General features: G+C 42.6%; 3 protein-coding genes and 1 pseudogene across 8 annotated transcripts; 2 read left to right on the forward strand and 2 right to left on the reverse strand.

Moving 5' to 3' along the window:
* Window positions 1–1,626: 1,626 nt before the first annotated feature.
* Window positions 1,627–5,920, reverse strand: LOC135565497 (uncharacterized; annotated as a pseudogene).
* A 1,168-nt stretch (window positions 5,921–7,088) lies between these two features.
* On the forward strand, window positions 7,089–26,640 carry si:dkey-76k16.6 (uncharacterized protein LOC566817 homolog). Of its 6 annotated transcripts, none has more exons than XM_065012667.1 (6): window positions 7,089–7,381; window positions 14,291–14,380; window positions 14,478–14,581; window positions 15,267–15,398; window positions 16,605–16,801; window positions 17,497–26,640. In XM_065012667.1, exons 1-6 carry the CDS (start codon window positions 7,280–7,282, stop codon window positions 17,703–17,705), a joined length of 834 nt encoding a protein of 277 aa, XP_064868739.1. In that variant the 5' UTR covers window positions 7,089–7,279; the 3' UTR covers window positions 17,706–26,640. The 6 variants fall into 6 exon arrangements, with proteins under 6 accessions (XP_064868739.1, XP_064868740.1, XP_064868741.1 ...); XM_065012669.1 differs by having other exon boundaries at window positions 7,092–7,381; window positions 14,270–14,380; window positions 17,517–17,768; XM_065012666.1 differs by having other exon boundaries at window positions 7,101–7,381; window positions 14,270–14,380.
* mgme1 (mitochondrial genome maintenance exonuclease 1) lies at window positions 20,977–21,466 on the reverse strand. The gene is given in 2 exon segments (XM_065012543.1): window positions 20,977–21,136; window positions 21,138–21,466. Coding segments are annotated over 2 exon segments (489 nt in total).
* A 4,931-nt stretch (window positions 26,641–31,571) lies between the features above and the next one.
* On the forward strand, window positions 31,572–46,485 carry snx5 (sorting nexin 5). The gene is made up of 13 exons (XM_029640047.2): window positions 31,572–31,761; window positions 34,447–34,551; window positions 34,866–34,976; window positions 38,136–38,257; window positions 38,439–38,562; window positions 39,112–39,207; window positions 39,684–39,789; window positions 40,700–40,775; window positions 41,288–41,327; window positions 41,765–41,851; window positions 42,014–42,173; window positions 42,270–42,355; window positions 42,729–46,485. The coding sequence occupies exons 1-13, from the start codon at window positions 31,726–31,728 to the stop codon at window positions 42,777–42,779; spliced, it is 1,200 nt and encodes a 399-aa protein (XP_029495907.1). The 5' UTR covers window positions 31,572–31,725; the 3' UTR covers window positions 42,780–46,485.
* The last annotated feature ends 12,458 nt before the right edge of the window (window positions 46,486–58,943 follow it).

A 58,943-nucleotide genomic window follows, 5' to 3' on the forward strand; every position in this document is an offset into this window, starting at 1 on the left:
ATGACAGCCCGCTTGGAGTTTGCCAAAAGGCACCTAAAGGACTTCGACCATGAGAAACAAGATTCTCTGGTCTGATGAAACCAAGATTGAATTATTTGGCCTGCAAAGAGTCACATCTGGAGGAAACCTGGCACCAGCCTTACGGTGAAGCATGGTGGTGGCAGCATAATGCTGTGGGGATTTCTTTTTTTTTTAGACCAGTCAGGATTGAGGTGAAAGATGGACGAGGGAAAGATGAACTGCGCAAAGTACAGAGTTCCTTGATGAAAACCTGTTCCAGAGTGCTCAGGACCTCAGACGGGCAAAAGTTCACCTTCCAACAGGACAACGACCCTAAGTACAGAACCAAGACAACGCAGTATCTGAACCCGATCGAACATCTCTGGAGAGACCTGAAAATAGCTGTGCAGCAACACTCACCATCCAACCGGGCAGAGCTTGTGTGTATCTGCATAGAAAAGGGTAGAAACTCCCTAAATACAGGTGTGCCAAGCTTGTATCGTCAAAGGTGCTTCAAATGGGATATTTCCGTTTTTACTTTGATTAGTTTGCAAAAATATCTAAACCTGTTTTTGCTTTGTCCAATATGGGATATTGTGTATTGATTGACAATTTTATCAATTTTATAATAAGGCTGTAACGTAACAAAATGTGGAAAAGGTCTGGGTCTGAATACTTTCCAAATGCACGAAAGCACAGCTAAGGGCTGTACCCAGGCAATCCTCATTGCGTCGTGCGTAAGAACAGCCCTTAGCTGTGGTATACACCCACATTTGCGGGAAAATATTGAAGCATTTGAGAAACTTTTTCTCATTCCAGTCTCGACAGCAGTGTTGAATAACTGCGGCGTTACTGATGTGTTAACTGGTGGGAAAAGTACCCATTTGCCATACTTGAGTATGAGTAAAAATACCTAAATAGAAAATGACTCCAATAAAACACCACATCAGTGACAGTATTTGGTTTCAAATATACCTAAGTATCAAAAGTAAATGTAATTGATCAAATATATTTTAAGTATCAAAGGTGTAAATAATTTCAAATTCCTTAAATTACGCAAATCAGTCCACATTTCTAGTTTTGTGTTATTTACAGATAGCCAGGGGCACAATCCAACACATTTACCAACAATGCATGTGTTTTGTGAGGCCGCCAGATCAGAGGCAGAAGGGATGACCAGGGATGTTCTCTTGATAAGTGTGTGAATTAGACCATTTTCCTGTCCTGCTAAGCATTCAAAATGTAATGAGTACTTTCTAGGTGTCAGGGAAAATGTATGGAGTAAAAACTACATAATTTTGTTTAGGAATGTAGTGAAGTAAAGTTGTCAAAAATATAAATAGTAAAGTATTGATACCCCAAAAAACTACTTAAGCAGAACTTAAAAGTATTTTTACTTAAGCACATTACACCACTGGTTAATTGTCAGTGATAACTTCTGCTTGGCACGTCACTAAGATAGATCTTGTCTTGGCTTCATAATACAAGACTACAGACATGTCCATGACTCAATACAATTAAAATCGTTATTTTTGTTGGTTAAATCATGGTTGCATGGCTTGCCATTCAAGAAAAGTAGGACAGGACAACAAAAAAGCACATTTTATGAAATGAATAGGCTTCTGATTAAAAAATATATAAACACGTTTTATTTGATTTATTTGATATGATGATTCTGCGTAGATTACATTTCACAATTCACATTTATAATCGAGAAGCGCAATGACTGAACAGCCACTGGCTAACACTAATAATTGAACTGGTACCCTGCAGCCCTGTATTGAGGGTCCTCAATAAAGCCCAGGTTGGTGTAGAGGTTGTAGGACAGTGTATTCTCCTCCTCAACGAAGCAGTACACTGGGAAGCCCTGAGAATAGAGTCTCCTGGACATGCTGCTGACCAGGGCTTTGGCCAGGCCCTGTCCTCTGTTCCTGTTGACAACATACCTGGAGAAGGATAGGAACCACAGCTTTGGTAATTGTTTCCCAGGGGGATCATATAAAGCACCCCTTGGTACGGTTCAGGTGAGACCTGTGTAGATGTTACATGCTCCGGGGTGTAGATCTAGGATCAGCTTCCCCTCCCACAATACTAACCTTAACCATTAGTTGGGGAAATGCAAGTAAGTGACTGATGTGTTTAATGTTCCTGTAGCCCTGCTAGTCCCCATCGAACTAAGTCAATGTGTGATTCGTTCAGGGAGGAGACCCTCAATTCAATGCAACTGTAGAGGAAAGAGAATGGATATGATGATACAGACACATAGTTGAAGGAAAATGATGTTGAATATAATAATAAACTACATGAATCAATCTGACTCCTATATAATGTGAATAGAAACAGGCCCTGTGTGTTTCTGGAGGAATCTAATTACATATAACTATAATGAACATGTTTGTATCTTGCACCGTTCTGCAAATATTAAGAGAATAGTTACAAATACCTAATCCTGGCGACCAATGTTTAAAGGTGGTAGCCAAGCATGTACTATGTGTAGTGTAAATAACAACTATCAATCGACCTACTAAACTATAAATGTCAATCAAATAATTACTCTCTAACACAAGGATTGCATTTACTCAATTCAACAAATAGGATGTATTAGCCATGAATGAATTAACACTACATTACAAAATAAAACCGAGTAAATGACTAAATAAGACTTGTGGTTACATGTGTCTTCAATTCAAAATAATCTTTAAGATAAAGAACTGTGTGTGGAGCGTGACCCTGAATAGCCAACAGTACACCTGCTCTCCCACTATGCCCACTCCACATAGTTCCCCTAGGAACGTCCCTCCCGGGAGAACGACACATAAGGTGTTTGACCCAATGATTTATATGTACATTAGATGACTAACATTGGCCGCTGTTTGGAAGTCACCGAGCCTCCATCTTGCAAAACATATTTTGGAAGCTATAGAAATGCATTCATTCATTAATGTCTTACATTTGTTTTTGCCACATATATTCTATTACATACACCTTAATGCATACATTTAAATTATATTAAACAAACATTCAAATAAAACATTTAAAATATTTACGCCTTCTGGGGATTGCCAATATGGCCGACCGGTGGCTTCAAAGCTTTTAATTAGAAAATACACTGAGTGTAAAAAACATAAAGAACATGTTCGTAATATTGAGTTGCACCTCCTTTTTCCCCGGCGAATTGAGGCTGTTCTGAGGGCATAGACTACAATGTATCGAAAGCGTTCCAAAGGGATGCTGGCCCAAGTTGACTCCAATGCTTCCAATAGTTGTATCAAGTTGGCTGGATGTTCTTTGGATGGTGGGCCATTCTTTATGCACACACAGGAAACTGTTGAGTGTGAAAAACCCAGCAGTGTAGCAGTTCTTGACACAAACCATTGCACCTTCTTTAACCTGTATCTTCCCCTTCATCTACACTGATTGAAGTGGATTTAACAAGTGACATCAATAAGGGATCATAGCTTTCACCTGATTCACATGGTCAGTCTATGTCATGGAAAGAGCAGGTGTTCATAATGTTTTGTACACTCAGTGTACATCATACATCACAAGATATCACTAGGTTACTAAACCAATCTGTGAGTACGTGTTGAGTTGGGGCAGGAGACTAGGGTCTGGTAACATCATAAGCTGCACCAGGGTAAAACCCTTCATATTGACTGCGTCTGAAATGGCATTTTCTTCAGTCACCATTCTTTTCAAGATCTCTTCATCCATGCAGAAGAAATGTACTTTTTTCATGAACTCTGTCACGTTTGTTCTATTCATGAAAACAAAATCTATTCATAATGGGCTTTTCTTTTTTGAGTGATACACAAAAGTATGTGGACACCCCTTCAAATTTGTGGATTCTGCTATTTCAGCCACACCCATTTCTGACAGGTGTATAAAATCGAGAACACAGCAATTCAATCTCCATAGATAAACATTGGCAGTAGAATGGCCTGTACTGAAGAGCTCAGTGACTTTCAAGGTAGCACCGTCATAGGATGCCACCTTTCCAACAAGACAGTTCGTCAAATTTCTGCCCTTCTAGAACTGCCCTGGTCAACTGTAAGTGCTGTTATTGTGAAGTGGAAACGTCTAGGAGCAACAAAGGCTCAGCCACAAAGTGATAGGCCACACAAACTCACAGAACGGAAACGCAGAGTGCTGAAGCGCATAAAAACGATCCGTCTTCGGTTGAAACACTCACTACAGAGTTCAAAACTGCCTGCCTCTGGAAGCAATTTCAGCACAAAACTGTTCATCAGGAGCTTCATGAAATGGGTTTCCATGCTCGAGCAGCCGCACACAAGCCTAAGATCACCATGCACAATGCCAAAAGTCGGCAGTCATTTCACCTCTTGGCAGTCCGACGGACAAATCTGGTTTCAGCGGATGCCAGGAGAACGCTACCTGCCCAAATACATAGAGCCAACTGGATAGCTTGGTGGAGGAAAATAATGACCTGGGGATGTTTTTTATGGTTTGGGCTAGGCCCCTTAGTTCCAGTGAATGGAAATCTTTACGCTACAGCATAAAATGACATTCTAGACGATTCTGTGCCTCCAACTTTGTGGCATTAGATTGGGGAAGGCCCTTTCCTGTTTCAGCATGACAATGCCCCTGCGCACAAAGCGAGATCCATACAGAAATGGTTTGTCGAGATCAGTCTGGAAGTACTTGACTGGCCTGCACAGAGCCCTGACTTCAACCCCATCGAACACCTTTGGGATGACTTGGAACGCTGACTCCGAGCCAGGCTTAATCGCCCAACATCAGTGCCCGACCTCACTAGTGCTCTTGTGGCTGAATAAGCAAGTCCCCGCAGCAATGTTCCAACATCTAGTGGAAAGCCTTCCCTGAAGAGTGGAGGCTGTTATAACAGCGAAGGTGGGACCAACTCCATATTAATGCCCATGATTTTGGAATGAGATGATCAATGAGCAGGTGTCCACATACAAGCTTCATGTGACTAAATTAAAATAATTGACATATGACTGACTTTTGTGTGGACTGTGGTGGTTAATGGACCTATGTGACACCATAAAGCTCACCTTTGTGTCTGGTCCGCAATAACAACCTTAAAATCAGGCCTGCTGTCATAACTATTTCCAATGCGTTTGGCTTACTTCTGTTGATACCATACAGGAATCCATACTCCTACAACACAGTGTAAACATGATTTACAAGGTTGCATAGTTAGGCACTGGAAAGTAAGCCACATTCTTTAAAAAAAAAGTTATATAAAACCTAAGGGTTCTTTGGCTGTCCCTATAGGAGAACCATTTGAAGAACCCTTTTTGGTTCCAGGTAGAACCCTTTTGGGATACATGTAGAATCCTTTTCACAGACGGTTCTACATGGAACCCAAATCAATTCAGCAAAAAAAGAAGCAGCCCTTTTTCAGGACCCTGTCTTTCAAAAATCATTTGTAAAAATCCAAATAACTTCACAGATCTTCATTGTAAAGGGTTTAAACACTGTTTCCCATGCTTGTTCAATGAACCATAAACAATTAATGAACATGCACCTGTGGAATGGTTGTTAAGACACTAACAGCTTACAGATGGTATGAACTAAAGGTCACAGTTATAAAAACATAGGACACTAAAGAAGCCTTTCTACTGACTCTGAAAAACACCAAAAGAAAGATGCCCAGGGTCCCTGCTCATCTGCGTGAACGTGCCTGCTCATCTGAGTGAACGTGCCTAAGGCATGCTGCAAGGAGGAATGAGGACTGCAGATGTGGCCAGGGCAATAAATTGCAATGTCCCTACTGTGAGACGCCTAAGACAGAGCTACAGGGAGACAGGACAGATAGCTGATCATCCTCGCAGTGGCAGACCATGTGTAACAACACCTGCACAGGATCGGTACATCCGAACATCACACCTGCGGGACAGGTTCAGGTTCAGGGTGCCCGAGTTACATCAGGCATGCACAATCCCTCAATCCCTCCATCAGTGCTCAGACTGTCCACAATAGGCTGAGAGAGGCTAGACTCAGGGCTTGTAGGCCTGTTGTAAAGGCAGGTCCTCACCAGTCGTCACCAACAACAACGTCGCTTATGGGCACAAACCCACCGTCGCTGGACCAGACAGGACTGGCAAAAAGTGCTCTTCACTGACGAGTTGCAGTTTTGTCTCACCAGGGGTGATGGTCGGAATCGAGTTTATCGTCGAAGGAATGAGTGTTACACCGAGGCCTGTACTCTGGAGCGGGATCGATTTGGAGGTGGAGGGTAGTTGGGGCAGTTGTTAAATCTTGTTATGTTCATACAAATATTTACACATGTTAAGTGCATGTTAAGGGCGTTTGGATAAACCCCGAAAATAAGGTATGTGGTAAACACATGTTTAGCAGATTTGATAAATAGATAAACTGATTAAGATTGTCACTTTTTGAGCATTTTGAAGCATTTATGTAATCATTTAAAAAAGCACATAAAAAGCTTCAGAAAGCATAAAGGTCATGTTAACTGACTGATATTATCTCATAGAACACAATTTATGAGATATCCTAAGCCTGTGTTAACCTCAGACCTTATTTTCGGCGTTTATCCCAAAACCCAATTCTATCCCGACTAATTTTCCCCATAGGAATGGCTGAAATAACCAGAGGTAACTAATTGTTACCTGTTTTTTGGACTACAACAGTATGAAGACAGGCTAAAACTGTTTCTCGAATATAAATTCCCAATCAGGCTGGTAGGCGATGTCATGGCGACGTTAGCTAGATAAATGTAAGCGTACAAATACGTCATCGGGTCTAACAGTCGTCTTGCGCCGAACTGCGCATGTGCATAGACACGTTCGATTTAAAGTTGTTTTTGACTAAAATAAAAAATGTGTCAGTTTGTCACTTTCACGAAGTAATACCATATACAACTTCTTAAGTAATTGGCTCGAATCTACGTTGTGCCTTTAGCTTTCGATAAAATGAACAACTAATATTCTTGCCCGCTTTATAACGGTATATTTATCTTCGTGGTTGGTTCAAAATATACCATTTTCAACCTAGCCTGTATGCAGTGTTTGCAGCATGTGCCTTATTTTCACAGCTGATTCTGGTTTATTCAAACCGCTGTTAGTATGGCAGTTCGCCACATTAATCTATGCATAGTTTCTATATGTTTGCATAGTGGCCGATGTGAAGTCATTGTCCCCTCCGTCGTAACTCCGAAAGTAAAGTGCTGAAGGTTGTAAAACTTGTTGAAGTAAAAGTGAAGTGTTCACTATTGCGTAATAAATCCAGGAAGCAATGGAATGATTTGCCCGCATTTGTTTAGTGTCAAATCATGCAAGTGTCAGAACGAGGAACAACCATGGAGCAACTAAATGAAATGCAGCTAAAGACTGTTGAGACCCAACTGAAAGAGCTATTTCCTCAGTCGCAGCAGGTGGGTAATTAAGGTAGTATAGTGTGCATTATATTAATTTTTATTATTAAATTATACTTTTTGTGTGAAGTTTATTAAGGTTTAAATGCACTTAAAAAAAAATTGTAATGTGATTTGATAATTCAAAGATAATGATTTTTGGAATAGATTACATTATTATATATTATAACAGAATTTTTCCTAGAGGAAACTACTTTAGTTGTGGCAAGTCGGAATAGATGTAGCCTAAAGATTTACAAGATGGCGTAGCAGTCAGACTTCGCATTCTCTTGAATATTTTTCCTACTCATCAACTTCAAAATACTCTCCTGCAACCCGCCTCACCCAATATGGCGTGGATCTGGGATTTTTTTCTAAAGTATTTCTATTTTCCTCCGAACTGGAATACCTCAACCGATGCTATCCAGCTTACTAGCTAAGGGGGGTTCTTTTTTTTATTAACAGTAACATGCAAAACATAAACATAACAGCCAGAGGGATTCCACAAAGACACGAGAAAAAAAACCGAATCCACATTATATCAATTCAAATACAGACATGTAGCGAATACATTTTTTAAACATTTTGTTTTGTATACATTTTAATGACTCTAAATAGCATTCCACATCAGATAAAACATTTGAGAAAAGGGTTTTTTTCTTTATAAATTCTGATTTGTGTAAGAAACATTTTCCTAATAAAATAAAGAGATTTATGACATACTCACGTTCAATTATGGAATCAGTGTAGTAAAATATGTCAAACTTAGAAATGTCAATGGTTGTATGCAATTTGAGGCCAATATAGTTTTACATCAGTCCAGAACACTTGACTATATAAACAATGACAATAAGTGTTCAATAGATTCAGTTTCTAGTTCACAAAACTGCATTCACTGGTAACATCAGGTATATATTTAGAAATCAAGCTATTACACGGATATAATCTATGGATAATCTTAAAGGAGATCTCCTTTACTTTATTGGCCACCATAAATGTGTGTGGAGTGAGCCACGCACGGTGCCAGATTACATCAAACGACGAAGCCCAACAAAATATCGCAGAGGGTAGACTTCCTGTAGAAAATATCCCTTAATAAACTATTGTTGAATTTCGTATCTAGTAGACCTATGCCATTCACCTGGATATCGCTTGCAATCGGAGATATTCCAAAATATGCATTATTCTGAAGTAAAGTTTTTATCCCACTAGGTATAGCTTTAATTACAGTGTCATATTCCTTGCTTGATACCTCAAAGTTGTATCTTTCCATAAATTCTCTCTGCGTAAATAGGTTCCCACTAATATTAACTAATTGGCTGACAAGGATAATGTTTTTCGAGAACCAATTATGGTAAAATAACATCTTGTTTCTATGTAATATTGACCCGTTGTTCCATATAAGACATTTACAGTATGAGGTGAAAAGTTGTGTTTATACAACAAAGCCCAGCACATTAAAGCGTGCTTGTGAAAAGCCACCAGTTTCACAGGAAGTTTACCCACAATATATGGACATTGTAGTAAAAAATGAAGCCCTTCGAACTTCTGAAAAACATATTGAGGTATAATATTCCAGAAACTATGAGGATTTTTTATGTACCTTTTAACCCAGTTGATTTTGATATCTGATTGAAGAGAGTGAAGTCTAAGACATTTAGACCGCCATCACAAACCCTGTTGGTGATAACATCTCTTTTTATCTTATGTGGCTTGTTTTTCCATATGAAGTTGTACAATAGCCTATCTAAGATACAGCAAGTGGATTTGGGAATGTCAATAGACAAAAAAGATAGGATAAACGAGATAGCCCCTCAGCTTTGGATAAAAGCACCCTTCCTTGAAGACTTAAATCCCTCCCTAACCATGAGGATATTTTGTTTTAGACAGTGTCACACCCTGACCGTAGAGAGCCTTTTAATGTCTCTATTTGGTTTGGTCAGGGTGTGATTTGGGGTGGGCATTCTATGTTTCGTTTTCTATGATTTTGTGTTTCTATGTTTTGGCCGGGTATGGTTCTCAATCAGGGACAGCTGTCTATCGTTGTCTCTGATTGGGAACCATACTTAGGTAGCCCTATTACCTTCTTTCTGTGTGGAAAGTTGACACTATAGCTTCACGGTTGTTTAGTGTTGGCGTCATATAAAGGAATATGTACGCACACCACGCTGCACCTTGGATCTCTTCATTCAACGGCCGTGACAGACAGATTCAGTTAAAGGATTCAAATTAAGATCATTCACAGCCTTAAGATTGTTGGTGATCTTTACACTGAGGTAGGTTACAGTATCTTTTTCAGAGATGTTACAATCTGCTGGATTGACAGCTCCTTTTAGAACAAACATCTCACATTTGGAAAGATTTAATACCAAATCTGAGATTTTGGAGAACTACTTCACGATATCCAATGCTAATCTAGCTTGTGACACTTTAAAAACATTTTTTTAAACGTGTCATCTGCCAGTTGGGATATCTTGATCTCTCTGACCTAGAATGTAATGCCTTCAAATGGACTTTTATGAACTAATGAACATAAAATTTGAGATACAAAAAAAAAAAGTGAAATGGACAACCTTGTATTGCTTTCTAAATGTTAAATCTTGAAGATGTTCCATGAGAGTTTGATACAGCTATCCACCATTATGCAGAGTTCTAATAGCATCAACAACAAAAAAGACAACTTCAAATGCTTAAGACAATCAAAGATAAAATTGTGACTTACTGTATCAAATGCATTCTGAAAATCCCAAAATAGTATAACTAACGGTCATCGTATGAAGGAGAGGACCAAAGCGCAGCGTGGTAAGTGTTCATCTTGATTTTTAATACGAATAGTGAACACTGAAATAAAACGGCAAACTAACAGTCCTGAACGGTGAAATAAAACAAAGAACAGAAAAAACACCCACGAAATACAAGTAGGAAAAGGCTACCTAAGTATGATTCTCAATCAGAGACCACTAACGACACCTGCCTCTGAGAACCATACCATACCAGGCCAAACACAACATAGAAAATGGAACATCGACAACCCACCCAACTCATTCACTGACCATACTAAAACAAAGACATAAATAAAAGAACTAAGGTCAGAACGTGACAATAACAGGGAAGTCATCCAATAAATCACAATACTCAACCAAGTCTAACACCCGTCTCAGATTATTAGATATATGGCACCCTTAAACTCTGACATTCAATCAGAACATTCAAGCAAGACTAACCTTTTTGCAAAGATTAAGGCTATAATTTTGTAGTTGTTATTTAGGAGTGTGATTGGACGCCAATTATCAATATTTAAGAGATCCTTATGTGGTTTAGGTATAGGTGTAATAACCCCTTCTTTAAAGCCTCCTTAAAGGTTAAGTAAAAATGGTGCTATTTCTTCAGAGAAGGTTTTGTAAAATTCAGAGGTTAATCCATCAATCACAACCTGGAGTTTTATTTTCTGAGCAATCCCATACTGGATGTCCATAATGGATAAACCTTTACAGCAAGACCGATTGAATTCTTCACTAACTGAATTAACATTCTCTATAGAATAAAGGAGATCCTTAGTCATCCAAAATCTAAGGAGTAAAGATTCTCATAAAACTTAGTGGTATAATCTGATAACATCTCTATCCTCAGTGGTAACCCAGTTTCCGAAATGTGTTCAGTTCCCCTCTCCTCTTTTCCAAATTAAAGTATCCACTGTTCTTTTCACCTTTTTCAAGCCATTGTTTTCTGGATCTTATGAAAGCTTGTTACGGCGTTCAGAGGTGGAAAAAGGAGATGACCAAAGTGCAGCGTGGTTAGTTTTCATCTTATTTAATAATAATCCAAGCTGAACACTTCAAATTACCAAACAACAAAGTGAAAACCGAAACAGTTCTGTCTGGTGCAGACACACAGACTGAAAATAACCACCCACAAAACACAAAGGAAAACAGGCTACCTAAATATGGTTCTCAATCAGGGACAACGATTGACAGCTGCCTGATTGAGAACCATATCAGGCCAGCGAGGCAACAGGTTTCGTGTCCCCCTGGCATTGATTGACAAACTTCAAGTCCATACAGTGAGGGAAAAAAGTATTTGATCCCCTGCTGATTTTGTATGTTTGCCCACTGACAAAGAAATGATCAGTCTATAATTTTAATGGTAGGTTTATTTGAATAGTGAGAGACAGAATAACAACAAAAAATACAGAAACTCATTTCAAAAATGTTATAAATTGATTTGCATTTTAAGGAGGGAAATAAGTATTTGACCCCCTCTCAATCAGAAAGATTTCTGGCTCCACTACCCCGGTCAACAGCCCTGCGCTCCCCACAGAAACTCACTCAAACCTCCCCCACTTCTCCTTCACCCAAATCCAGATAGCTGAAGAGCTGCAAAATCTGGACCCCAACAAATCAGCCGGGCTAGATAATCTGGACCCTCTCTTTCTAAAAATTATCCTCTGAAATTGTTGCACCCCCTATGACTAGCCTGTTCAACCTCTTTCATATCGTCTGAGATTCCCATAGATTGGAAAGCTGCCGCGGCCATCCCCATTTTCAAAGGGGGAGACACTCTAGACCCAGACTGTTACAGACCTGTATCTATTCTACCCTGCCTTTCTAAAGTCTTCGAAAGCCAAGTTAACAAACAGATTACCGACCATTTCGAATCTCACCGTACCTTCTCCGCTATGCAATCTGGTTTCAGAGCTGGTCATGGGTGAACCTCAGCCACGCTCAGCCAGACTTTCGACTTATTGGCAGACTCAACAGCCTTGGTTTCTCAAATGATTGCCTCGCTTGGTTCACCAACTACTTCTCCGATAGAGTTCAGTGTGTCAAATCGGAGGGCCTGTTGTCCGGACCTCCGGCAGTCTCTATGGGGGTGCCACAGGGCTCAATTCTCGGGCCGACTCTGTATACATCAATGATATCGCTCTCGCTGCTGGTGATTATTTTATCCACCTCTATGCAGACGACACCATTCTGTATACCTCTGGCCCTTCATTGGACACTGTGTTATCTAACCTCTAGATGAGTTTCAATGTCATACATCTTTCCTTCCGTGGCCTCCAACTGCTCTTAAATGCAAGTAAAACTAAATGCATGCTTTTCAACCGATCGCTGCCCGCACCTGTCCGCCCGTCCAGCATCACTCCTATGGACGTTTCTGACTTACAATATGTGGACAACTACAAATACCTAGGTGTCTGGTTAGACTGCAAACTCTCCTTCCAGACTCCCATTAAATATCTCCAATCCAAAATTAAATCTAGAATCGGCTTCCTATTTCGCAACAAAGCATCCTTCACTCATGCTGCCAAACATACCCTCGTAAAACTGACCATCTTACCAATCCTCTACTTCGGCGATGTCGTTTACAAAATAGCCTCCAACACTCTACTCAGACTGCATCCAGTTTGCTATCACAGTGCCATCCGTTTTGTCACCAAAGCCCATATACTACCCACCACTGTGACCTGTATGCTCTCGTTGGCTGGCCCTTGCTTCATACATTCGTCGCCAAACAACACTGGCTCCAGGTCATCTACAAGTCTCTGCTAGGTAAAGCCCCGCCTTATCTCAGCTCACTGGTCACCATAGCAGCACCCACCCGTAGCACGGGCTCCAGAAGGTATATCTCACTGGTCACCCCCAAGGCCAATTCTTCCTTTGGCTGCCTTTCCTTCCAGTTCTCTGCTGCCAATGACTGGAACGAACTGCAAAAATCTCTGAAGCTGGAGACTCATATCTCCCTCACTAGCTTTAAGCACAGCTGTCAGAGCAGCTCACAGATCACCGCACCTGTACATAGCTCATCTGTAAATAGCCCATACAATCTACCTCATCCACATACTGTATTTATCTTGCTCCTTTGCACCCCAGTATCTCAACTTGCACATTCATCTTCTGCACATCCTACCATTCCAGTGTTTAATTGCTATATTGTAATTCATTTGCCACCATAGCCTATTTATTTCCTTACCTTATCCTACCTCATTTGCACAGGCTGTATATATATTTTTCTACTGTATTATTGATTGTATGTTTGTTTATTCCATGTGTAACTGTTGTTGTATTTGTCAAACTTCTTTGCTTTATCTTGGCCAGGTCGCAGTTGCAAATGAGAACTTGTTCTCAAGTAGCCTACCTGGTTAAATAAAGGTGAAATAAAATGAATAAATAAATAGCATGTATTAAAACATAGTGAGTGTACAAAACATCAGGAACACCTGCTCTTTCCATGACACCGACTGACCAGGTGAAAGCTATGATCCCTTATTGATGTCGCTTGTTAAATCCACTTCAATCAGTGTAGATGAAGGGGAGGAGACATATTAAATAAGTACTTTTAAGAGAGAGACATGGATTGTGCGCCATTCAGAGGGTGAATGGGAAAGACAAAAGATGCCTTTGAACAGGGTATGTCAGTAGGTGCCAGGCACACTGGTTTTAGTGTGTTAAGAACTGCAACGCTGCAGGGTTTTCCACACAACAGTTTCCCATGTGTTTCAAGAATGGACTTTCAGACAACTGTGTCAGGTTGTTTGAAGTCCTGTGTGGAGTCCACATGGGTCAGCATCCCTGTGGAATGCTTTCCCTGATGAATTGAGTTTATTCTGAGGGCAGCTCTATTAGGAAGGTGTTCCTAATATTTTTTTCCTATACTGCACCCCGTGGGAATTGAACCTACAACCCTGGTTTTGCAAGTGCTCTACTGGTTTTGCCATGCTCTACTAACTGAGCCACACAGGACTTTAAACATAACATATACAAATGCTAGATAACATATTGAGTATTTCATTTATATCAAACAAGGATAGAGTTCATACTTTGTTTTCTAATGGAGGCATCTAGGGAACTGTCAGGTACATGTCTGATTTGATCTGTAGTGTCTAAGGGTTATTTTGCCTTGTCTGTCAAGGTTTATGGTTACATTTTCCAGATGAACAGAGTTATGGCTGACCCAATTCAGGTTTTTGTGGACCGCTGGCCAGAATTCAATGTCATTCTCTGCAAACCACCATATGGGAAGGTAACATTAGATACATTCATAAAGATACACATGTCCCAAACTTAATAGAAATAATGTGTATTTTGTTGGCTTAACTCCTCATTTGCCCATTTTGCAGGAGGGGGACCTATTTAAAGACACATGTGTTTTTACGAAAGATGAAGCTTCTTTTAGGAATATCCTTGGAGAGAACAACATAATTGACTGGACAAAGTTCCTCTGTTTAGGGTAATTACAGTACCTCCCACTTGCACTTTGCCTGCTTGCCCCACCCCCCTCTGTCTCTTGTTTCTCTTTCCTAAAACTAAAGTAAGTTTTTCTCTTTCTCCTAAAACCATCACCCATGGACCTTAAAATGCATGTACCATGTTGAGAATTCCCCATTCGGAGTGTAACGCCCTCTTTAGCTCTCATGCTCCCCCAAACTGAGCTCTGGTTCAGGTCATTATTGCACCTTCCCCAACTAAAATAGTGGAGGAATGTGCACCAACAACATGGACCAGAGCTACACAAAATCTCAGCCTTGCCCTGCTGCAGCAGATAGCAGGGCCATAAAACAGGGGATGGTGAGCTCCCCATTGTGTTTTATTAATTTAACCTATTGCTTTATCCAGGTAGTCCCATTTGGGTCAGAAGACCTCTTTTACAAGCAAAGAAAGACCTGGGCTGTATGTATAAAGCTTGCCAGAGTAGGAGTGTTGATCTAGGATCAGTTTTTCATAATTATGAAGGAGGAACTGATCCTAGATCAGCACTCCTATTCTGAGACGCTTGATAGATACGGCCCCTGGTGTCTCTGGTTGTCTCTAGACCGCTGGGATCTGGGGTGGTTTCATTAGTCACACACCATATAGCACAAAGTTCAATTTCGTAGAAGTTGTTTGCCAACTTTACAGCCCTCTGCTATTTTAGGCACCAGTCTTTGCTATGAGGAGATGATGATGGCGGTGGCTTCTGAGAGAAAGGTGCCCGTGAATAAAGTGTCTGTGAGTCACATGATGATGCTCCAGGATCCATCCCGCCTTTCACCTGTAGAAAGGTATGATGGGCTCAGCTCAATTCATTTTACCATAGGGAGAGACATTTTTGCAATTTTAAAGCTTATTTTCTGCAATTCTACACATTTTGCCATGACTTATGATATCTGAGTGTCACGTTCAAACAAAATCAATGGCAAGTGCACTGCATGCATGGGGGGTACCATTGCTGACATGGGCTACTTGAGTGACTGTCAGTGACTGACATATAACAAGAGGAAAACTGAGGATGCACTATACCAAATTTAAATTCAAATTTTATTGGTTGCGTACACAGATTTGCAGTTGTTATAGCAGGTGCAGTGAATGCTTACGTTACCAGCTCCAACAGTGCAGTATAATGTCTAGCAAATTCAATACACAAATAATAAAGAAATCTAAACAATAAATGAGAACAAGTACAATTAAAAATCCAAAGTAGATACTATATTAGAGTGAGCGATGTAAAAATCCAGAACATAAATACATGGTGTGTATGTATAGACATATCATTTGGAAAAGAAAATGGTAGGTACAGTAGTAGGTATATTAGGATGAGCTATGTGGAGAATACAGTATACATACACAGTGAGTAAACAACAGTATATAAAAAGTAAATGAAGTGACCAGTGTTAAATGTCTCTATATACATGGAGCATTAGTCTCAAGGTGCAGGGCAGAGTACCGGGCAGGTATCCGGCTAGTGATGGCTGTTCAACAGTCTGATGGCCTGGAGATAATATACTGTACTCTATACCATCTGCATCTTGCCTATGCCGTTCGGCCATCACTCATTCATATATTTGTATGTACATGTTCTTATTCATTCCTTTACACTTGTGTGTATAAGGTAGTTGTTGTGAAATTGTTCGGTTAAATTACTTATTAGATATTACTGCATGGTCGGAACTTAAGCACAAGCATTTCGCTACACTCGCATTAACATCTGATAACCATGTGTATGTGACAAATATAATTTGATTTGAGATAGAAGCCGTATTTCAGTCTCTCAGTCCCAGCTCTGATGCACCTGCTAGATGGTAGCAGAGTGAACAGACCATGGCTCGGTGGCTTAGGTCCTTAATGATATTAAGTGAACCTTGTGTATTCTACTTTTCTAACTCTCAATAGTAATTTGAGACCCCGACGGAGTTACCCCAGGCGGCCGCTCTACGATGTGCTATCTATCTATCTCACACCTCTTCTTTCTTTCCTTCTCAAATCCACAGTGCAATTGAATCAATGATATCCTCACTGGACGAATCCCATACTGATCTGGTCAACAAAACCTGGAAGTTCGGGAACACGGAGAACAGTTTCCAGATGATCCGGAACATGATCCGGCACTACCCGTCTTGCTGTGTGCTGGATGCAGAGAGCCAGCTGCCCATAGCCTGGGTTCTGACCTATCCCTCCTGTGCCATGGGTATGTGGAATATATACGGTACCTTCAGAAAGTATTTACACCCCTTGACTTTTTCCACATTTTGTTGTGTTAAAAAGTAGGATTACAATGGATTTAATTGTCATTTTTTGTCAACAATCTACACAATTGCGATAGATTTTCAAGTAGCTTTAAGTCAAAACTGTAACTCAGAACATTTCAATGTCTTCTTGGTAAGCAACTCCAGTGTAGATTTGGCATTGTGTTTTAGGTTATTGTCTTGTTGCAAGGTGAATTAATCTCCCAGTGTCTGGTGGACAGCAGACTGAACCAGGTTTTCCTCTAGGATTTTGCCTATGTTTAGCTCCATCCATTTCATTTGTATCCTGAAAAACTCCCGTCTTCTTAATGATTACAAACATACCCATAGCGTGATGCAGCCACCACTATGGTTGAATCTGTGTTTGAAATTCACAGCTCGACTGAGGGACCTTCAGATAATTCTATGTGTGGGGTACAGAGATGAGGTAGTCATTAAAAAAATCATGTTGAACATTATTATTGCACACAGATAAAATATGGAAAAAGTGAAAGGGTGTGAATACTTTCTGAAGGCACTGTACACAGCTCTCACTTGAACAGGACTAAGGAATGCTTTTATACATTTGACATGTCCCTCCTTATTTTGGGCGCACTGGGAAACAATTACCAAAACAATGGTTCCTACCCCGTCACAGGTATGTTGTACACCCTGCAGGAGCACAGAGGACAGGGCCTGGCCAAAGCCCTGGTCAGCAGCATGTCCAGGAGACTCTATTCTCAGGGCTTCCCAGTGTACTGCTTCGTTGAGGAGGAGAATACACTGTCCTACAACCTTTTCACCAACCTGGGCTTTACTGAGGACCCTCAATACAGGGCTGCATGGTTTGACTTTAACAGTTTATGATTAAGGTCGTGCATAGAGATCAATGTTGACATTAAAAGCTATGCTATTATCTCCAAAAAAAGACAGTGTGTGAAGAGATCATATCATTGCAGGATATTACTTTGAACAGTTAAATGTATCTATGCACACAATTCAAATACCTTTTAGACTGGCAACGATTCCATTATTTTACATTTAGCGACAATCTTATCCAGAGTGATTAAATTTTTTTACTTTTCCTTACTGGTCCCCTGTGGGAGTCAAACCCACAACTCTGTCGTTGGAAGCGCCATGCTCTACCAACTGAGCCACACGGCACCCCATGATGTTTGTTTCTCCAGGCTTATTTTCAGTGTGGTGTAATTAGAATGCTGCATAGTAAAATATACTAATTGTATTCTGAGCTATAACACTTCATCAGTGTTTAGATTTCTGATTCCAAATGAGGGAATGTTTACAAAAACAAGACAAAAAATAGAATAAATACAATTAAACTCAACAAAAAAAGAAACGTCCCTTTTTCAGGACAGTGTCTTTCAAAGATAACAACTGCACAGGATCGGTACATCCGAAAATCACACCTGCGGGACCGGTACAGGATGGCATCAACAACCGCCCGAGTTACACCAGGAACGCACAATCCCTCCATCAGTGCTCAGACTGTCCACATTAGGCTGAGAACGTCACCTGTGGGCACAAACCCATCTTCGCTGGACCAGACAGGACTGGCAAAAGTGCTCTTCACTGACAAGTCGCGGTTTTGTCTCACCAGGGGTGATGGTTGGATTCGCATTTATCGTCGAAGGAATGAGCGTTACACCGAGGCCTGTACTCTGGAATGGGATCGATTTGGAGGTGGAGGGGCCGTCATGGTCTGGGGCGGTGTGTCACAGCATCATCGGACTGAGCTTGTTGTCATTGCAGGGAATCTCAACACTGTGCGTTACAGGGAAGATATCCTCCTCCCTCGTGTGGTACCCTTCCTGCAGGCTCATCCTGACATGACCCTCCAGCATGACAATGACACCAGCCATACTGCTCATTCTGTGCGTGATTTCCTGCAAGACAGGAATGTCAGTGTTCTGCCATAGCCAGCGAAGAGCCCGGATTTCAATCCCATTGAGCATGTCTGGGACCTGTTGGATCGAAGGGCTAGGGCCATTCCCCCCAGAAATGTCCTGGAACTTGCAGGTGCCTTGGTGGAAGAGTGAGGCAACATCTTACAGCAAGAACTGGCAAATCTGGTGCAGTCCATGAGGAGGAGATGCACTGCAGTACTTAATGTAGCTGGTGGTCACACCAGATACTGACTGTTACTTTTGATTTTGACCCCCCCCCCTTTGTTCAGGAACACATTATTCAATTTCTGTTAGTCACATGTCTGTGGAACATGTTCAGTTTGTCTCAGTTGTTGGATCTAGTTATGTTCATACAAATATTTACACATGTTAAAAGTTTGCTGAAAATAAATTCAGTTGATAGTGAGAGGACTATCAAGTGTAAAACATGTTAATATAGTGTAAAACATGATAAAAAATATTTCTTATTCATCTTTGTTTAGTACTGAACTTCACAGGCTGATGCTACCAAAGTGGTTAGAGTTCCTCAGAAGTGAAAAGCACAAAAAAAACTCAACATTTAGACTAGAGGAAAGGTTGTTTAAGACAACAATTTTACATTCAACACAGTGTAAGGTCAATGATGCATTTTCCAGCTTGAAATAACACCAATAACACAACATTAAAATAATGGTTGTTGTCAAACGTGTCAGGCTCAAAATAGAGTCACAGGACATAGTATGAAATGCTTAATTGTCAGATACTGAGCCAACTGTCACACTCCTTACTCCAAGTCAGCAATCAAATGGGCACATTTTTCTTGCATCACCTTACTGAAAGGATTTTTAAATTGAACCTTTATTTAACCAGGTAAGTCAGTTAAGAACAATTTCTTATTTACAATGACGGCCTAACGGGGAACAGTGGGTTAACTGCCTTGTTCAGGGGCAGAACAACAGATTTTCACCATGTCAGCTCGGGGATTCTTTTCGGTTGCTGGCCCAATGCTCTAACCACTAGGCTACCTACCGCCCATAGACATGAAACATGCAGATGAAACCAACTGCACCATCCGCAGCAAAGACACCATTAATCCACATCCTCTCTCCTCCAGCCTTACCAGCCATCTCTCCCAGTAACGTAGCACTGGATCTGAGCTAAGTAGATGGGCCAGGGAACCATCTTTTTCTCACTAGTATCTGTCCATTCTCAACCTGCAGGGAGAGCAAGAAACCATGGAGGAAATGAAGCACATTGTGTATTATGTGAGAAAGACATTTGAGAGAGAGACTCATTTAACTCACAGCTCTTCCACCTTGGCCCTAACTCTTCGATGTTTGCATTTCTGTATGGTGGCAGCAATACTGTTAGCTCCATCACTACACTGCTTATTCCTATCCAGAATCTTCAGAACTGCTAACATTTAAGGATTAGTGCCAAGGAGGAGCTGTATGAAGTGAATTAGGATGAGAGAGTATGGTAGTTTAGGTCATTCACACCTGGTAGTTGTAGTTCACGTCGTTGTTTAAGGCCCCAACATAGTCTGCTACCTGTAGGGGGTTGTTGTACGTGTTGATGAGGAAAGTTTTCAACCTCTGATGTTTCCGTTAAAAGCACTTTCAATTAAGATTCTCCATTGAGCATGCATGTTTTTTAGTCCAGGACTAGGCTTTATCTGTGTCTGGAAAGAATAACAAAGTCTGAGTTGGCCAAATAAACTTACAGGTCAGGTAGAGCCTCTAGTCCTTCCTTTGATAAGATGTTGGTCGCGTTCCAGGCTGACAACATTGCAGACGTTGCATTACATCAAATTATGTGGTTAGCTGATATGTTGAACATCTATCCAGTCGTTGGGAGATCTGGTAGTCGTCTGCAATGTAGTTAGCCTGGAACGTGGCCATCCTCACCTGTAGAAAGCAACGCAGTCCACAAATCAAAGATAGCCTAGTTTGTCATGCTGCACACTGCTCTCGATGGCTCTCACTCCCCTAACGTCCTCCAACACATGGTGTATACTCTCCATGTACCCCTCTACCTCTGCTGGAACCTCTGGTGCCTTCTCAGGATCTGCTGTGTCTTCCCCTGGGGCCTCCTCTGTTGTCAATGGGCAAACACTCCCCACGGTCATGTGGAAAAGCTTCCCTTGCCTGAATAGATCTGACATGTTTGTTTGTGTGGATCATGTCCTCATGATTAAATCAACTTTTACTATCAGAGGGTTCTGCTTACACCTACTACCTCATATTGTATTCCTTAAAGCCATCCTATACCAGTTGAGTGATAATCTTCCTCCTACACCTCTCCAGGTAAAACTTTTGTTCCGGGTACAGTGTCTGCTGAAGGATATGGATCACACATCCAAGCTCAGTTTCGCCAGATTAAAATGCCCTGTTGCAACGGGTGGAGCATTTTAAACACTTTGGGTGGCAGTCGTTAGGAGGGTGTTTGGGATTTTCTCACATGTCCGTAGATTTGAGCATCTGGCTCCTTTAGGATCTTGGTATTTTGAGCACTGACTCAGTGGGACACAACTGACTTGACAAGTGTAGAGTAGCGTCTGCTGTCCATGGAACTGTATGGACTGCGTTTCTTACGAGCTGGAGATACATTGGAAGTGGAGAAAGTATTCACGGAAGTCGGGGTACAATGGGAGAAGAGTCCAGTCACAACCCTAGCTGGCTCCCACACACGATGTGCACATCTAAACAGCTGATGGAAATGCATTCTAGTTTGTTAGATAACTTAGCTAGCCACATACAATAGTACACAGTGAAAGTTGTAGGAGATATACCCAAGGACGTCAGAGGACAAAAATCAGTTAACCACCTAACTGAGGAACTCAATTTAACCTTGCGCAATACCATAGATGCAGTCGCCCCCCTAAAAACTAAAAACATTTGTCATAATAAACTAGCTTCCTGGTATACAGAAAATACCCGAGCTCTGAAGCAAGCTTCCAGAAAAATGGAACGGAAATGGCGCCACACCAAACTGGAAGTCTTCCGACTAGCTTGGAAAGACAGTACCGTGCAGTATCGAAGAGCCCTCACTGCTGCCTGATCATCCTATTTTTCCAACTTAATTGAGGAAAATAAGAACAATCCCAAAAAAAAGTGATACTGTCGCAAAGCTAACTAAAAAGCAGCATTCCCCAAGAGAGGATGGCTTTCACTTCAGCAGTAATACATTCATGAACTTCTTTGAGGAGAAGATCATGATCATTAGAAAGCAAATTACGAACTCCTCTTTAAGTCTGCATATTCCTCCAAAGCTCAGTTGTCCTGAGTCTGCACAACTCTGCCAGGACCTTGGATCAAGGGAGACACTCAAGTGTTTTAGTACGATATCTCTTGACACAATGAAGAAAATAATCATGGCCTCTAAACCTTCAAGCTGCATACTGGACCCTATTCCAACTAAACTACTGAAAGAGCTGCTTCCTGTGCTTGGCCCTCCTATGTTGAACATAATAAACGGCTCTCTATCCACCGGATGTGTACCAAACTCACTAAAAGTGGCAGTAATAAAGCCTCTTGAAAAAGCCAAACCTTGACCCAGAAAATATTTTTAAAACTATCGGCCTATTTTGAATCTCCCATTCCTCTCAAATATTTTAGAAAAAGCTGTTGCACAGCAACTCACTGCCTTCCTGAAGACAAACAATGTATACGAAATGCTTCAGTCTGGTTTTAAACCCCATCATAGCACTGAGATTGCACTTGTGAAGGTGGTAAATGACCTTTTAATGGCGTCAGACCGAGGCTCTGCATCTGTTGCTGGGCAATATGGACTTTCAGCTCCCTCCAAAGATGTTCTACTGGGTTCAGGTCTGGAGACTGGCTAGGCCACTCCACGACCTTGAGATGCTTCTTACGGAGCCACTCCTTAGTTGCCCTGGCTGTGTGTTTCGGGCCTCCTAATTGTCCCTAGAATTTCTAAGCAAACAGCTGGAGGCAGGGCTTTCTCCTATAGAGCTCCACTTTTATGGAATGGTCTGCCTACCCATGCGAGAGACGCAGACTCTGTCTCAACTTTTAAGTCTTTATTGAAGACTCATCTCTTCAGTAGGTCCTATGATTGAGTGTAGTCTGGCCCAGGAGTGTGAAGGTGAACGGAAAGGCACTGGAGCAACGAACCGCCCTTGCTGTCTCTGCCTGGCCAGTTCCTGATAGAGGAAATTATAGTTGAAATGATTAATTATGTATACATTATTGATTAGAACCATTTATTCTAATACTATTATGTTATGGTATGAAAAGTATGAGTTCTTGATTAAGCTGTTACTGAAAATGTAAGCAGAAAGAATTAATTGTCTGTGCCTCTCGGGCGGTTTAAGGGGGAGAGATGCTATAGCTTTTCAGACAGATAAGAAATGTTTGGGTGGTGTTCCATTAGTGGAGAAAAGTATATCTTTTAGACAGTTTGGAATGTAGTTTTATGGGGGGAGTAGAGGAAGAGTTCCAGACCAAAAAACAATGGGCTCTTGTGAGAATCGGAGAGAGGGTGGGAAACTGATGTCATTTTCAGTTTATAACCTGTGGAAATATGTGTATGCGTGAGTACTCTCTTGTAATAAACGCTGTTTACCTTTGGCTTTTAAGACTGGTCTCAATCTACTTCATGCATAATTAATGAACTTACAACTCATTAATGAATTAGAAGTGAGTGCGAATTGGTTTTGGCAATAAAACATACAGGAATTTAGAATTCCTCTATCAATTTGGTCCTTTGAGTGCCGGATCTAAATACCTCTCCCTGTGCCTGGAGGTAGTACGCTGGAAAATCGTGCACGGACGAGTTTTTGACTCGTTTTACTAAAGACCTGACCTCTGAATTGAGGTTAAAATTTAAACAGGCCTGCGTATTATCACGGAGGACAGGGAGGGTGACTAGATACAACGAACAATGCTTATCCCAGTCGGCAGCAGGTAAAGTAGCCTTTATTCTCGAATTTGGGAGGGATTATTTAGGATATTTATTGATTAAAATGTTATGAAGGAGTTGAATTTGATCAATAATAGGTGCTTGAATATTCCGAACAAATAAAATGGGTTTCTACCGGGGGTATTAACCAGGATATCGATAAAAAGGAAGCAGGTCCGAAATTGACCTGAGGTAAGGTGCGCTACCATCAAATAAACTAGAGCTTAATTAATAAAGCCTGGTCTTGCAAGCCAGAAGGTTATTAAGGAGTGATATAGTATGCATTGGAGAATTAGGACGCTTGTTCCGTACAAATAGGATGGCCAATAATTCAATAAACATACCTAAATAAAGTTTTTACCTAATAGTCTATCTGTATATGGGAAGTAGTCTGACTGTGGAAAGTAGCAGATAGATATGTTAAAACAGGTGAGGATAAATTAGGCTTGGTGAGAAGGCAGGGTAATTCTAGGCGAACAGAATAAATGAACCTGTACAATGCTGAAAGAAATTAATATCAAATGATAAGTGATTAGTCTAGAGTAGTGAGATTTGAGACATTAACGTTGAAAGTCCCAAAAGGAATATCCTATGGGTAAATGGGATGTCCGATCAAAAGTCTTCTATAGACGTGGTTCACAGGAGAGGTCAACTTAGTCTAGAGTAGTGAGATCCGAGACATTAACGTTGAAAGTCCCAAAAGGAATATCCTATGGGTGAAATGTGATGTCCGATCAAAAGTCTTCTATGGACGCGGTTCACAGGATGGAAAATACATACTGATTATTTTTAAAGGAACACACACATAGGCAGACAGAATAATAACTAGAAGTAACTAAGTAACGGTAAATTACAAATTTATAGAACTGCACGCACATAGAATTAAAAAATTATATAAGTGATTAGATACCATAGCTACAAGGGAACGGCAAGGATTTAGAATGGGTGGGAATGCTTCAAAGAAAGCCCCGGAACTAACGGGAGACGAGCGTTACATGGAACAGAGAGTCAAGAGAAACATCGATTTCGGTCTAAGATGGAAAAAAAAAAATGAGTTTGATGGCCGTCTAAATGTAGATAGAGAAGGAAATAAAGTCGAGAAAAATTAATAAGGTGAGTCAAAAGAAAAATACAAGATGTTTTAATTGTAACAAAATTGGACATTTCGCCCGGGAGTGTAACACTCCAAGAAAAAATCGTCAACAGGTTGTAATTTAACTGTGGGGAAGTCAGAGGCGACAATCGAGTAAAGAAAGGGAAGGTTCAGATACAAAGGGAGCGAGATTAACGAGAATTCTAATTGATGGTAAATTATAATTCAGGATTTGAACAGATGTGATAAATAAGGTTTGGTTAATCGAACAAGAATTATTTACAATTCATTTGAAGTCGCTACGAATTGGCAGGTTGAGTGCTTGATGATTACGTCACTAGCGAGGCACTTTTGTAACCAGGGACTGGGGATAACGGAGCAAATCGTATGGCTGTTAGTGTGTGTGTCGAGGTTTCGAGTAACTTTTCAGAAGTTGATATAAAAGTGTTTTGTTTATTTGTTTACTGGTTATGGTCAATTTTAGGGATTGATTTAACTTAGTTGAACAGTGTGTTCTGGCGGGTTTAGGTAGAACTCTTTGTTCCGGGACGGATGAGAGTTACCCAAAATAAGTAAATTAAAGGAGCCATGAGAGAATGCGAATGCATATTTATTAAATATTGGGGATTAAATTACGGATTCCTTACACTGTGAAATGTACGACATTTGCGGCAGAGAGAAAAAGTAATGCATTGGATAATAATGTTATCGGGTTAATTGTATCTAAAGGTAGCATGTTCGTTTAAGTAAACATATCCGTAGACGATGTTTAAAACTTATGATTAATGATTTGAGTCAAAGGGGAATTATCATTAGGTTTTAGTTATAGTTCACTTATTGAGTTTCTGATTCGAGGTAGCATTAGTGAATGAGAGTTAGGTGTGTGGTGTCTCACTTTTAGAGGCCTCCTGGGATTATAACTTTGGAGAGAGTGAGGGAGAGAGCAGCTTTAAACGACCAAATTGAAAAAGGTCTGCAAATTATACACATAAAACAACTGTTAGAACTGTTTGTTTTAGTGCAAGGGTATTTTAAAGAGGCACGCTCACATATGGAACCTTATGAGATGTTATTTTATGGGTTTTAATTACACAGGTGACTATTTCTATTGTAAGGATAAAGGGTTCGTTATGTCTAATATGGTATGACCTTTTGACCTTATCATGACTGGCTTCTGAGGTCTGATCAGCCTCAGGGGAGAGTCATTTGTATAATGAATGGAAGTCATATTGAGTTACTAGTTTTAAGGTAAATTCATTAGAAATGAAGCAGTTTTGGTTGAGGGGTTAGAATTACTGTTTGAACCGCAAAAGAGAAAGTGGTTCAGGATTCCGTCTTATAACATTAGCTGTGAAGTTGTTGAATGGGCTATTAGTGATTTGGTATTGTAACAGAGAGAAAGTCATATTCATCATTGAGAATAAATAGGGGAAGATAACATATTTTGAGCCAACAGGGCAGGGAATTGAGATATTTTTGTTTGGTTTTAACACCCGTGTACAGGAGTGTCAAAAGACGGGGGACATTACCTGTGTAATGGGGGAGGGTGTCCGTATGGGGATTACATGATAACCAACTTGGGACAGTTCTAGGATTGGAGAAGAGGATATCCTTATAGCATAGGGGATCCCATAAAGGTGGATAGGTTTTCCATGATATGGGGGAAACCTGGGAGCACTGTTGAACTTTGTAAAGGTGATGAAATCCTACTAACCATCAAAACTATTAAGCTCTCTGATGCAGGCACTTACACCCTCGGACCACAAAGGACCGTGACAGACACGATGGGTGTGTTTCCTATTAAGGTACTGCCAAAACCAGAGGTCCCAGACGAACCAGGGCCAGACATACTCCTCTACCACCCCTGGACCGAACCTGTCACCACTGGATTAAAAATCCCATTCAGGTAATTAATGTTAGACTATTCAACTATTGGTCAATTAGGCACTGAGACTGGTTTTGATGGTAGGGACAATTTGTGGCTGTCTTATACAGAATAGACTTGCTTTGGATATGCTTCTTGCCAGTCAGGGGGGCGTCTGCAAGATGTTCGGTGAACAATGTTGCACGTATATTCCTAATAACACCAGTCCAGATGGTAGTATATCTAATGCCCTTAATGGGCTTGATGCACTATCTGCTGAGATGAGGACCATGGCGGGGGTGGAGGAGTCTGATGTCTTGGCCTGGTTTGGTAAGTACACTGGTATGGTGGTTACTGGATTTCTGACCCTAATTATTGTATTTTTGTTATTGATGTGTTGTGCTGCTTGCATCATACCGTGTTTCAAGAAGTCTGTTACAGATGTGGTGAAGGCTTCAGGCATGATGCCTTTGCTTGATGCTCCAGTTGGAGATGCGGATACTGAAGCATGCTTTCAGGGGAGGATGAGACTGACTGAGGATGACCCATGTATGTTTGTTCTCCCTGTCGTGAAGGGTGGCATGGTGCCCACCTGGTGCAGGATAGGAGTAGCTGAGAGGACCAGATGGGTTATAATAATGCTTTGTTCTGCTTTACTCTGTTTTCCATGACCAAAGTTTTATTCCACACTTTGCAACACATATTAAATCCATGTTATTGTCAGATAGAATACTGAGGGTCCCCAAGGAGAGGGCTTGTTAGTGTAGGAAGGATTTTTAATATGGTTAGCATTTATTAGACCTTGATTGATTATTATAAGTTTTTAAATAGTATTACATTTAACAGGAATATAGGACTATTGTTAGGATTAAGATAGATTGATTAAGGAAATGTAAGGACTTTAGAGAAAAGCCATATCTATAGACATGATAGTTCCATGCGAGAGGGGAGTCTAACAATTAGTGGCGTGAGATAAGGATTATTAGAGTTCTTTACTGACACAACCGGAAAATAAGATTTTAACTAGGGCCTTACAAACCCTGGGCTTATAGTTGTAAGGTTAGACCTAAAAATCTGATTCAAAAGTCAAAGCTATTGTTAAGGTTTCCATAAAAGAGCTAAACTTAATCATGAGAGATTAAGCCGAATAAGGAGGAGAGGGTAACTTAAATCTAAAGAAATGAGATAAAGCCAAACAGTGAGACATGTAGTTCAAATTTGGAAACATGAGAAACAGAGCCACAGGCAGACAGAAGAGCCCTCCCCCGCACTGCAGAGACCTTGAAGGTTGGAGAGCAGAGAGAAGTTTAGAAGAGGAGCCAGGACGAGCAAAGATAACATAGTGTGTAGATAACAGTTACTGAGTGGAGACAAAAGCAAGAATTGGACATGTGGAAAATGAAAGGGGCACTCCTAAATGATAATGTCAGACATAAGGATAATTCACTAAATCTTACCTAAGTCATTGTGTAAGAATAAGGCAAGGTTGTTACCTGGGCAGAGCCAGGTAACAAAGGGGGGATGGGTAAATAGTGTTCTAGAATAGGATGTGACCTACGGGATAATTAACTAATAACATTTTTTTTTTTAGCTAATAAACAGAACGAATAAGAAACTGTTTTATTAACCAAACCTGTATGTCCAAGAGTTTATGCACTACAGGTGAACTACAGGTGAAGTCACTCAATCCAGTCCCATAGGCCTGGTGGGGGGACCATACCAAGGGCTCCTGGTGACAGCTAGCTGAAAGAGCTACCCGGATTCATATCGCACTGCGGGAGGGTAAGGCACATTTGACACTGTCGAACAATAACAGAGTTCGAGAGGAGAACTGGAATTAACAGAATTCTGGGGGCCATCTCTCGAATGAAAAATACCTTACCTGTCCTTTCCTCACTGTTGTTGTTCATAGAAGTGGAGATGTGTCTGGCTCTTGCTAAGCGATGTGTTCTAGGGGAGAGGGTGGGGCTTCACATGGAAGCTGTTCGTCTGAAGCTGTTTTATCGTGGGTGACATGTTCCTGATACAGCACGTCCTACTAGATATGCGGAGAGTGGTAATTTGACCCATGGTTTAGACGGTGAGGATTTTGTTCCAAAATAGAAGAGATATCGGTGCAGGTTCCCATATTGATCGTGGACACAGGTCATAGCTCATGGGGAGAGAGGGCTATATGAATCCACTCACCCAGCATGGAAGAAGGTAGAGTTGAGTGGCATAAAGATACGCTTAACCCTTTAAATAGAAATAAAGGAGGATCAAGGGTTGTGGTAGGAAGATGACCAGGTCTTGGTCGACACCCTAGTACGGTTCTGGGTAGAGGAGTGTGGGTCGGTATGGTAAAGCTGTTCATGAAAGCAGGAATGCCAGGGCAGGGAACAGTTGAAACTGGAGCAGCAGCACAGTCAGGTGGACTGGGGACAGCAAGGAGTCATCATGTCAGGTAGTCCTGGGGCACGGTCCTAGGGCTCCGGTCCTCCGAGAGAGAGAAAGAAAGAGAGAATTAGAGAGAGCATATGTGGGGTGGCCAGTCCTCTTCTGGCTGTGCCGGGTGGAGATTATAACAGAACATGGCCAAGATGTTCAAATGTTCATAAATGACCAGCATGGTTGAATAATAGTAAGGCAGAACAGTTGAAACTGGAGCAGCAGCATGGCCAGGTGGACTGGGGACAGCAAGGAGTCATCATGTCAGGTAGTCCTGGGACATAGTCCTAGGGCCCAGGCCAGTTGAAACTGGAGCAGCAGCATGGCCAGGTGGACTGGGGACAGCAAGGAGTCATCATGTCAGGTAGTCCTGGGGCATGGTCCTAGGGCTCAGGTCCTCCGAGAGAGAGAAAGAAAGAGAGAGAGAAGGAGAGAATTAGAGCACGCACCCCTAGATTCACACAGGACACCGAATAGGACAGGAGAAGTACTCCAGATATAACAAACTGACCCTAGCCCCCCGACACATAAACTACTGCAGCATAAATACTGGAGGCTGAGACAGGAGGGGTCAGGAGACACTGTGGCCCCATCCGAGGACACCCCCGGACAGGGCCAAACAGGAAGGATATAACCCCACCCACTTTGCCAAAGCACAGCCCCCACACCACTAGAGGGATATCTTCAACTTACCATCCTGAGACAAGGCAGAGTACTGACCTGTTCACCGGACGTACTACCTGTCCCAGACCTGCTGTTTTCAACTCTCTAGAGACAGCAGGAGCGGTAGAGGTGCTGACCTGTTGCACCCTCGACAACTACTGTTATTATTTGACCATGCTGGTCATTTATGGACATTTGAACGTCTTGGCCATGTTCTGCTATAATCTCCACCCGGCATAGCCAGAAGAGGACTGGCCAACCCTTATAGCCTGGTTCCTCTCTAGGTTTTGGCCTTTTTAGGGAGTTTTTCCTAGCCACTGTGCATCTACACCTGCATTGCTTGCTGTTTGAGGTTTTAGCCCGAGTTTCTCTACAGCACTTTTAGATATCAGCTAATCTAAGGGCTTTATAAATACATTTGATATCTGTTCTTTCTTTTGCAGCTTTGTATTTAGAGTGACTCAACACAACAATAAAATGCACTGAATACAACAGATGTAGATCTTACAGTGAAATGCTTACTTATGTCATGGTTTTCTTCCTCTTCTGAAGAGGTGAAACAGGGATCGGACCAATACGCAGCGTGGTAAGTGTCCATGGTTTTAATAGGAAACCTTAAACATGAGCACAACTACAAACCGTGAAAACAGTCCCATGTGGCACAAACACTGACACAGGAAACAATCACCCACAAAATAGCCAAAGAATATGGCTGCCTAAATATGGTTCCCAATCAGACACAAATATTAACACCTGCCTCTGATTGAGAACCAATCTAGGCAACCATAGACTTACCTAGACACCTAAACTGAACACAACCCCATAAATCTACAAAAAACCCTAGACAAATCAAAACACATAAATCACCCATATCACACCCTGGCCTAACCAAAATAATAAAGAAAACAAAGATAACTAAGGCCAGGGTGTGACAACTTACAAGCCCTTAACCAACAATGCAGTTTTAGAAAAATAATGAAATAGAAATATAACAAATAATTAAGGAGCAACAATAAAATAACTGTAGCGAGGCTATATACAGGGGCTATATACAGGGAGTCAATGTGCGGGGGCAGCGGTTAGACGAGGTAATATATACATGTAGGTAGAGGTAAAGTAACTATGCATAGATAATAAACAGAATGTAGCAGCAGTGTAAAATGGGGGGTGAGGTGGGGACAACGCAAATAGTCCGGGTAGATTAACTGTTCAAGAGTCTTAAAGGGGTTAGAAGCAGTTAAGATGCCTTTTTGACCTAGACTTAGTAGCAGAGAGAACAGTCTATGACTGGGGTGGCTGGAATCATTGGCATTTTTTTGGGCCATGCTCTGACACCGCCTGATATAGAGGTCCTGGGTGGCAGGAAGCTTGGCCCCAGTGATGTACTGGGCCGTACGCACTACCCTCTGTCGTGCTTGGCCATGCAGTCATGGGTGAACAGGGAGTACCTTAGGCTATGCTTTGGTTACATGAAATGATTACTGAATATTTGGAAAACAATAAATACATGTAGTGGATATTCGTTACCTCCCAAACATCGCGCGATTTTTATTTTCTTACACAACATTTTGACCGAGGAGGGAAGGCATGTAGTTTTTTTCTCTCAAGTAAATTATTGATGGAACATGATAGACAAAACTAGTCTAGTAATCCCTTGAAGGTGGGTCTTTGAAACTGTTCCGTGTTTTCCTGACATTTTCCTGACATGGAACAGTCCACATACGCTGTGGCCATATACAGTACATTATTACAATATGTAATAATTGAGTATGTTTAATTGTTGTATCGGTAACGTATGTTCGAAATGAGACTTGGGTTGGACAAAAAAAAGCAACGAACTATGTTGATTGACGTTCAGAAACCGTGTCCAATCAAAAACATCAGGGCGAGTTATTGGGCGGGATTTATCTGTCAGGAGACAGGAAGAGCGAAACGGGGGTTGTGTAGATAGCGAATATAGCTAGACTTGTAGCACAGCACGACGATCTGCAACGTTGTTGTACTTTTATAATCATGACATCTACTCTTGATGATAGCGAAAAAGAAAAGGTACGTTATGAGCGATGTATTATCGTCTTTGTTAGCCAACTACCTAGCTCTTCGCTTAATGTTAAATATCCAGCTAACTGTAGCCTATATTTTAGCTAGCGGGGAAGTTCATGAGATGCTCACTTGCTTAAAACACAACTGCAGTATTTAGGTAACGCTATTCATACAGTCAGCTATCTATGATAAATGTCGCTGGCTAGCTAATAACCTGAAAATAAGGTTTCCCGGCTAGCTAAATAGTTATCTAGAGGAATCAACAGCTGCAGTCTGTTGAAAGCAACAGTCTAACTTATAACGTCAACGAGTATTGGAGGCTGTATAGAAAGCATTCTACCACTATCTTTGGCATTGGCCTAGCTAGCTAACTACTTCACAGATAAATGTTGTCACAAGATGTCTTATCCATTATTGTATTGTCACCACCCCAGGCTACTTTAGTTTGCCATAAGTACTTGATGTCGTAGCCTTTAAAAGTGTTCCACTGCCTCTGACATGAAAGTTGGGCTTGTATGGCACTGCACTTACCCAATAACAGGCCATTCTCGCTGGTTTAATTTCTGCTTTTCCTGTTTACCCCATTACTATTTTGAATTATCTGGCTAGAGGGCTATTGATTTTAGAATATGGATCACCGACCACTGATCTAACCATTGCCTTTGGGGACTTGCAACGTGGCAGTAAGAGGCTAGTTTTGTCCTGGCCAATTACAGAATAACTCAGATGGCTTACATATGGACGGACTGGTGTGGAATTGGACAGGCCTGTGGTTATTTTATTTTCTGCCATTTTTTTTTCTCCCTCTGAGACATTCCAGAGGAGACTTACTCTGCTTTATTTCGGATGACTCTGTCAAGCTGAGTAGCAGAGTTCGGGTAGTAGTATGGTGAAACACTGAGGCTCATTCACACAGGAAGTACTGGCTAAATTGTTAGAGAATGGTACTTGCAACGCCAGGATAGTGGGTCAGTTTCCACTAGGGCTACCCATACGATCAAGGCTTCTCCTACTCAAACAGAAACAGCTGTTAAGATGGGAGAAACGTAGCCTTGAAAATAATGACCATAGGGAGTGGTAGGATGGCACAAACAAATTCAGGACCATGCTAGGAGAAATGTACGCTAGCTAGCAGACTCTTGCAAACATTGACCGACCCTTTTGGGAAATCAGCTGGAGTTATTGCTTCAAGTACGGTGTGTGTGTAATTCAATCCCAAGGATATATATATATATATATATCAGTTGAAGTCGGAAGTTTACATGCACTTAGGTTGGAGTCACTTAGGTTGAAACTCGTTTTTCAGCCACTCCACAAATGTCTTGATAAAATATAGTTTTGGCAAGTCTGTTAAGACATCTACTTTGTGCATGACACAAGTAATTTTCCCAACAATTATTTACAGACACAGTGAATTTGTCTGAAATAATCTATCACAATTCCAGTGGGTCAGAATTTTACATACAGTAAGTTAAATGTGCCTTTAAACAGTTTGGAAAATTCCAGAAAATGATGTCATGGCTTTAGAAGCTTCTAATTACATTATTTTAGTCAATTGAAGGTATACCTGTGGATGTTTTTCAAGGCCTGCCTTCAAACTCGGTGCCTCTTTGCTTGACATCATGGGAAAATCAAAAGAAATCAGCTAAGACCTCTGGTTCATCCTTGGGAGCAATTTCCAAATGCCTGAAGGTACCATGTTCATCTGTACAAACAATAGTACGCAAGTATAAACACCATGGGACCACGCAGCCGTCATACCGCTCAAGAAGGAGACACGTTCTGTCTCCTAGAGATGAACGTACTTTGGTGCGGAAAGTGCAAATCAATCCCAGAACAACAGCAAAGGACCTTGTGAAGATGCTGGAGGAAACAGGTACGAAAGTATCTATATCCCCAGTAAAACGAGTGCTATATCGACATAGCCTGAAAGGCCGCTCAGCAAGGAAGAAGCCACGGCTCCAAAACCGTCATAAAAGCCAGACAACGGTTTGCAACTGCACATGGGGACAAAGATTGTACTTTTTGGAGAAATGTCCTAGTGTCTGATGACACAAAAATAGAACTGTTTGCCCATAATGATCATCGTTATGTTTGGAGGAAAAAGGGGGAGGCTTGCAAGCTGAAGAACACCATCCCAACTGTGAAGCATGGGGGTGGCAGCATCATTTTGTGGGGGTGCTTTGCTGCAGGAGGGACTGGTGCACTTCACAAAACAGATGGCATCATGAGGGTGGATGTATTGAAGCAACATCTCAAGACATCAGTCAGGAAGTTAAAGCTTGGATGCAAATGGGTCTTCCAAATGGACTATGACCCCAAGCATACTTCCACAGTTGTCCTTAAGCCATTTTCTCACAAAGTCATGGTGTTGGAGTGGCCATCACAAAGCCCTGACCTCAATCCTATATCAAATGTGTGGGCAGAACTGAAAGCGTGTGCGAGCAAGGAGGCCTACAAACCTGGCTCAGTTACACCAGCTCTGTCAGGAGGAATGGTCCAAAATTCACCCAACTTATTGTGGGAGCTTGTGGAAGGCTACCTGAAACGTTTGACCCAAGTTAAACAATTTAAAGGCAATGCTATCAAATACTAATTGAGTGTATGTAAACTTCTGACCCACTGGGAATGTGCTGAAAGGAATAAAAGCTGAAATAACCTTGTCCTTTACCCTGTTCCCCCTTGTCTTAGGCACGCTCTGTGTCTGTGGACCTTAACAACGACGCTTCTCTCCTCATCGACATTCCTGATGCACTCTGTGAACGTGACAAAGTCAAGTTCACTGTCCACACCAAGGTAAAAACAGCAACTCCACAGTTTCAGTTCTTAAGCTAAGGGTCACTGCTAGTTCCCTCACTTTCCTGTCAGTTATTCAAATAATATATAATGCTCTTCGTGTCCAGCAGGCTAGAACTACAGCTTATGTTGTTTCTATGTCGAATGTGGTTGTCTTACCTACCTTAGTTGAATGCTGCACTGCAAGTCACTCTGGATCAGTGTCAGTGAAAAATAAATAACAGTAACTGTCTCTCAGATGTCTGTCTTCTAAAGTATATTACAACCTTGTGTTAATGCACTTTAAATGGAGCTTGAATTGTCTTTTCTGTCAGACCACCCTGAGCTCCTTCCAGAAGCCAGACTTCTCTGTTCCTAGGCAACATGAGGACTTTATCTGGCTCCATGACGCGCTGGTTGAGACTGAGGACTACGCTGGGCTCATTGTGAGTGACCTATTAAGTCCATCACATACACACACACACACTGGTTTGGGACTATGCTGGGCTCATTGAGTGATTTGAGTAGTAGAGCTGGGTGATATGGAATAAAAGACCATATCGCAATAAATTGCCTGGATTGATGCGATAATGAGTTGTTTATAACATTTTAATGTACATCACAGATGTTTATCTTTATCCTTAACTACTAATACTAGATTGATGGTTGTTTCCATCAGTTGTCCCATTAAGTGACCGAGATTAGCAAACATATTTAATTTTAAACTTCTCTAGTATCGGCTACTTATCGTAATGAACGATATCAGCAAAATGTCTGTGATAAGTGGTCTGTATTGATCATTTTCAGTTTATCGTCCCAGCTCTATGGAGTAGTCTACGGAACATACACACACACTGGTAAAACCCTAGATCACTGATATTCTAACTTCCGCGACGCATATAAGGCCCTCCCCCGCCCTCCTTTCGGGAAAAGCTGACCACGACTCCATTTTGTTGCTTTCAGCCTACAGACAGAGCCTAAAACAAGAAGCTCCCGCGCTCAGGTCTGTTCAACGCTGGTCCGACCAATCTGATTTCACGCTTCAAGACTGCTTCGATCACGTGGTTTGGGATATGTTCCGCATTGCGTACATCAACATTGACGAATACGCTGATTCGGGTAGCGAGTTTATTAGAAAGTGCCTCGGCGACGTTATACCCACAGTAACAATTAAAACATTCCCAAACCGGGGATTGATGGCAGCATTCGCGTGAAACTGAAAGCGCGAACCACTGCTTTTTAACCAGGGCAAGGTGACCGGAAACATGACCGAATAGAAACAGTATAGCTATTCCCTCCAAGGCAATCAAACAAGCTAAGCGTCAGTGTAGAGTCGCAATTCAACGGCTCAGACACGAGAGGTATGTGGCAGGGTCTACAGTCAATCACGGATTACAAAAAGAAAACCAGCCCCGTCGCGGACCAGGATGTCTTGCTCCCAGACAGACTAAACAACTTCTTTGCTCGCTTTGAGGACAATATAGTGCCACTGACATGGCCCGCTACCAAAACTTGCGGACTCTCCTTCACTGCAGCCGAGGTGAGTAAAACATTTAAACGTGTTAACCCTCGCAAGGCTGCAGGCCCAGACGGCGTCCTCAGAGCATGCGCAGAGCAGCTGGCTGGTGTGTTTACGGACATATTCAATCAATCCTTATCCCAGGCTGCTGTTCCCACATGCTTTAAGAGGGCCACCACTGTTCCTGTTCCCAAGAAAGCTAAGGTAACTGAGCTAAACGACTACCGCCCCGTAGCACTCACTTCCATCATCATGAAGTGCTTTGAGAGACTAGTCAAGGACCATATCACCTCCACCCTACCTGGCACCTTAGACCCACTCCAATTTGCTTACCGCCCCAATAGGTCCACAGACAACGCAACCACACTGCACACTGCCCTAACCCATCTGGACAAGTGGAATACCTATGTGAGAATGCTGTTCATCGACTACAGCTCAGCATTTAACACCATAGTACCCTAAACTCGTCATCAAGCTCGAGACCCTGGGTCTCAACCCCGACCTATGCAACTGGGTACTGGACTTCCTGATGGGCCGCCCCCAGGTGGTGAGGGTAGGTAACAACATCTCCACCCTGCTGATCCTCAACACTGGGGCCCCACAAGGGTGCATTCTGAGCCCTCTCCTGTACTCCCTGTTCACCCACGACTGCGTGGCCATGCACGTCTCCAACTCAATCATCAAGTTTGCGGACGACACTACAGTGGTAGGCTTGATTACCAAAAACGACGAGACTGCCTACAGGGAGGGCCCTCGGTGGTGTCACGAAAATAACTTCTCACTCAACAAAATAAAGGAGATGATTGTGGACTTCAGGAAACAGCAGAGGGAGCACCCCCCTATCCACATCGACAGGAGTGGAGAAGGTGGAAAGTTAAGTTCCTTGGCATACACATCGCGGACAAACTGAATTGGTCCATCCACACAGACAGCGTTGTGAAGAAGGCGCAGCAGCGCCTCTTCAACCTCAGGAGGCTGAAGAAATTTGGCTTGTCACCAAAAACACTCACAAACTTCTACAGATGCACAATCGAGAGCATCCTGTCGGGCTGTATCACCGCCTGGTACGGCAACTGCTCCGCCCACAACCGTAAGGCTCTCCAGAGGGTAGTGAGGTCTGCACAACGCATCACCGGGGGCAAACTACCTGGCCTCCAGGACACCTACACCACCCGATGTTACAGGAAGGCCATAAAGATCATCAAGGACAACAACCACCCGAGCCACTGCCTGTTCACCCCGCTATCATCCAGAAGGCGAGGTCAGTACAGGTGCATCAAAGCAGGGACCGAAAGACTGAAAAACAGCTTCTGATCTCAAGGCCATCAGACTGTTAAACAGCCACCACTAACATTGAGTGGCTGCTGCCATACATGTAAAACATGTATCACTAGCCACTTTAAACAATGCCACTTAATATAATGTTTACATACCCTACATTACCCATCTCATATGTATATACTGTACTCGATACCATCTACTGCATCTTGCCTATGCCATTCTGTACCATCACTCATTCATATATTTTTATGTACATATTCTTTATCCCTTTACACTTGTGTGTGTATAGGCTAGTAGTTGTGGAATTGTTAGGTCAGATTACTTGTTGGTTATTACTGCATTGTCGGAACTGGAAGCACAAGAATTTCGCTACACTCACACATGGTTAGCAGATGTTAGTGCATGTGACAAATAGAATTTGATTTGACACACCACTTAATTACAGTATAGTTCACACTCGCAGCCAATGCTGCCACTGAATGTAATTTCACAAGTTCACTGTCAGGACATGTGAGTGTTATTTGATGAAGGTGGAAGGGACTCCGTTATCTGCTCAAATATTTTATTTTAAATACCATCGTCTGTCAGCTGAGTTTTATTGTAGGGACATGCCCATGTAGGAAATCTTACTAGAAGCTCCATCTGCTCTCCTCACCCCTACCTCCGCATCTCCCTCTCCTCAACTACACCTTCCCCTCTGCCTCTCCTCTGCCCTTGCTCCTTCCCCTCTTTCCTCTCTACCTCTCTCCCTTTCCTCCATTACTCCCCCTCTGCTCTTTTCCTCCCCATCTCCCTGTCTGTCCAGATCCCTCCAGCCCCCCCGAAGCCAGACTTCGAGAGCCCAAGGGAGAAGATGCATAAACTGGGAGAGGGAGAAGCCACCATGACCAAGGAGGAATACACCAAGATGAAGCAGGAGTTAGAGGCGTGAGTTCTGACCTTTCCTCCTTTACCCCTTGTCACTGTGTCCAAGCGTAATTGGCACAGTTCTGCGTATTTAAATGTTGTATTACGATTCCTGTGGGAATGATTCTGGTGATCTCAAGATTGTGTATCTGTATGTGCACTCTCAGTTGGTAATTTGCCATCTTCTGGCTCTCTCTCCCAGTGAGTACCTGGCTGTATTTAAGAAGACTGTACAAGTCCACGAGGTATTCCTGCAGCGACTATCTTCTCACCCGATCCTGAGCAAGGACAGAAACTTCCAGATATTCCTGGAGTATGACCAGGATGTGAGTTTGACACTTGGAAAAGGAAACGAAGAAGACAGACTGCGTATTTTCTAGCAGTACTGACTTCCTAGTTAACTGCTGAGTCGTGTTCACTCGAGCACACCGTTGAAAAACATTTCCCAATGCAGTTCAGTTAGTACATCCAGTCATTTTCTTCCGTTTTGTGCCTAGTGAACACGAGGGAGGGGGATAGAGGGAGGGGGATAGAGGAAGATAAGCAAGCAGACCTAGGGCACATCCTGCTGCTGAGTTAAGCTCTATTTCCAAACCACTCGGTCAGTGGAGCTTCGAGTCAGCTAGGGTCTGCTGAGATGGTTTTGTTTGTCCTTTTGGGAAATGTTATACAGGCATTTTATAAAATTATTAGGAAAAACCCTAACACTTATTGTAGTTCTTACTCACTTTCTTCATTCCTATGTGGAACTAAAGGCTTCCACAAGACAGCGCCACAGCTATTGTAGCTTACGTAATCAATTTTACATTGCGAACTTGTTCTGTGGTCTCAATGGCTAACTAAATAATTTCCCTACCTGTGATTGGTCCACGTAGCTGAGCGTACGAAGGAAGAACGCAAAGGAGACGTTTGGGAGTTTCTTTAAGAACATGGTCAAGAGTGCTGATGAGGTCATCATCTCTGGGATAAAGGTAGGTGTGGCCTCCTCGCATATCATACAATACTAGCCAAGTTCGAGAGCATCACATCTGTGAGGCATTGTGGGTAAATTGTGACTGACTGACCTACAAACAATAATTTATGCAAGGTGATTTCAGAATCAGTCAGCAGTTGCCTGCATTGTCAAACAAGCCCAATGCTTTTATTGTCCATTTCCATGAAATGTCATCTTGTGAAATCAGCAATGCATTACAAACCAGATGCAGAAAGTCAATGCATTACAAACCAGATGCAGAAAGTCAATGCATTACAAACCAGATGCAGAAAGTCAATGCATTACAAACCAGATGCAGAAAGTCAACAAAGAGAAACAAATGCAGCTACAAATCGTAACGGTTTACAAGCTGAGCAGGGACCTTCGTATCCAGAATGAAGATCTGGCTTTGTGTTTTTTTTTGTGTGTCTTAGGCAGAAGGTTGATGTCTTTAAAATATTTTTTTTCTTGCAGGAAGTAGATGATTTCTTTGAGCAGGAGAAGACCTTCCTGCTTGATTATTCGTCCAAGATCAAAGACTCCACTGCCAGGGCAGAGAAGATGACCCGCTCTCACAAAAGTATGACTATGAAATCAACAACAACCAACTTGAATTGGAGCTTTTTGAGTTATTGATAAGAAGTTGTTTTTTCCCCCCTTATATCTGGCTCAATCACATGTAATTTATAAAGCCCTTTTAACATCAGCAGTTGTCACATATTGCTTTGGAGATACCTAGCCGCAATGCTGGACTTGGGACTAAAATAGGTGCTGGTACTGTTTTTATAGTTAGTTGCAGAAGCTCCACAATACTTTTGTGCTAATATTCTATGAGAGGAACAGAATATTTGAGGCGCTGGTACTCAGCTCCTGCCCAAGTCAAAAACTGCCTTACCTAAAACTCCAAAGAGCAAGCAATACTGATGCAGAAGCACAGTGTCTAGGAAAAGCTCAAAAGGTGGGAACATAGAGGAACCGAGGGGTGGCCAGGCCTCTTCTGGCTGTGCCGGGTAGAGAGGAACCAGGCTCCGAGGGGTGGCCAGGCCTCTTCTGGCTGTGCCGGGTAGAGAGGAACCAGGCTCCGAGGGGTGGCCAGGCCTCTTCTGGCTGTGCCGGGTAGAGAGGAACCAGGCTCCGAGGGGTGGCCAGGCCTCTTCTGGCTATGCCGGGTGGAGATTTAAGAGTACATGTAGCCATTAAGGCCAGATCGGTTTTCAAGACATTTAAATGTTTATAGATGAACAGCAGGATGTGTGGTATCATTGTGTGGTGTCACCAAAGTGGTGCAACTTCTTACAGTATGTTACCCATACTGAGTTTTATTGATTGCTTGGAATTCACAGCCGTTGACCCTTGGCCTCAGGTCGACCACCTAGGATACCAGGTTTTGCGTTATGGTGACCCCTAACCTCTTGAAGTCACTCAGGGGCTGAGTTCAGATTTAAAGTGGGCCAAGAATTTAGATTTTAACATGTTGTATTTTGTCTCAGATGTTGCTGATGATTACATCCACATCTCTGCCACTTTGAACAGTCTCTCTGTCGATGACAACACCGCACTTAAAAAGTGAGTAACAATATGAATACACTATAGTTCGAGGTATACGAATGGTGCCGTTGTTTCAAGCCAACTACGGGTGGCTTAATCTCGGTTAACCCAGAACTAAAGTCCCGCATAATTGGTCAGAAGCTTGATTAAGTTCTAGGATCATACGTGTTAAGAGATGCTAGAATGAGGAGCGGAACCAGAACAATGAGCCCAAACCTCTGCAAATTACGGGCAATTATTATATGGGCAAAATGCCCCCCCCTTCTGAAATTCAGAAAGATGCGAACACCTGCAAAATCATGATTTGTCCAAATAATCAGTGATTGAGATCCCAAGCACTGGAACTATTGCTGCTTGTTAGCTATCGGTGCCCATAGTATAAAGATCGATCTAGGGTACCATGTTTGTTTATGTAGTCTAGCTACAAGAGTTTATGGGTTGCTAAATGAATGGTTTACATCTCACCCAATATCAGCGACAACAAATTGTGACTTTGCTCAAGTTCTCATGGTCTTGTCTATTCCCTTCAGGCACCTTGAGAAGTTTGCAGACTTGTTTGAGAAACTAAGGGTAAGAACCACAGTGCTGGTCTTCTGCACTTCTCAACCTGGACTGTTTTTATATCATCCGCTATTGTCCATCTCCATGCAAATTCAAATTTTGTGAGGTCAGCAATACATTTAAACACGTGTGCATTTTGCTTTTGTGGGCTGTGCAAATGTCTACATTTTTTTTACAAGTTAGTCATTTAGCAGACACTCATATCCAGCACGACATGCAGGTCATCTTAAGATAGCTAGGGGAGACAACATTTCTGTCATATCTGCTTTAGAGGAAAATTGTACTTACTATCAGCAAGGTGCTAGTTGGAAATGTGGTGTGTCAGTTGTGTGTGTGTGTGTATGTATGTGTATATATATATATTTATTTACATTTTAAATGTGTATCTTATGTTCTTTGAGCATGGCGGTAGCATTGATGTTGTATCTATTTGGTCCTGCCTGTAGAAAGTGGAGGGCAGAGTGGCGTCAGACGAGGAGCTGAAGCTCACGGAGCTGCTCCGTTACTACATGCTGGACATCCAGGCAGCCAAGGTGAGCCACGTCTAGTCTGTTTCTCTCTCAAAAAAACCTCAGCAACTTCTTATTGAATCATTCATTATTTTCTTAAAGTCACGTGGCAACACGGTAGGCATGCATATTACATGCATTCTCTGAGAAATGCTGTTTGTGTGTTAACCACTACATGTGTGTCAGGACCTGTTGTACAGGCGGGCCCGGGCCCTGGCTGACTATGAGAACAGTAACAAGGCCCTGGACAAGGCCCGGCTGAAGAGTAAAGACATCACCCAGGCTGAGGAGCACCAACAACAGTGTCTGCAGAAGTTTGACAAGCTCTCTGAGTCTGGAAAAAGAGGTTTGTTTAAGACTGTGTGCATGTGGATTTGGGCTAACATGTTCTTCTGTAATACAGTACAGTGAGTAAACTGACAGTATGGTCTTCTCCTCCCAGAGCTGACCAGTTTTAAGGGCAGGAGAGTGGTGGCTTTCCGTAAGAACCTAATAGAGATGGCTGAACTGGAGATCAAACACGCCAAGGTCAGTCAGGGTGCACAGAGTTCTTTTTCCTTCCTGTGTTTGAGATTTTTTTCGGGAATATGCAGTAATGAACTATAGGGGGAGGGGAGAGATCGAATGACACAATTAGAAGCCGTGGGATACAATATCACTAAACTGTTATGTGCTACAGGAGGGGTTCACCACTAGACCAACCGCAGACACAACACTCTACTTTGTTGGTACTTTTCTCAGTGATGGACTGGACTGTTCAGGAGCTTTCAGTGGATATTATATATGTAGCAACTATGAGCAAAATGTAGTTCATGTTATGTGGTACATTGTGCCCTGATCCTTGTGAAATGTCTGTTGAATGGATATGATACTGATATCCCTGTTCTCTCTGTAACCACAGAACAACATGGCTCTGCTGCAGGGCTGTATTGAGCTTCTCAAGAGCAACTGAACCTCCTGTCTCCTACCAATCCTCCCAGACCGCCAGACCACCACCCACTGACCGGCTAGCCTGGGTGCCAGTCTGTTTTTTGCTGTCTTGCCAACTCCGTATGGAACTGTCATGTAGAACCGTGCCAATGGCGTAGGCAAAAGCACAAACGGATCTGGAACCAGGCTACTTCACCAGCCTTTGAGAAGGGAACCTAGATACCCCTTCCCACCACACTCTACCCCCAGGGGACCTTGGGTCGTGTTCATTAGGGCACATGGTAGAAAAACATACATTTGCAAAAGAAAAGGAGCCTTTGTTATTGCACAGGATTAGATAGTCCCTCACCGTTTCACTCGATTTCGGCGCATTCTGTGCCTATTAAACACGATCCTGGGTACCTCCACCCCCAAATGATGCCATTTCAGAAACCTGCACAGGAACCTGCAGCCGTCTGTTTGCAGTCTGTCTGTTTTTTAGTCTGTCTCAAGGTTTACATAGTCCCTGCCCACCTGGCAACCCACCTCTTTCTACTCCGCCTCATGTCCCATGGAACACTCACCTTTTGTGATGCCAGCAATGCGGAACGGAGAAGGTAGCCGCTTGCATTGTCTTCTGATATTCCTCTTCATCTGGGCGCCTTTGTGAATTCACTCTGGCTATCTACTCCGATTTCAGAGCGCTCTCGTCTGTGTGCCAGAATGCAGAATAACTGATGAACGAACGCTCAACACCTGTTGAATATGGCCGGTGTCCCTAAACATTGGCAAAAAAACGTAATTCAATTGCTGCACAGTTAGTCACCAACGCTCTATAAGGTGAAAACAGCCTAACCACCTCTGACCACTTTACTTGCCCTAGCAGAGTGACGTTTTCTATCATTTATGTCTGGAAGTAACTAGCAAGCTAATTTACTTTAGCCAGTTAGCAATCTGACAACGCTCTGAATTTACGAACGCTCCGAGCGCACTCTTGAGGGCCCTTTGGCACTCCAGAGTGAATTTACGAATGCACCCATAGATTGTGATATATTTTTTCCTATTCTGGATGGATTACTCTATCCTTGTATTGGATTTTCCATTTTTAACGATGTTGATTGTGGAATGATAGCCTCATTGTGATGTTTTGCTTGCTTTTCACGGCACACTCTAACTAGCCCCGTTAGGTCCCGCACTTTTCTATACGTAAACGCATACATCTGGGTCGTGTTCATTAGGGAACTCTGTAGCAAACTGTTTTGCAACCGAACACAAGTGTTTAATTTAGGTGGAATTTGGACCTACTAAATGTGGATCTGTAGAGTTTAACTAGTCAGAGTTGTTTCGGAATAACCTGAGGTTTTTATGGTGTGGGTATAGCTATCTATAACTTTCTTATTGCAACTCTACTTTAAACAGGAAATACTCTGAGGAATCACATAGTGAATAACTGACAACTGAGCTCAGCTACTGCTTCTCTGGTTTGTAATGGAACAGTTTAAAAGGTCCTATTCATTAGGCCACTGTGTAGCAAAACATTTTGCAATAGAAAATGAAAACAATTTCTTATTGGACCAGTTCAGATTTTCCTTCGGTTTTGTGCCCAGGGAATACGACCCAGATGGAGCAACTGTTCATAAAGAACATATAAAGTGGATGGAAAAGGGAGAGCGATTAACTTAGTGCCTAAATAATTGTCCACCTTTCTACCAAAGTGTGCACTTGCACACTCGTCCTGGATTTAAATACATTGGGTTGATATAAGCATTGGCTGATGCGAGTTTCCACCACTGTTAAATCCATGACAGGAAGTGGGAGAAGAGTGGAGAATTGGGACTTATCTATATATATATATATATATATATATCTCTCTCTGAGATTAGTCTGGGCCAAACTCTCTCAAACCACCAGTAAAGTGAAGTGCTCTTTTTCATGGTTAGGAACGCTGAGTAGACACTAGTGTGTGTGTGTGTGGTAGTGTATCTATACTGTGTGGTACCACACAGAAATGCTTTGGCCGTTCCTCAGGAATGGCTACATGGCTCTTCTCACATTCGTCTACATTACTCCCAGTAACTGGAGCTAAATTCTTAAGATTCACATGGCTTTTGACAAGTTTACTTACACATAATATGGACCAATAGATTATTTTCACCACAGCCCTTGTGAGTGTCAGGACTGGTAGTTGTCCCTTTATCAAAGTTGACTGCCAAACTTGTGATACGTGACTTTATTTTATTTTTACCCACCCCACCCTCTCTTCAATCTGCTATGTCTAGTGAGTGCCAGGGAACACTGGTTTCTGTACTCATTGAGTGAATGTTCAGTGGACTAGTTTGAGTCAGTGAAGTCCACCCGTAGTAGCTAACTACTGTATACTTATGAATCACGTGACACACTTCCTGCTGTGTGGGTGAGGCCAGCAGCAGGTCCTAGTCCACTCACCCTTCAGCCAGTTGCTCTAGAGAATTTCCATGGTAACGGCATTATACTCAGATGTTTCACTTTAAAATGTATGTCAATGTTTAACTTAACTTTGTTTGATATTTCCACTGAAAAGTTTACAGAAGCATATTTTACAGGAAGAACTGTGTAGATATGTTTGGTAACAGAATAAAAGATTTTACTGTAATTCTGTTACCGAACTTTGCATCTGCCCAGTTTATCCAGTAATTTATTTATTTCTCTAAAATGTTCAAGGTAGTTGTATGGTTTGTTAAACGTAATTAATGGATTTTGCTTGACTACATTTGAAAGTTACCGTAGGATTGCGCTCTGTCAAGTCAGCCCAATCATTACATTGCATATGTAGCCTGGTCAGCTTGGACGCTTCATGCATTATATAGTTAACATTAAGCAAGCATCAAGCACTAGACTTATATTGGCTATTGGAGAGTAACTCTGGTCCTAGCACTTATTCAGAGGAGTTTGACTGACTCATGTCCTTCAGCATCTGCTTGAAGCTGTTAGTTTCAATTCTAGAATGTTCTGCCCTAAGTGTGCACTTGTTCACTGCCCTTCATGAATTTGAAAGTCTGACATGCTTATACCAATCCAATGTTTTTAATTGTGTGATGAGGATGAGTGTACACTACCAGGATAATTGTGATGCAGAGAGTAGACTACATGACTGTGCACTTCATTGATTTCCTGTTGTTTACCAGTGGCCTACTCCACCTGCTTACAGAGCAACACTAACCAATCCACCAATCCCCTTGCTTCTTACTGCTGATGCAGTATTTGTTTTTAAGCAATTAAGTTTGGCGTCGCCTATATTTCTCCTATTGCTTTTTGTTACTGACAGAACCTTTGCTAGTGCTAAACTAGCCTGGGTACCAGTCTGTTTCTGCCCTCTTGCATACGATTGGATATGGATTTGTCATGCCTGGTCTGGCTTTACTATGACAGCAATGGTGTTGGCAAGAGCACTAACAGATCAGGGACCAGGCTATGCCTACACTCAACCTGTGAAATGGAAAGGGTTCATATTGAAACAAAAATGATTGAATTCTTTGAATTGCTTAAGAAAAGAATGAGAATGCACTATGAAGGTGGTAGATACTTAGCAATCATTTCCAAGCCCAGAGAGAGCTGTGTTTATAATGAAATATTTTTTGCTAAATGAATGTATTTCTAATGGATTACAACTGTGTGAAATACTTCTTTACCTAGTTATTTTTCTTACGGAGCGTCTACATAAAAAAAAGAATGCAATAATGACATTAAATAAATCCTACTTTCCCAAAATACATACTGTGTTAGTATCTTAAGGTACTACAACTGCGTGTGATGTAATCACTGATACTATGGACTCGTTCAAGACAACTCAGAATTTGGAAATGTCTGACTTAGAATATATCAGAATGAACCAATAATAAGCTCTATGCAAAAAACAATGTATGCAAATTTGAAGGTAGCATATTACTACTGAAGTGAAGGTCAACTGAAATTCAACTGGGACCATGGCATCTTCACACCAGCAGGTGGTGCAGTCTGCATGCTGAAGAGGATAGGAGAGTAGACAACCTAAACTACTAATATCTGGAAGTGATTTTTTTTTTTTTTTTTTTTTTTTTTTTTTACGCACTGTTTGCCTTTTCTCATCTCACAATAGGCCATGTCAGTTGGTGTAGGGAGTTTTATAAGGTATTTTTATGCACAAATGTTAAATGCATGAATAGACCCTATCACCTCAACACTACTACGTAATGACGTACTTTCTCTCAGAGCGTTGCCACTATACTGTTGAACCTACAGTATGTGTCTTCTGACTCCCCCTGCTCACTGTAAGGGCCACAGTAGGACTGTCATTGGCAATGCTGATTTGATGACAACATCTTTGGGAGTGTCATGAGAAGGTGGCGTATATTTATGCTGGAAAATACTCCCAGTTGCAATGCCAGGTGCAGTTTCCCCCTGGACTGTAAGTGGAACTTGACTAACTTTACTCAACTGTAAGAGGAACTTCCATATCTTAGAACAGTGAACTGTGTATGTGTCGCTGTGTCCTTCCGTGTGTCAAAATGTTTGGCCACTCATCCTGTGTCCTGAGATAAGACTGGGACAGACAGTCTGCTGTCGTTTACTGTAGGTGAGTGGAGAGGAAATGCCAGTGTGCCTCAGGGACTTGTCACTATCAAAACACACTGTGGCTACATCTTGCTTGGTGAGAGCTTCTTAGCAACCGCTACTAAACAAACCAGTGGGCATACAGCCTGAAATACACTGGCTGAGCTCTTTACAGCCCTGTACTGGGGCCTCTGAAATACACTGGCCGAGCTCTTTACAGCCCTGTACTGGGGCCTCTGAAATACACTGGCCGAGCTCTTTACAGCCCTGTACTGGGGCCTCTGAAATACACTGGCCGAGCTCTTTACAGCCCTGTACTGGGGCCTCTGAAATACACTGGCCGAGCTCTTTACAGCCCTGTACTGGGGCCTCTGAAATACACTGGCCGAGCTCTTTACAGCCCTGTACTGGGGCCTCTGAAATACACTGGCCGAGCTCTTTACAGCCCTGTACTGGGGCCTCTGAAATTCACTGGCCGAGCTCTTTACACGCTTCTGCTTGTTTGGGTTCAGTGAGAATATAATTGGTAAAAGCTTTCCTAAGGCCTGATGCTGTCTACAATCTACAGAACTGTACATGGATACACTATCTTGTATTTTGTACTTTAAATGGGTCTTTTTCTGAATGTTTGTCAAAGATGAAAGATAATTCCATAGGTACAAACCAAGTGCTGATAACTGACAAGCCTTTTAGCTACAACAATCAGATTTACACTGAACAAAAATATAAATACAACATGCAATAATTTCAAAGATTTGACAGAGTTACAGTTCATATAAGGATATCAGTCAATTGGAATAAATTAGGCCCTAATCTATGGATTTCACATTATTGGAGATCAACGTTCCCTCAACAACAAAAATGACACAGCAAATTTCAGGTCTGCTGAGCGTAAACTTGAAAGTTGTGAAATTTAGGTGCAACTTCCGGAGTGCGTTTACTGTGAAAAAATGAGGCTGTACCTGTTTTAAGTGTTCAAGTAGGCTACTATGGCTAGTTGAACGTTAAATGCATCCCATAACATTTTAACATGGAAATAGCTGTATTATCACTCAGCCTACAATAGCAGCCATACAAATTATGCTACCCTCTGCCTATTGGCTACTAAGCTTATTCAAGCCTGTCTCAAAATACAACACTTCCCTTTTAAGACAAAAAAAAGCTCTTTACCTGACTTGTCTAGAAATTCACATGTTTTGTGCTCTTGTAGGAAGCAATCACTCTCCCATTGCTGGCTACAAATGATCTATAACTGCGCATGCTGTAAAAACAGTCCAGTTCAAAGTGAATGGCAGAGATTCATATATGGCAATGGTCTATTTGCATATAGGCCTACTGCAGCTCTGATTGGTTATGGCACACTGGTCTGTGTAGAGTCATGCCTGTCAATGGCAATCCAAGATGGCATAGGACGTGTGTATTTATCTTATCCCGTGTCGTATACATCTTAATTTCACTTTCTATTTACGAACTAAATATACTTTCCTGCAACCCGCCTCACCAAATGTGGTACGGGTCTGCTATTTTTATTCCTTTAACTGGAACTTCCATCAGGAGCTGGCCAACTAACTAGCTACTTTGTTAGTCACGGCTAGCTGTCTTCACCTTTTTCTGGGTCACCAGACAGCCTTAGCTCGGACAACACCTGCCAGTCTGCACAGCGCGATATCAACTCAGAGCTTATCAGACTGCTTCTCTCTACCAATCACCGGATTCCTGCCGCTCTGGATCATTACACCAGATCATCACAGCTAGCTAGCTGCAAACAAGTGGCTACTGTTAGCTAACGCCTCTGTCCCGAAGCAAGCACCAGCTAGCCTCGAGCTAGGCCCATATACCAGCTAATTCTTGGGCTACAATACAATACTTTGCCAATTGGCCATCACGACTGGACTGCCGACGTGATCACCCAATGTGGTCGCAAAAGGCTATTCTGTTACCATATCGCCGAAAAACCATCTACTAAACACGGCCCGTTAGCTTTTTTGAACGCTGTGTCCCCTGCACGCCTAGCGTAGTAGTGACTACCAAACGGCACCATGACTCACCTATTGCTGCTCTTTTGACCCTATGATCACTCGGCTACACAGCTGATGCCCCCTGTATGCACTACCTTACTGACCTGCTCTGCCCATTCATCGCCATTTCCCCATTGTCTTAGTTCTCCCGATCAACACCTGTGATTGCTTTATACCTCTCTCTAATGTCAATGTGCCTTGTTTACTGCTGTATTGGCTAGTTTTTATTGTTTATTTCACTGTAGAGCCCTCAGTCCCACTCAAAATGCCTTTATATAGCTCTTTTGTCCCACCCCACACACATGCGGAGACCTCACCTAGTTTACAGAGACTAAACCTCTCATCGTCACTCAACGCCTAGGTTTACCTCCACTGTACTCACATCCTACCTGTACATTATGCCCTGAATCTATTCTACCATGCCTAGAAATCTTCTCCTTTTATTCTCTGTCCCCAATGCACTAGATGACCAGTTCTTATAGCCTTTAGCCGTACCCTTATCCAACTCCACCTCTTTTCCTCTGGTGATGTAGAGGTTAACCCAGGCCCTGTAGCCCCCAGTTCCACTCCTATTCCCCAGACCCTATCATTTGTAGACTTTTGTAACCGTAAAAGCCTTGGTTTCATGCATGTTAACTTCAGAAGCCTCCTCCCTAAGTTTGTTTTATTCACTGCTTTAGCACACTCCGCCAACACTGATGTCCTTGCCGTGTCTGAGTCCTGGCTTTAGGAAGGTCACCAAAAACTCTGAAATTTCCATCCCCAACTACAGCATTTTCCGCCAAGATAGAACTGCCAAAGGGGGTGGAGTTAGCTTGCAGAGTTCTGTCATGCTATTCCGGTCTGTGCCCAAACAGTTCAAGCTTCTGCTTTTAAAAATCCACCTTTCCAGAAGTACGTCTCTCACTGTTTCTGCTTATTATAGGCCCCCCTCAGCCCCTAGCTGTGCCCTGGACACCATATGTGAATTGATTGCCCCCTATCTATTGTCAGTTTGAACTGTTCGGTGACCTAAACTGGGATATGCTTAATTAACACCCCGGCAGTCCTATAATCTAAAATAGATGCCCTCAATCTCACACAAATTATCAAGGAACCTCCCAGGTACAACCCTATATCCGTAAACACGGGCACCCTCATAGATATCATCCTGACCAACCTGCCCTCTAAATACACTTCTGCTGTCTTCAACCAGGATCTCAGTGATCATTGCCTGCGTCCGTAATGGGTCCGCGGTCAAACGACCACCCCTCATCACTGTCAAACGCTCCCTAAAACATTTCAGTGAGCAGGCCTTTCTAATCGACCCTTGCCCGGGTATCCTGGAAGGATATTGACCTCATTCCGTCAGTAGAGGATGCCTGGTTACTCTTTTAAAAGTACTTTCCTCACCATCTTAAATAAGCATTCAAAAAATGTAGAACCAGGAACAGATATAGCCCTTGGTTCACTCCAGACCTGACAGCCCTTGACCAGCACAAAAACATCCTGTGGCATACTGCATTAGCATCAAATAGCCCCCGCGATATTCAACTTTTCAGGGAAGTTAGGAACCAATATACACAGGTAGTTAGGAAAGCAAAGGCTAGCTTTTTCAAACCAGAAATTTGCATCCTGTAGAAGACACTCCACAAAGTTCTGGGACACTGTAAATTCCATGGAGAACAAGAGCACCTCTTCCCAGCTGCCCACTCCACTGAGGCTAGGAAACACTGTCACCACAAATAAATCTACGATAATCTAGAATTTCAATAAGAATTTTTCTACAGCTGGCCATGTTTTCCACCTGGCTACCCCTACCTCGGTCAACCAATTCTGCTGCACCCCCCCCCCCCACAGTAACTTGTCCAAGCCTCCCCCATTTCTCCTTCACCCAAATCCATATAGCTGATGTTCTGAAAGAGCTGCAAAATCTGGATCCCTACAAATCAGCTGGGCTAGACAATTGTTGCAACCCCTATTACTAGCCTGTTCAACCTCTCTTTTGTATCGTCTGAGATCCATAAAGACTGGAAAGCTGCCGCGGTCATCCCCCTCTTCAAAGGGGGAGACACTCTAGACCCAAACTGTTACAGACATAGGTCTATCCTACTATGCCTTTCTAAAGTCTTCGAAAGCCAAGTTAACAAACAGATCACCAACCATTTTGAATCCCACCGTACCTTCTCCGCTATGCAATCTGGATTCCGAGTGCACCTCAGCCACGCTCAAGGTCCTAAACGATATCATAACCGCCATTGATAAAAGACGGTATTGTGCAGCAGTCTTCATCGACCTGGCCAAGGCTTTCGACTCTGTCAATCACTGCATTCTTACCGGCAGACACAACAGCCTTGGTTTCTCAAATGACTGCCTCGCCTGGTTCACCAACTACTGCTCAGATAGAGTTCAGTGTGTCAAATCGGATGCCAATTGCACAGTCCCTCTACTTGAGACGTCTGTGGCATTGTGCTCTGTATTTGCAAAGGTGGTCTTGAGTTTGTGACAAACTGCAAATTTTAGAGTGTCCTTTTTATTGTACACAGAAATTAGTAATGGCACCGGAGTTGATGACTGTTGTTTTACAGGCTCCTAAACAACTTTGCTATTTTTTTTTTTTTTTCACATAGTTTGTAATTCATTTTGTACATAATGTTGCTGCTACTGTCTCTTATGACAAAGAGCTTCTGGACATCAGAACAGCGATTTACTCACCTCGAACTGGACAAATATTTTTTTCCTTTAACGAATCCGATGTGAAGGATATACTGCTTTCTCGAGACCAGGTCCCTGTCATTCGTGTGAATAAAAGGCAGAGAAAAAAGGGGTGGAGGTCGGGGTGCCTCGAGAATACATAGGGGAGTGAGTAAATCTCCACTACCATCCGTACTATTGGCCAACATGCAATCATTGGAAAATAAACTGTACGATCTACGATTAAGACTATCCTACCAACTGGACATTTAAAAACGAATATCTTAAGTTGTAATATAGAGCTGGCTGGGTTTTCCGTGCATCGGCAGGACAGAGCAGGTACGTTTGATAAGACGAGGGGTGGGGGTGTGTGTGTCTTTGTCAATAACAGCTGTTGCGCGATGTCTAATATTACAGAATTTAAGTTATTGCTCACCCGAGGTAGAGTACCTCATGATAAGCTGTAGACCACACTATCTACCAAGAGAGTACTCATCTATATTATTCGTAGCCTTCTATTTACCACCACGAAGCGATGCTGGCACTAAGACCGCACTCAAAGATCTGTTTAAGACCATAAGCAAATAAGAAAATGCTTATCCAGAAGCGGCACTCCTAGTGGCCGGGGAATTTAATGCAGGAAAACTTACATTTTACCTAATGTCTACCAGCATGTCACGTGCAACCAGAGGAAAAAGCTCTAGACCACCTTTACTCCACACACAGAGACTCATACAAAGCTCTCCCTCGCCCTCCATTTAGCAAATCTGACCATAATTATATCCTCCTGATTCCTGAATACAAGCAAAAACTAAAGCAGGAAGTACCAGTGACTCGCTCAATACGGAAGTGGTCAGATGACACGAGTTCTAATCTACAGGACTGTTTTGCTAGCACCGACTGGAATATGTTCCAGGATTCATCCAATGGCATTGAGGAGTACACCACATTTGTCATTGGCTTCATCGATGATGTCGTCCCAACAATGACCGTACATACATACCCACCCAGAAGCCATGGATTACAGGCAACACCTGCACCGAGTTAAAGGCTAGAGCTGCCACTTTCAAAGAGAGGGGCACTAATCCGGATGCTTATAAGAAATCCCGCTACACCCATAGACGAACCACCAAACAGGCAAAGCGAAATACAGGACTAAGATTGAATCCTACTACACAGGTTCTGACGCTCGGATGTGACAGGGCTTGCAAACTATTACGGACTACAAAGGGAAACACAGCCGTGAGCTGCCCAGTGACACGAGCCTACCAAACGAGCTAAATGCCTTTTATGCTTGCATTGAGGCGAGCAACACTGAAGCATGCATGAGAGCACCAGCTGTTCCAGATGACTGTGTGATCACGCTCTCCGTAGCTGATGTGAGCAAGACCTTTTAAACAGGTCAACATTCACAAAGCCGCGGGGCCAGACGCATGACCAGAATGAGTACTCAAAGCAGGTGCGGACCAACTGGCAAGTGTATTCACTGACATTTTCAGCCTCTCCCTGAACAAGTCTCTAATACCTACATGTTTCAAGCAGACCACCATAGTCCCTGTGCCCAATAAAGCGAAGGTAACCTACCTAAATGATTACCGCCCCGTAGCGCCCACGTAGCCATGAAGTGCTTTGAAAGGCTGGTCATGGCTCACATCATCCCGGAATCCCTAGACCTGCTCCAATTCGCATACCGCCCTAACAGATCCACAGATGACGCAATCTCAATCGCACTCCACACTGCCCTTTCCCACCTGGACTAAAGGAACACCTATGTGAGAATGCTGTTCATTGACTACAGCTCAGCATTCAACACCATAGTGCCCACAAAGCTCATCACTAAGTTAACGACACTGGGACTAAACACCTTCCTCTGCAACTGGATCCTGGACTTCCTGAAGGGCCGCCACAAGTTGGTAAGGGTAGGCAAGAACACATCTGCCTCGCTGATCCTCAACACTGGGTCCCCTCAGGGGTGCATGCTTAGTCCCCTCCTGTTCACCCATGACTGCGTGGCCAAACACGACTTCACACCGTCATTAAGTTTGCTGACGACACAACGGTGGTAGTCCTGATTACCGACAATGATGAGATCGCCTATAGTGGGAGGAGGTCAGAGACCTGGAAGTGTGGTGCCAGGACAACAACCTCTCCGTCAATGTGAGCAAGACAAAGGAGTTGATCATGGATTACAGGAAAAGGTGGGCTGAACAGGCCCCCATTAACTCCGATGGGGCTGTAGTGGAGCGGTTCAAGTTCCTTGGTGTCCACATCACCTACGAACTATCATGGTTCAAACACACCAAGACAGTCATGACAACACATTTCTTCCCTCGAGACTACAAAGATTTGGCATGGGTCCCCAGATCCTCAAAAAGTTCTACAGCTGCATCATAGAAAGCATCCTGACCTGTTGCATCACTGCCTGGTATAGCAACTGTTTGGCATCTGACCGTAAGACACTACAGAGGGTAGTATGTAAGGCCTAGTACATCACTGGGGCCAAGCTTCCTGCCATCCAGGACCTACAGTACTCGTCAAAAGTTCAGACACACCTACTCGTTCAAGGGTCTTTCTTTCTTTTTTTAAACTATTTTCTACATTGTAGAATAATAGTGTAGACAACAAAATTGTTAAATAACACATGTAGTAACCAAAAGTGTAAACAAATTCAAATATATTTGAGATTTTTCAAAGTGCAAGTTGCAAACTTTTGGCATTCTCTCAACCAACTTCCCGAGGTAGTCACCTGGAATGCATTTCAACACTGTACACCTGGTGACCATGGCCCTACACCCAAACAAGGGCACTGCGTTCATCCACCTCTGGCCTGCTCGCCTCCCTACCACTGAGGAAGTACAGTTCCCGCTCAGCCCAGTCAAAACTGTTCGCTGCTCTGGCCCCCCAATGGTGGAACAAACTCCCTCACGACGCCAGGACAGCGGAGTCAATCACCACCTTCCGGAGACACCTGAAACCCCACCTCTTTAAGGAATACCTAGGATAGGATAAAGTAATCCTTCTCACCCCCCCCCCCCCCCTTAAAATATTTAGATGCACTTAAGGCACACACATTTAGATGTTCATAAGGTGAACGCACCAATTTGTAAGTCGCTCTGGATAAGAGCGTCTGCTAAATGACTTAAATGTAAATGTAATGTCAGCGTGCACTGCGCCTGGCCCGCCACAGGAGTCGCTAGTGTGCGAGGAGACTAGTATATCCCTGCCGGCCTAACCCAGACAACGCTGTGTCAATTGTACTCCGCCCCATGGGCCTCCCGGTTGCGGCCGGCTGCGACAGAGCCTGGACTCGAACCCAGAATCTCTAGTGGCACAGCCTTAGACCACTGCGCCACTCGGGAGGCCCTTGTTAATGCTTTTGAGCCAATCAGTTGTTGTGACAAGGTATGGTTGGTATACAGAAGATGGCCCTAATTGGTAAAAAAACAAGTCCATATTATGGTAAGAACAGCTCAAATAATCTAAAAGAAATGACAGTCCATCATTACTTTAAAACCTAACGGTCAGTCAATCCGGAAAATGACAAGAACTGCTAAGGTTTCTTCAAGTGCAGTCACAAAAACCATTAAACGCTATGATGAAACTGGATTTCATGAGGACCGCCACAGGAAAGGAAGACCCAGTGTTACTTCTGCTGCGAATGATAAGTTGATTTGGAGTTAATTGCACCTCAGATTGCTTCCCAAATAAATGCATCAAGTAACAGACACATCTCAACAACAACTGTTCAGAGGAGACTGTGAATCAGGCCTTCATGGTCGAATTGCTGCAAAGAAACCACTACTAAAAGACAATAATAATGACACTTGCCTGTGCCAATAAATGAACATTAGACTCTGGGTATGGGTCCTTTGGGCTGATGAGTCCAAATTTGGGGATTTTTGGTTCCAACTGCTGTGTCTTTGTGAGATGCAGAGTAGATGAACGTATAATCTCCGCATGTGTGGTTCCCACCGTGAAGCATGGAGGAGGAGGTGTGATGGTGTGGGGGTGCTTATTTATAATTCACGGCACACTTAGCCATGCTGGTTACCACCGAATTCTGCAGCAATACGCCATTCCATCTGGTTTGAGCTAAACATTTCACGGTAAGGTCTACTACACCTGTTGTATTCGGCGCATGTGACAAATTAAGTTTGATTTGAATAGGCATTTTGTGAGTGGACAATTTCTGGGATCTTTTATTTCAGTTCATGATGCATGGAACCAACACTTTTACTTGTTGCGTTTTATATTTTTGTTCAGTGGAGATTCTTGCACCTAGTATTGCAGCTCGTTTTACCTTCCTCTTTACAGAACCATTAGCTCTGGAGGAAATGTGCTTCGAGGTTGTGGAATTTGTGCGTGTGTCTCTTCCTCTAATGTGAGAGCTGTGCTGAGACTCTCTTTAAAAAAAATGTTTAAACCTTTATGTAACTAGACAAGTAATTTAAGAACACATTCTTATTTACCCCGACCAAACCCGGACAACGCTGGGCCAATAGCGCACTGCCCTAAGGGACTCCCAATCACGGCCAGATGTGATGCAGCCTGGATTCAAACCAGGTACTGCAGTGACGCCTCTTGCACTGAGATGCAGTGTCTTAGACCACTGCGCCACTCGGGAGCCCTAGACTTTCTGAGCAAACATTGTTTTAATGTGTGGAGAGCAAACAGGCATTTCCCACACAGCAGCCTGACTGGCAAATAACACTCACTATTCAACTGCAGAATGACAAATAGTGTTCACGATGGGTTGTGTCCCAAATGGCACCCTATTCCCCATGTAGTACACTACTTTTAAAGTAGGGCCCATAGCACTCTGGTCAAAAGAAGTGCACTATATAGGGAATAGGGTACGATTTTGGATGCAGCCTTACGTCTATCAGCACCAATTGAAAGTGGTCTAATAGGCCATGTTGATGTTTGAGTAAATTAGAAGAATTGTTTGAATGTAAAAAAAGATTTGATAAAAACTTGTGCCTTTCTGTTCAATGAACTCGTCCAAGGTCAATTCCATGGAGGGAATATACACTACAGTATGTTGCCAAGGCTGTCATAGAGCTGGCTGGGAGTACTCTGGGATTATAAGAGATATGGCTGAACTGCTTATAAACCCTTAATAAGTCCTAAGAATAGTGAAGTGTTACCTCTGTCTCTCATGTTATGAAACATGTCAAACTTGATTTCTGGTAATTGCAGTTTAAATGTCTTTATAAGTACCAATGCCAATCCCTGGCTCTTTGGGTGAGGTGACTGGTGACATAATGGTTAAGGCCAATTACACACACACACACACACAACCAGCTCTCAAGTCAGCCCCACCAGCTTTTGCCATACTGCAGACGTCATGACTTCTAATGCATTTCTTGTTGATATTAAGAAAGCTGATCTTAAATCAGTTGTTAAAGGTTGAAGGTAACCAGAGTCCTTCATATGAGACAGAGGAGTAGGATATAGTTTCTTCTTGTCACTGATCTAATGTCAGTTTTGTGTTTCTCTTAATGGTTAAGGTTAGGATTTAGGTATGGTAAGCTGATCCTAGATCTGTGGCTACGGGCAACTTTTATCCTTTACTCCGATCCATCCAGTCACGCCCCAGTTGGGTTGGCCTGACCAGGCCTGACTGTAGCCTCCTACTACCGACTCACAGGGTCAGAGTGACCACTAGGTCCTGTTTCCAAAAGCCAGCGGTTGTTGACAGTTCGAAAGAACCTCTACTGTCACTGTTGCAGACTACTACTGACTTACAGAGTCACATTGACTCCGGCAGTAAGTCCTGTGGCTGAGTGTTGGAACCACTGCAACTCCAGTGTGTGTCACACAAAACCTCACTGGAGAAGAACCAAAGAGGACACATCAAAAGTTCAAGCCAGGGCTGTACACAAGAGCACACACAAAGTAGGCTTACTGTATATATTAGTATTGATGGTGTCAGCCCTATGACTTGATGTAGTAGTCCACTGTATTCCCTGTCATTGTGGATTTTATATGTTCAATGTTGTTTTTATGCTTCTGTGCTGCAAACCAATTGCCCTCTGGAACAAATGAAGTTGAAACTTGAACTTGAACAAATTATTTTGCAACGGAAAGCGAAAAACTAAAATGAAAGTGAAAACAAAAACAAGTCGAGGTAGCTAGTCTCTCCCTGTTTCTGTCCGAATTCGCCCGTTGGATGGGAGTCAACCATTAACATGGGATATCAGAGCAGTCTCATCTATGAACCTACAGTCCTACTTGGATGGAGTCAACCATTAACATGGGATATCAGAGCAGCCTGGTCTATGAACCTGCAGTCCTACTTGGATGGAGTCAACCATTAACATGGGATATCAGAGCAGCCTGGTCTATGAACCTGCAGTCCTACTTGGATGGAGTCAACCATTAACATGGGATATCAGAGCAGCCTGGTCTATGAACCTGCAGTCCTACTTTAACATGGGATATCAGAGCAGCCTGGTCTATGAACCTGCAGTCCTACTTGGATGGAGTCAACCATTAACATGGGATATCAGAGCAGCCTGGTCTATGAACCTGCAGTCCTACTTGGATGGAGTCAACCATTAACATGGGATATCAGAGCAGGCTAATCTATAATCCTCTGAGAGGTCACACACACACACACATGTACATATACACAGACAGACAGACACACACACACACACATGTACGTATAAACAGACAGACACACACATGGATGGCAGTGTAGTGCCGTTGGTGGAGAATCTGGAATGTTCTCTCAGCATCTAGCTGGCTATCCTTGGATAGAGCTGTATTGTTGTCTCTCCTATCTGCATGTCTCTCTTCTCACTGTCTGTTGCACCATGGCTGTGTTTACACATGCAGCCCAATTCTGATATTCTTTTCACTAATTGGTCTTTTGGTCAATCAGATCAGCTCTACAAAGATCTGATGTGAAAAGATCTGATGTGATTGGTAAAAATACAAAT

This window comes from Oncorhynchus nerka, linkage group LG28 (assembly GCF_034236695.1).
Source record: "Oncorhynchus nerka isolate Pitt River linkage group LG28, Oner_Uvic_2.0, whole genome shotgun sequence".
Taxonomy (NCBI): domain Eukaryota; kingdom Metazoa; phylum Chordata; class Actinopteri; order Salmoniformes; family Salmonidae; genus Oncorhynchus; species Oncorhynchus nerka.

Bases quoted from the DNA above. Each gene is read 5' to 3' on its own strand.
- si:dkey-76k16.6 (XM_065012666.1), top strand. From the start codon at position 7,280: ATGCAAGTGTCAGAACGAGGAACAACCATGGAGCAACTAAATGAAATG. The intron at 7,382-14,269 runs GTGGGTAATTAA...TTGTCTGTCAAG, and splicing joins TATTTCCTCAGTCGCAGCAG to GTTTATGGTTACATTTTCCA. The intron at 14,582-15,266 runs TTTAGGGTAATT...GCCCTCTGCTAT, and splicing joins GACTGGACAAAGTTCCTCTG to TTTAGGCACCAGTCTTTGCT.
- snx5 (XM_029640047.2), top strand. From the start codon at position 31,726: ATGACATCTACTCTTGATGATAGCGAAAAAGAAAAG. The intron at 34,977-38,135 runs GTGAGTGACCTA...CTGTCTGTCCAG, and splicing joins AGGACTACGCTGGGCTCATT to ATCCCTCCAGCCCCCCCGAA. The intron at 38,258-38,438 runs GTGAGTTCTGAC...TCTCTCTCCCAG, and splicing joins ATGAAGCAGGAGTTAGAGGC to TGAGTACCTGGCTGTATTTA.